Source organism: Durio zibethinus, chromosome 19 (genome assembly GCF_047325235.1).
Source record: "Durio zibethinus cultivar Kanyao isolate XHJ-2024 chromosome 19, ASM4732523v1, whole genome shotgun sequence".
NCBI classification, from domain to species: Eukaryota; Viridiplantae; Streptophyta; class Magnoliopsida; order Malvales; family Malvaceae; genus Durio; species Durio zibethinus.
In genome coordinates this window covers 10,035,783-10,107,871 of record NC_143180.1, presented here as the reverse complement: position 1 = coordinate 10,107,871, position 72,089 = coordinate 10,035,783, and the positions used below count along the sequence as shown (strand labels likewise).

Below are 72,089 nucleotides of genomic sequence, written 5' to 3'. Positions count from 1 at the left end.
AGGCTAGAAAGTCATGGTTTTGGAGTGATTTTTTTGGTGAAATTTTTTAAGCTGGCTTGAAATTTTCTTTCTTTCTTTTTCATTAAATGACAATAGGGAACAAGAATTTCCACATTTAAGACCATTGACCCCTTACAACAAAGAAGCCAATTTGTTAATGCCAATTAATTCTTCAATGCTGCTAGATTTCTACACAACTATATCTTTTGATTTTGGTGTTTTGGAAATACTTTTTGGTTGTAAAAATTAGAGGGGGAAATGAGTAAAGAAATGGGAACATGCTTGTGTAGAATGAGGGGTAAAAAAAAGGAGCTGAACTTATCTTGGATTTTTAACTTGAGTTTTTTCTTTTCTCTATAGTTCATGCCATTAGTATGTAGCAACCTTGCTATCTTTGCTTTGGTTTGTAGGGTCCATTTTCCTTATTTTTCATGTTTTAAGTTAGTTTTCTTATGCTTTCAAGTTATTTTTCTTGTACTAAACTCACATTAAAAGGTTACTCTTGTTTATTTAAAGATTTTATCAATGAAGGTTGCATTTTAAGTTTTATTTTTTTCAGCTTTATTTTCTTTCATTTCCAACTTTGTTTTGTGCCTTATTTAAGCTTATATTTGCAAGAAAAAGATAGTACAAGGTGGCCCTTGCTTGGGAGACTTTCCATGAGGCCTAAAGGAGTTGATTCTTTTTTTTTTTCAAGTTTGCTGCTTGCTTTATTTTTTACCTATTTTTTTCTTATGCACTGCTAGTTTCGATTTGTTTTATTCTCTCAACCTTCTTGCATGTGTTTAAAGCTCTTTGAAGCTTGAGCAAGATAGCCTCGGATGCTAGTTTAATAGAAATATCATAGGGCTCCAAAAGCTTGACTTATTATGTACCTTTATTTTTCTTGCAAGTTATTTTCTATGCCATAAAAGTTCTGCAAACTCTTGCTTATATTACTTATTGTGCTTATTTAGTTGTTGTTTACTTGCCATTTTAATTTATTTTCATGTTATTTTACCATGGTTTCATGTTAGTTTAGGTCATCGCATTTTTTGTACTTGCATTGCATTTATTTTTCTTTTCTCTTACATGTGGTTGTACGACTTTGGGGGGTGATTTTATGACTTTTTCTTTTCACTTGTAGCAGTAGATTACCTATGCCTTTTTTCTTCATTTTTAAGTCTATTTTGAGGTAGATATTATTGTTGCATGTAGCTAAGTTCAATTTTGGTTGCATTTAGCTCGTTATGACAATAGCTTAAGTTAGATTCTATGCTACATCTTATGCAATTTTTTAGAGTCATTTTTGGCCAATTTAGATGATTATGAGTTTGTGGTTGGTTTAGATTTCCTTATTCAGATTAATGCCCTCTTTATCCCTTATGCCAATTACATTTGCATCTTGGATTCATAATGCCAATGCCTTATGCCAATAAGAAATGAGTGTTGGCTTGGGGCCAAGGTGCTGTCGGCCATCCAATTTGCCAAAAGTGTGTATAGGAATGAAGACACCTTATTGGCCATATTGAAATTTGATGAGCCTAAAGAGTTAAGGCTCGACACCTCTTTAAAAGTGCTAGAGGTGCTAGAGTCCTTTCATGATATGATGCCCTTAGAGTTGTCTAAAAGGTTGCCACCTAAGAGAAAAGTGGATAATAAGATTGAGTTGTTGCCCAAAGCCAAGCCACTAGTCAAGGCCTCTTATCGATGTCAACCTCAAAGTTAAAGGAGTTGAGGAAGTAACTTAAAAAGCTTATTGATGCTAGCTACATCAAATCATGTAAGGCCCTATATGGTGCCCTATTTCTATTCCAATGCAAGAATGATAGGTCTTTGTAATTATGTATCGACTACCAGGCACTACAAACTGATCGTCAAGAACAAGTATCTTATCTCAATCATTGCTGACTTGTTCAACTAACTTAGAGATGTAAGATGGTTCACCAAGCTAGATTTACAACTAGGGAATAACTAGGTCAAGATTACAGAGGGATATTAGCCTAAGACTACTTGTGTCACCTGCTATGGCTTATGTAAGTGCTTGGTCATGCCATTTGGACTCACCAATGCACCAACAACATTCTGTACTCTCAAAAACAAGGTACTACAATCATTTCTTGATCATTTTATTGTTGTTTATCTCAATGACATTGTGATCTATAGCCAAACATTGAAAGAGCATGTGGATCATTTGAGGTAAGTGTTTTAAGTTTTGTATGGAACAAACTATTTGTGAAGAAGAAGAAGTGCTTATTTGCCTAGCAAGAAGTATCATTTCTAGGCACATAGTGAGAAATGGCAAAGTTCGCATGGATGCTAGCAAGGTTCAAGCCATTCTTGATTAAGAGCTGACAACCAAGGTCTTCGAGTTGAGATCATTCCTTGGGTTAGTTAACTACTAGAAGTGCTTTATCAAAGGCCACTCATCCATCACAACACTATTGACTAATATGCTCAAGAAAAGGAAAGTGTAGGACTAGAGCTTCGAATGCCAGTAGGTCATTGATCAATTAAAATGGACAGTGACTAAAAAGCTTATCTTAACTTTACCACTATGCCAAACCGTATGATGTGCATACAGATGCATCAAACTTTGCAATTGGGTATATGATATAAGAGAACCATCCAATAGTATTCGAGAGCTATAAGCTCAATGAGACTTAATGTAGATACATGGTCTAGGAGAAGAAGATGATAATAGTGATACATTACTTGCACACATGGCAACACTACCTATTGTGTCAAGGTTTATGGTTAGAACTGACAATGTTGTAACCAACTACTTCCAAGCACAGAAAAAGCTATCCTCCAATTAGGCTCATTGGTAAGATTTTCTTACAGAGTTTGATTTTAGTTCGAAGTATAAGCCCAGGAAGGCTAACACAGTGGTTAACACCTTTAACAAAAAAAATGATCCTTACCATCATCAACCAACCTAAAAGGTCCTTGGTGTCGCACAGCAAAGAAGGGTTATCCTATGACCCTATAACAAGGAGCCTTATTGACTATGCCAAACAAATTAAGACTAGATGATTTGGCTATAGGATGATCTATTATACATTAAGGGCAACCATTGTTTGTGCCGTAACATGGGAAACTCTACATGAAACTTATACAAAAGTGCTATGATTTGAAATGGGCTAGTCACCTAGGCATGCACCGCATCTTAACCTTACTTGAAGATTGTTACTATTGGTCGTACATGAAGAATGATGTTAAGGCCTATGTGAAGACCTGACTTGAGTGCCAATAAGACAAAATGGAGCTCAAGCCATTAGCAAATCTTTTAGAGCCTTTACCTATAGGAAATAGCCCATGAGAGGGTGTCACTCTAGATTTCATAGTCAGTCTACCTAAGGTTGATGGGTTTAAGAGTATCATGGTAATAGTAGACAAATTTTTTAAGTATAAGACCTTCATTCTAAAAATGAAAGAGTGTCAAGCCAAGAAGGTAGCTTGTTTGTTCTTGAAAAACTTGGTGAAGTATTTGAGAGTATCGTAGACCATTGTTAGTGATCGGGATGAGTGGTTCACAAGATAGTTTTGGACTAAATTGTTCAAATTGTTAGGGTCAAACTTGAACTTTTCCACTAGCATGCATTCTCAGACCGATAGGTAGACTAAATGAGTCAATGAACTATTAAAAGTTTACCTCAAGCACTGTATGAATGCCACATAATGGGACTAGCCCAATCTACTTGATGTTGCCCAATTCTCATACAACCCGTAGTAAAGTGAGATAATGAATCAGAGTTTTTTAGAGATTGTGATAGGATAGCAACCATTCATACCAAGTTTTGGATGCATCAAGTTACATAGGGTTGAATCTAACAGCATACAAGTTTGCCAATGCTTGGTAAGAGCAAGCGAACTTTTCTAGGGTCTATTTACATAAGGCAACAAATAAGTCTAAGAAGTGGGCAAATAGAAAATGAGGTATGTGTAGTTCTAAATAAGAGAATCGATCTTAGTGAAGCTATAACCCATTATACATAATAAGAGTTTGCATAAAGGCTTAGTTTTAAGATATGAAAAACCTTTTAGAGTTCTTAAAAGAGTAGGTAAGGTTGCTTATAAGTAAGTTATGTCACCAAAATTAAAAGTACACTTGATTTTTCATGTTAACATGCTTAAGCCATTCCATGAAGACTAGAGAGATCTAGGACAGATAAAGTCATAGCATTCACTAGTACAAGCTAGGGCTTTACATGAGAAAGAGATCCAATGCATTTTTACTGATCGAATTCTAAGGCACAGAGTTATAAACCAAGACAAGAGTACTTGATGCAATGGAATAGGCTTCTAAAAGTGAAGCTAGTTAGGAGCCAACCATGAACTATGACAATTCAAGGGCCAGATTAAGCAGTTCCATGCATAAAATATGATACGACCATCATGATATTAGGTGAAGAGAATGTCACATACTGAGCAAATGCACTATGAGCCAATGCCCGAACACTAGTGACCAAAGCTCATGCACTAAAAACAAATCATGAAGTTTACATAATAGTTAGGCTAAAAGGAGTAAGGTCACCTACACCATAGCCAGTTTTACTCGTAACACTAAGTTTAAGCCCATAACATGCCCATACCACATCTAGAAGGGCTTAAGAGTGATATAGACATAAAACTTTTTAAAAGGTCTAAGCTCAAGAATATTCTCTGAAGGTGTTGTAGCATAACTTCAAATCAAGGGAAGATCTAGTCAATCCCTAGAATCAGGGAAATATGATTGTATTTTTAATTTACAATGTAATCCCTCGATATTAAGAACTACCATAAATGTACTGGGGCTTCAAGTATAAATAGAAGGCTACCCCACCCTCATATGTATCATCCAACACTTGTGTAATACAAAAGCATTCTAGCTTATCTATAAGTGCTTTACTTTCTTAGTTTTTAAACCTTTCAATGTTCTTTGAGTACTTATGCACTTGACTTTCATAAGCTAACTTAGGCATACAGAGTTACTTTTTTATCTAAGGCTGTACCAAATTTAGCTTAAGACCAGAGCTCATGATTGTCTTATCATGTGGCCATAACCATCTCCCTACAAAGCTAGCTTATTAGGGTATGCAATACCAATGCTTAAATGCCTAGTGACCTTACCTTTCATATCTGATATGGGATTAATATGCCTTGCCTACTCTTTTAAGCACTTGTGAGACATTTTCCTCTACCTGTCTTATGATGCCCTCATCGCGACTACCATCTTGCCTATTCCCCTTTGGAGTGCTTAGCGTGGTCACACTTTTTACTACCATGCCATACCTTAGCACCTTGTTAAGTGGCCAGCCACTATGCTTTATCCTAACACCTTGTTAAATGGCCAAACTAGTCCACCCTACCTACCTTTCATGCTATGATGCTTAGCATGGAGTTGGATAAGTCGAGGGTTGGCTCTAATACCACTTGTCACGTCACCATTACCATCTCTTCTTAAAACTGGCTTATTAGGGTTTACAGTGTCAACACTTATATATGTAGTGACCTTTATTTCTTATTTGATATAGGATTAATGCACCCTACCTACTCTCATTACCAATTTTTCTTTAATGTATTCCACCTCAAGCCTCTTTACAAAACTAGGCAAATTAATTACCACTACCTTATCCATTAAGTCACTTTATCTTTAGAAATATAGGTCCCTTCTTCATCATAAAATAGCATAACATTGTACATTTTCTTCTCTTGTTTCTTAGGTTGGATTCTATATTACTAGGCAAGGATCCTAATGGTATGTTGGCTATGGCATTAGCTAATTGACCTATTTGGGTTTCTAAGTTTTTTATAGAGGTGACTTGGCTTTGGATAGTGGCATTTTAGATTTGTATAAGTTGTGTAAACATCTCTTCTAAGCTATTTTTTTTTCTTGGAGCAAATTGTATAACTATTGGGTTAGGCAAAAATTTAAAGGTTGGTTGGTGTTTTAGTGGTTAAGTTGGTTTTCATTTAAAGAAAAGTTTGGGTGGATCTTTCAGTTTGGGTTATAAATATTACTATAGGGATTGTAGGTTAGTTTGGTTTGTTAGGCATATTGAATAGATTCTACCCTAAATTGGCATCTATTAGCAAAGTATGGGCATTTATAAATGTCACATGTCATGACTGGGCTTTGGATGGCTTGGACAAGGGTGATTAAGGATTAGGTTACTAAAGCATCTATCTTTTTAAGAAGGTTAGCTAATTGGGATATGATGAAAATGAGTGTATCAATCTCAAATATCCAAGAAGCTTTCTTATGAACCTTCCTCTTAGTACCCTATTGATAATTATTTGCCATCATCTCTTTTATTAACTCATATGCTTCTTTTATTGATTTACCCATTATTACTCCTCTAGCAGCTAAATATAAGGTTATTCGCATTAGTGGTGTCAGCCTATTATAGAATTTATGAATTTATAGCCATTGTGAAGGACCATAATATGGACATTTGCATAACAACTCCTTGTATTTTTCCCATACATCATATAGGGTTTCACCATCAAATTATTAGAATGTGATAATTTTGTTCCTCATCTTAGTTGTCTTGGCTAGTGGAAATAATTTGGCAAGAAACTTTTGGACTAGATCGTCCCATGTGGGGATAAAGTTAGATGGTAATGAAGATAACAAACTCTTCGTTTTATCCCTAAAAGAAAAAGGAAACAATCTTAGTCGAATAGCATCATTAGAAACTCTATTGTATTTAAAAGTATCACAAAGTTCAAGAAAGTTAGAAAGATGGAAATTTGGATCATCATTAGGCAAACCTCCAAACTAAACAGAAGTTTGGATCATTTGAATAACTTAAGGTTTTATCTCAAAATTCTTGGCTTAGATCACAATCCTTCTTATTGATGGTTGAAATCTTCAAAATTAGGAATAGCATAGTCCCTCAAAGTTCTATAACCTTAGTTTGCTGCTTTCACCACTAGACTTGTTATAGGTGTTTGCTTTCCCCTTAAATGCCTAAATGTTCTTTAAATTTCCTTGTTTAGTGGAGCTAAATAAACACTATGAGATGTGTACATGTAAACAAATAAAAAATCAAAATAGATCAAACAAAAACCAATAAGTGTTTAAATTACAAAGTAGTGAAAATCCTTATTGATATTGATCTTTAAACACTGATATAATCCTCGACAATGATGCCAAAAATTGATTGCTACCTTTTGTAAAGCATGCAAGTGCACATATCACATTAAGTAATAATAGTGAGTGAGTAGATTATTGTTCGCGTGAGGATTATGATTTAAGTGTTGCATGAAAAATCAAGTACCAAAGATGATTGTTAGCTAGCCTTATATCTAAACAAATGGAATGATTGATTGTAAACAAAAGTAAATCAATGAAAATAAATTGAAAATATATAAAGCAACTGTATAGCCTAAGAACCAACTAGCCAACTATCACTAGGTAGTTCAAGGGATGGTCCAATATACTTGAAAGCAAAAGAAAACAATAAACTTGTAAAAATTGGAATTTTGGCCGAAAAGTAGAGAAAGCATAAAAAACATATTGAAAACAAGATTTGTAAATTGAAAAGAATGATCATAAAAATTGCTTGGAAAATAAAAGAGATCTTAAATGTAAGAAAACTTGTATTAAAGAAAGTTTTAAAGAAAGCAAACATGTTGTGGCTAGTTTGTCACCTAGACAAACTAAAGAAAACTATAGAAAACTTTTAAAGAAAACCAAAAAGAAATGAAAAAAAAAAAAGATAAGAGTAGGAATGAATTCTATCCTTTGCAAGTGAGGAAAACCAAACTATTTATAGGCATAAGTTCAGGCAAAGGGGATTAAGATTACAAATTTCTTTTACATTTCAAACTCTAAAAGGATTAAACTCTATCTTGATCTTGAAGTAGCTTGGCCGAACATGGAGTCTTCAATTATGATTGCATTGATCAAATGAAATTTCTTGATTAGTCTTCATTACACATATGCCATGCCTTATCATCATTTTGAAATCTTAGTGGAAGTTTCGACTAAGCTTGATTATCTAAGACAATCTTCATGATGTGGTTATAGTGAGTTCAAAGTCTTGAGATAAAATCTTCAGAAGTCCTTCTTGAATAGACACTCTAGCTTTATCTTTTATCAAGTGTTTATCTTGCATTTAAACTCTTTCAAAGTGATCAAAGAGTCCTTAAATAAAATCTCTTCTTGGCTAAATAGATGCAGGAGTCCTTGTTCAAGCTGGATTCTTGATTAGCCGAATGCTTGTAGGATTCCTATTACTCATGGTCGAATATTACTTGGATTAGGATTGGCCAAATCTTACATGGATTTGCATGGCATTGCATGGCTTTCACATCCTATATGAAATAAAACCTAAAGATCAAGAATTTATATATTAAATGTATCAAATTCAAGCAAATTTTTAAAATTTTTAAACTAAACAAACTTGTAAAACACCATCAGTTTTATTGCTATTAATCAGTTGTTAGATTAAAAAACTTTTACAAAATTTTAGTATTTGAAACTTTGATATTAGAAAGGCTTTTTAAATTACTCCAACATTTTGGTAGAAATTTAAGAATATTTCATCACCTAGAAATTTATATAGAAATTGCAATAGCAACTTTCTAGTAATTCCATCATTCGAAGATTCAAAACGTAGTTTTATTTTTAAAAATTTTAGAAAAAATTGATATTTCAACTTTTTCCTAATTGTTCAAAAAAATTATCAAGGAAAATTTAATATTTCAACTTCTTCCTTGAATTTTCAAAAATTTAAAGATAATTTGATATTTAAACTTTTTCCTTAACATCTTCAAAAAGGTGTCTTAAGAAAATTTTGATATTTCTAATTTTTCTTTAAATTAAAAAAAAAACTAATTTTTTGGTAGATTAAAAAACTTACTCCAATATTGTGGTAGAAATTCAAGAATATTTCATTACCTAAAAATTTACATAGAAATTGCAATTACAACTTTGTAGTAATTTAATTATTGGAAAATTCAAAACTTAGTTTTATTTTTCAAAAGTTTTGGAAATTTTGATATTTCTACTTTTTCCTAATATTTCAAAATTTTATCTTAAGGAAAAAATAGATATTTCAACTTTTTCCTTAATTTTTCAAAAACTTATCTTAAGCAAAATTTGATATTTTAACTTTTCAAAAACTTTTCATAAGAAAAAAAATTAATATTTCAACTTTTTCCTTAACATTTAAAAAAAAAATGATATTTCAACTTTTTTATTAATTTTTAAAAAACTTATTTTTAATGGAACAAATGATATTTCAAGTTTTTCCTTTTCATTTATCAAAAACTTATCTTCAAGAAATTTTGATATTTTAACTATTTCCTTAAATTTTTTTAAAAAATTATTTTTTAAAAAAATTAATATTTTAATTTTTTCCCTAACATTTAAAAAAAAACATATTTTAAGGAGAAATTCATATTTTAACTTTTTCCTTAAATTTATTTTTTAAATCATTTTAAATTTTTATTTATTTTTAAATGATAAAATAGCATTTAACTACCCCAAATAAATAAACAAAAGTAAGCAAATAAAAAGTTACCAAAAATTTAAAAAAAAAAGTGAATGTATGGTCAACGACTCAATCTGGCTAAGTTCGGCTCAGCCATTGCAAGTTGACTCAAATCCGTTATTTGGTGACTCAACTGTGACGCAAAATCTGCTTGGGTTACTTTTGCAACGTCTCAGGATCCGGGGTTGGGTGACCTAAAAGTCAAACAAATAAAGAATGAGAAAAATGGAGGCTAAAAATATTTTCGATGAAAATAAAAACAAAGAGTCGCCACCAATTTTTTTAAGGTGTGATTGACCACCCAAAAATTTTATAATTTTAATAAAACATTTAAAATGGGTTTAAAAGTTTTATGAAAGCAACAATTTTACAATGTGCGAAATCAAAGTTGGGTCCAAGAGTTAGTTATCCTTTAATTTTGGTACCAAATATTATCTTTAAATTTTGGTAAAAATGTTCTTATTTTTCTTAATATTTAAATTAATTCCTTGCTTCTTTTTTTTTTCAAAAAACAAAAACAAATCAAAATTTAAAAACAAAACCCTCTTTTTTTTTTTTTTTTTTTTTTTGTTTTTGGTTTTGTATTAAGATAAAAATTCCTTAAATATCGAAACACCTCTTTCACTCTCCTATATTTAGGTAGAACTTTAAAAATATTTTTAATTTAAGGGTTTTCAAATTGTCCCACTAAAATTAAGATAACATCTCGCATAAATAATAATCATCGAACCCCTTGTAAGTAGGCCAAATCTTGATGACTATATTTAATTGAGATGTTATCTTATTTAAAAATATTTTTTCTTTTAAAATCTCATTTTGAAAAACCTATGCATGATATTCATGAACATAATATTTGGTGAATGCATGATATGAATGAAAAGGTATGAATGCATGACAATTTATGAATGCATGTAATAATGTAAAATGAAATGAAAGACATGATTGTTTTGAGGGTTGGTTTGGCTTTGGCAGGTGGTTTAGGGTTTGGAATGTGATTTAGGGTTTGAAAGGTGGTTTAGGGTTTGAAAGTTGGTTTAGGGTTTAGGTTTTAGGTTTAGGGTTTCAAATTTGGGGTTTAGAGTTTCAAATTTGGGGTTTCATGAGAATTTGTGATTTAGGTTTAAGGTTTAGGATTTAAGGTTTGAAAGGTAGTTTAAGGTTTACGTTTTAGGTTTAGGGTTTCAAATTTGGGGTTTAGAGTTTCAAATTTAAGGTTTCATAGGAATTTGGGATTTAGCCTTAGGGTTTAGAGTTTAAAGTTTAATATTTAGGGTTTCAGGTTTCAAATTTTGGGTTTCATGGAATTATGCATGTGATAATTTCAAATTACAAAAATACCATTAATGATGCATGTGACAGAAGCATGACAAGAGAATAAACTAATTACTAACCTAGGTATTTACAAAACTATATTACAAACAAGTTGTGCATAAGAAAACAAGGAGAAAATGGATCAAACACAATAATTTTTCAAACTTTTAAAAGATGTTCCACCATTTTTTTTGTTCTTTTTTTTTATGCAAAGAAACTAAAATCACCATAAAATCTTCTAATCTAATATTTTTATGTAAGGAAATTTTGAACAAACACATAGAAAACTCACTCATGTTGGCATTTTATTATCAATGGAATTTCATTAAACAAGTAGTGAACTACCTAAAGAAAAATATTAGAAATATAAAAACTAACCAAACACATCACACAAACTACTAACATAATTAACAATCATGCAAATAACAAGTAGTACAACATCAAATCATCCAAATTCAGCATTCAAGGTAAGAAACATGTTCAAAATAGCCTAAAAGAGGTTTGGCCATGGAGGATCACAAGCTTGGCCAAACCTCCAAATGGGCATTCATGGTGGATTTGTTTTCTTTTATCTCTTTTGTCTCAAATCAAACTATATACTAGTTGACCAAAATTTTAGAACAAATTTAAAGCTAAGAACACAAGCAATTATGAATTTTTTCCAAAAATAAAAAAATAAAAGAAAACAATATGAAAATCATATGAAAATGCAATAAAAACGCTGCAATATACAATATAGGAAATTAGAAATTAAACCTCCAAGAAAGCTCTCCAAATTTTTTTTATTTTTTCTTATTTTCTCCGTTAGTTTTTTTTTTTTATGATTTTTCTAGTTACCTCTCCAACCCCAATGTTAACGACTCTTCCTCTTAAGAAGAAAAAAAATTTCTCAGGCCAAATGAACCATAACACTTGGATTTGAAACTCATCTAACGGTTAAAAATTCTTCCTTATATTATTTGCATGGAACCATCTTTCACCATTGGATCCAACTTTTCAAAATCATCCTAAGGTTGAGAATGCTTATTGCCAAAGATTAAATTTTTATTGCTGTTGGAACCATATGAAAAGATCATTTTATCCCTTGTTGGAAAGTTTTCGATTTCTAGGCCATTTTTTTGAAAATCAATGTTCCTCTATTCATTTATGGGATTTTAAAGCACCAAAAATCATGAAATATTATAAAATTAAAATCCTTAAATTTTCTTGAAAATCCAACTTCGGGAAAGTTAAATTATGAACTTACCCCTAAGGGGTATTTTGATAATTTGACACCTTTTGATGTACTGTTGTAGTTTTAAATGTATAAAAAATAATCAACTATTATAAAAAGAATCTGAAAAGTTTCACAAAAAATCAACCTTGAAAAAGTCAAATTATAAGAACACTTATAAAAGGTATTTTAGTGATTTTATACCTTTTGAGGCATAACCAAGATTTTTAATATTTCAAAAATTATTAAATAATATAAAATCATGATCTAGAACTTTTCGTGAAATTTTGACCTCGAAAAGGTCAAATTATAAAAATACCCCTAAAAAGTATTTTGTAATTTCGCACCTCTCAATGTGTGATATGGGTTTTTAATGCATCAAAAATTATTAAAAGATATTCAATTAGGATCTTGAAGTTTTCATGAAAATCTGACTTCATAGAGGTTAAATCACGAAAATACTCCTAAGGGTAATTTGGTAATTTTATACTTTTCAAAATGCAATCAAACTTTTTAATGCTTAAAAATCATAAATTTCAATTTAAAACCATATTGATTCCAATTTGATTGTAAATTTTGAAAGTTAACCCAAGTTTGACTTTGTTGATTAGGTATGACTATAATTGACCTTGGGACATTTTGGTTCAAATTGGTCCAAATTTTAATTTTAAGAACTTGTCAAAATCGAAGAAGTGTTGGATTTGAACCAGGTTGGATTTTAAGGGCTTCACAAATAGTGAGAAATTGACCAAACAAAATTAGATGTCTATAACAGCCCCTCTTTGCATATTTTTAAGAATCGAAAATAATGCACAGACTAAAAACATTGATTTTGTCCAAGACCAAAGGCTAAGAGGTTTTTGTTTGTACATGTTATAGGGGTTTTTTACCTTGTCTTTTTTTGTTTTTTTTTTTTTTTTTTGCCTAGTTGTCAAATATTTTAAAAATTGAAATTATGCATAGAAGACTTTGAAATAGCACTTGGAGGATTTTGAAATTGTGCTTGAAAGACTTTGGGAATGTGCCCGGAGGATTTTAAGAATATGTCTAAAGAATCTTGAAATTGTGCTCAGAGAACTTTGAAATTATGTCCAGAAGACTTTGAAGTTGTGTTCAGAGGACTTTGAAATTATTTAAAAACTAAGGTTTTACTCAGAGGCCTTAGGAAATCCGTCAAAAATTTAAAATTTGGCCAGAGGCCTTTGAAAATTTTCAAAAATTTAAAATATTTTTTAAAGGTCTTGCAAATCATTCAAAATTTAAAATTTTGCTCGGAGGTTTTTGGAAATCATTTTAAAATTTTGAAATTTAGCCCAAAAGTCTTTGAAAATCTTTCAAAAATTTAAAATGTTACCCAACAATCTTGGAAATCATTAAAAAATTTAAAATTTTGCCTAGAGCTCTTGTAAATCATCCAAAAATTTAGATTTTTACCTAAAGGTCTTGAAGATTATTCAAAGATTTAAGATTTTGCCTTTAGGTCTTTTGAAATCATTTAAAAATCTGAAGTTTTGCTTAAAGATCTTAGAAAATCATTTTAAATTTTGAGGTTTTTCTTGGAGGTCTTGAAAATTCTTTAAAAATTTAAGATTTTACTCGATGGTCTTTGGAAATCATTAAAAAATCTAAGATTTTGGTGGAGGTCTTAAAAGTCATGTACTTATTCTCTTAATCTTAATCTCTTTTAGGGGGCGTTTGGTTAGGGAGAATCTTAGATTTTCTCATGGAATATTGCTATTGGGTATTCAAATTCTCATATTTGGTTAGAGGTATTAGATTCCTAGGGGTAATCTCTAATTCTCAATAGTACCTAAAGTACAAGAATCAAAAACCCACATCTCCTTATGGTTTTTTAAGATTCTGGAGGGAAAGTTATTTTTGTCCCACATTTGACCTGAATAAAAAATGTTTGATATCTTTTTTACCCTTTTGAAAATCAAGGTATGATCGGTTTTTCTTTTTTTTTTTTTTTTGCAAACGTCAAATATTGCATTTGTTAGAAACAAATGCAGTAATTATTTTAATTTTTTTTTAATTTGTAAAATTAACGTAGAAAATAAACCCTCTCAATTACTGCATGATTATAAAAAATAATACAGTATTTGATTGTGGTTACTTAAAAATACAATTATTTTTTAACATATTCAATTACTACATTTTAATAAAAATTAATGCATTATTTGATTGTAATAGTTTAAAAAATACAATTGTTTCAATTACTGCATTTATATGTATATTAATGCTTTATTTTATTTATGTTTTAAAACTACAATCGTTTTTTTTAGGCACTCATTTACTACATTTCAAAAAAATTAATGTAAGATTTGATTTTATTTGTTATAAATATCAATTTTTTGTTTTTAAGGACTTTATTACTTCATTATAACCAAAAATAATGCAGTATTGGATTGTATTTTTTTTCAATTGTTTTGTATAACTTACCGCAAACTACATTATAAAAAAATTAATGCAGTATTTGATTAAATTTTTATTTTAAATTTTTACTTTTTTAAAGAACCCAATTACTATGTTTGCATGGAAGTAAACGCAATAATTGACAAGTCTTGGTACTTTGTAGTATTTGTTCTCCTTTATTGCATTTCCTTCATTACAAATGCATTAATTGAGCTTTCTCTCTAAAAAACCAAGCTTCTACCATGACAAACGTTCATATATGTCTAATCAAATAAAAGCCCATTTTTTTGAATCAATTACTATGTTATTAACATAAGAAACAATATTGTGTCTTTGACTTTGTTGAATAACAAAGACACCTAATTTTTATCAGACAACATTAAAAGATCTCTAGCATATCAAAAGATCTCTAGCATAAACTTCTCTGTTTCAACCAACATCAGTTACAAACTTTGATTTCATCTTCATCTTGTTCTGTTTATCTTCTATTTATCAACAAATTGTGTGTTTACTTATCCTAACTACATCCTAATCTGCTTTTCAATATTTTTTCTATTGAAATATGTACTTGTTTTATTTGTTTACATCTTGTTTAGATTTTGGTTTTAAACCTTGATCCATATATGTTTTGTTGTTACAAATTTTTCTTTTTTTTATAATTATTTTTTGAATATATTTTAGTTTTCATGTATGAAATGCACATGTTTGCTTTCGATACATGTTTTCAACATTAACCAAAATGTTTGATCTACATAGTTATGACTCCTTTATCACTCAGATAAAAGATACAATTAGTAATAGTGCTTATTTTACACTTGAACCAACTGAGAACTATGTTAGACCTACTAATTATTGTCACGATGAGAAGCTTTGCAATGAATCATAACAAAAGATGTAGAATATCTTATGCTAGTTGCCTTTATGATAGGTTACAGATTATAGAATTGAACTTAAATGTAATGATTTTTTAGAGTGACAAACAATGTGTAAATAATTGTAGAATAGATAGGAGAGCTTTTGCAAAATTATATCATTTGCTTCAATCACATGGAAGATTACAAGCATCTATAAAATATGTTAATAAAAGAAATGGTTAGTGGCTTCCTCCACATTATTGTCAATCATATAAAAAATAAGGTATAAAGTGTCAAGTTGCCAGATACAGAGAGATAATTAGTAAGTAATTTCATGCTATATTGAATTCTATTTTGAGACTCCATTTCCTGTTATTAAAAAACTTGAACTGATACTAGAGATTGCAATAGATAATAGATGAAAATTGTTCAAAAGTTGTTTAGGTACCTTAGATGAAATATACATAAAAGTAAATGTAGACTTAGGTGATAGGCCTAGATTTAGACAAGGAAAAATGAAATTGCAACAAATGTGTTTAGTGTTTGCACACTAAAAATGTAATTCATATATGTTCTACCTGGCTAGGAAGATTTTGCAGCAAATGACAATATGCTAAGAGATGTCATTACACGTGGAAATGATTTAAGAATCCCATAGCGTATGTGGTTGAAATTTTTGGTTTTAGTGTTGTATGAAACGCATTTTTTTTATTAATGTTTTAACACTAGAATAGGTTATTACTATTTATGTGATGTCAGATATACAAATTGGGAAGGTTTTTTTACTTCTTATAGAGGTAAAAGTTACCACTTAAATGATTGGAGGCCAGGAAACCAACCGATTACACCCTAGGAATAATTTAATATAAAACACTCTCAAGCACGAAATTGTACCAAAAGATGCTTTGGTATATTAAAAGCTAGATAACTAATTTTAAAGGAAAAGTCATTTTACCCAATAAAAATACAATGTCGAATAATTTTTACTTGTCGGCTTTTTCATAATTTTATTAGGTCTAAGATGACAATCGACCCAATTTAAGTTGATGTTGTTGAAGAAAGTAGTAAGCAACCTAATGAATATGAACATCAAGATTTAATTAGACATGGTGAGCCATGTGATGCTTGAACTTAGTTTAGAGACAATTTGGCAAATGAGATATTTAGCAATTGGTTGCAATCCCAGGGCTAAGGACATTATATTTTTTTTCTTTATCTTGTATTGGTTTTATTTATGTTTGTACAATATAGTATAGTGTACAATGTGTTTTTCCTTTTTCTTAATAAAAACTTTGCTTAATATATAGTTGATGTGTGTATGATGTTGTTGACTATTATTTGCATTAATATTTGTTTAGTTGCTGGTGTCATTTGATTTACGTCATTCATTAATTATATGTTCATCTTATTTGGTTTTATCAATTGATATGCAATTTTCTTGCTTGGATGTCTAACCATACGATTAGGATAGCAAATATGTTTTCATCTAGTGTCACTTCTACGCAACCTTAAAAAAATACATTAAGAAAACAAACACAAAGCTTATCAAAAGAAAACCATTCATGGACAAAAGAGAAGGATACATATCTTGTCTAATGCCTACATTATTTGACAGATAATCCTAGATGAAAAGTTGATAATGGAACATTCAAAATGAGGCATCTAAAACATATTGAAAAATATTAAAGTCAATAATTCTCCAATCCAACCCTAAAATCACTCCACATATCAAGTCAAGGGTAAAGCTACTAAAAAGATAGTGTCATGCTATTTGTGATATGCGACAAGCTAGTGGATTTGGCTAGAATGATGTGCACAAATGTATCACTATTGAAATGTCAGCTTTTGATAATTAGGTTCGGGTAAGTAGTTTACAATATCGTATAAGTTACTTTAATGTTGATTTATATGGAAAATATTTTATATGTATTTATTTTAACTTTTATGTAGAGTCACTCACATGCTAAAGGATTAAGGAACAAACATTTTCCTCATTTTGATGATTTTGTGACTATATTTTAAATTGATAGAGCAACTAGTTAGAGAACCGAAACAACAGCTGATGTAGTTGAATCATTAAATGCTAGTGTAAATGGTGGTTTAGGGGCTAACTTTAGCTCTCCAGAGATTACGCCTTATAATGCACGTGAAAGAGAGAGAATAGGGGAAAATGAAGAAATAGGTTCAATTGCTCTAACAAATTGTTCCATGACTAGAATGTATTCAATCAAAAAATATTCTAGGAGCGATGACAAAATATTTGACTCGCTTTAAGCTATTGAAAATATAGGCCATGCATATTGTGAAACTACAAATGAAATTAAGGGCATTCCATTTTTCTGCAAGAAGGAAGTCGAGAGTAGTGATAGAATAATGTCATTTTTCAATGAAATAATGAAAATTGATGGTTTATTGACTGATGAAATTCTCTCTGTTGGTGAGTATATAGCGAAAGATACCAATAAAGTGGATTTCTTTTTTGCACTTTCAGATGCATTTAGAAATGATTACATACAAAAGTAGTTAAATGAATATAATACCTATTGCCTATCCTTTGACACTTTTCCTTCAAACATATGTAGGTTATTTGCAATCGTTACAACATTCATATATTACATTTTGTAAAGTTACATTTTTTAAATTTATGTATATGATTTACAGCTTCAATTTGGATTTGGATATGACATCGAATATTGATTGAGTTATGTAACGACATGGTTGATATGTTTGATACGACAATTTTGATATTTGTATTTGTATAACAAATTTGGATTTGTTTAATTGATAAATTTATATTTGTATGTAACAAATTGCTATAATGTGCAACGATATTTTGGTTATATACATGAATGGCATCACTTATAATAAAAAGTAAAATAGTATTTGATTATATTTTTTTAAAATGTCAATTGTTTTGTAGAAGGCTCCCAATTACTATGTTATAATAAGAATACACAGTAATTGATTAAATTTTGTTTTGAAATTTCAATTTCTTTATAAAAAATTCAATTATTGTGTTATAATAAAAAACAATGCAATATTTATAGTATTTTTTGTAAAATGCCAATTGTTTTTTTATAAGACTCTCAATTACTACATTATAATAAGAAGTAATGTAGTAATTTATCAAAAATTGTTTAAAATTTTAATTTATTTTTATAAAGAACTAAATTACTCCATTATAATAAAATGTAACACAGTATTTAATTGTGTCTTTTTAAAATGTCAATTGTTTTGTATGAAGCTCCCAATTACTACGTTAAGTTACAATTCCAAATTTGTTATGTAACAACTCTTGTTAAGTTACAATTTTTAAACTTACATACATTGAAGTAAACATATTGTGTAATTGATGAAAAGAAATTTAGAATTGTGTAATCGATAAAATTATATAACAAATTTGGAATTGTTAGTTATATAACAAATTTGGAATTGTGTAATAAATTTATATTTATATAACAAATTTGAAATTATGTAATTGATAAAATTTATACTTGTACATAACAAATTGCTATTATGTACAATGAATTTTGGATTCTATACATAAATGGCATCACTTTTAACTAGCAATCCTTAGTGGTCACTATGCAAATGTCGATACGTACTCACACCATTCTTGATGAATGTCATTAATTTTATCTTGCATGAATGTTGCCTTTTTAACCCACTATGAAAAAGAAAAAGAATAAATTGTCGTCGATTAATTTGCATTTCATATATATAGAAAATGTAAATAGGTATCATGTTTTATGTTTATGCTAACCTTATCTGGTATTCTTATAAAATCATTAACAATAATCTCTTTCATGAAACGGATGACAAAAAATCCACATTCGATCATTCCTATTTAAATAGGAACCTGTAAAGAAATTATTGATTAGTCAAATTGCTGATTTTAAACAAATAAAAAATAATATATTTTACACTTATCGGAACTTTAACCCAATTTATTTTTTTGTGTTTCTCAGTGGCAACTAATCACCTGAAACAACACAAAGAAAATTGTAAACATATAATACACTTATAAAAAAAAGTAAACTAGTCCATTATAACAAATATGCATACTTTTTGATTAAATTGACAAAATCAGTTTTAGGCTTTGACCCTACTTTTCCTAAATTGAGAAAGTGAACTGTAAATATTGCTAACTCAATCACAACTAATTGCCAATGACCCTACAAATCATAGTTAAATAAAAAAATGTTAGACTATAATGCGAGTAACAAATATAAAATCCTTATATGAAACATAATCAGGTATTTAACATAGTAATTAACTTACGTTGGATTATAAGGCGCTAGAAAGTATTAGGACTATTTTTTAAGTCCTTGACCAATAAATGAGCATGAACATTTACATTTCTAACATCATAATTGATATGATTTGGGTCAATGAATCTGTATGCATTATTCATTTGTCTTTCTTTCACACTATTATAAAGAAGGCTACACGATGAAAACAATATTTAATTATCGTACCTTTATACACATATATTATAATATATTCATATTTTATATTTAAATAAAAATATAAGTTAACATCATGTATACAACAATTTCAGAAGCAAATATCTCTTTCATCTCACAAAATCTGAGAATCTTCTCTTGTCCAATATATGATCTCAAGGGTTAGTCAAATAGTCCATCCTCTAAATCAATAAAAATGATCGTGCCTCCTACTAAATGCTGAGGTGCATAATTGGATAGCGTAAGTATATTAAATTCTGCAAATGAAATGAGCAAAGGTTGAAAAACACTTAAAAAAAAGAAATTTAAAGTTTCAAACAATTAAACATAAATATCTTTAAAAAATTAGCAAAAATCATAAAATTATCAAGAATGATGATTACTAAAGAAAAGGTTTGCTCAAATGTTTGTTCCATGAATTCATTTCTTCAAATGTTGGTAAAAGACTAACCTAGGATCATATTAGTTCAAATTAATGCCAAGTGTGACTTCAAGGAAGCAATTCGTTGCTGTTGCACATCAAGTTGCTGCTGTTATTGCTTTATTATGGATATAAATTCTTTCATCTTGGAGGTGTGAGGTTTAGGTTAAGTTTTGAAATATTCTCGTGCAAAAACACAATGCATAACCCTTTAACATAATTAGGTCAATCCTTTGAACTGAAAGTTAAGGTAAAAACATTTTCACCTTCACCAATGGATATTTCACTGGCTTTAGCTTTTAAAGTAATGTTATCATAAAACACAAAATGCAGACGTCAATAAATACTATATATTTAGATGCAGAAATGGTGAAATAGCAATCGGGATATAAAAATGAAATGAGCATACCATGTTCTTAGCCATTTGTTTAATTGCTTCTTTCCCATGGGTTCTAAATTTTGACATATGAGCTTTTTTTCAAATATCCCATCTTGGTACTTCGTTGTCAGAGTTAGATGTTTCTTGAACCAATTGATTGTTACTTTTAGTATAGCTTGCAAGTGCACAGATCAAGTAATAAATAAAAATATTCCAGTATCATCTCGTTAAAGATTATAGATTGTAATGTTGGGTTGCTCTTTAAGTACCAAAATCGAAAGCCTAAAATCTTACATCTAAACAATTGAAAATTTAGGGTTGATTGTAGAATAAAGAAAAATAAAATAAAAGCAATGTGTAGACTTAGATCTCACATAACCAACTATCACTTGACAAACTAGAAACAAGAGCCAAAATAAGATCTTAAAAGAAATAAGAATTAAAGACTTGAAAACAAGAGAGAGTGTTTATAGAATTGCTTGTAGATGAAGATTGCATGAAAATAACTTGTAGAATATAAAAGAAAGTGGTAGTCAAATCTTGTAAAAAGTGAAAGAGTGCTTAAATCAAACTTGTAAATAAAAAATAATGCTTGTCAAACTTAAGAAAGGAAAATAAAATTTGAAATGCAAAAGAGATATTGAAAAAAAATACTTCTTTGATTGAAAAAGAATTGTAAAGAATAAGAGCTTTGTTATTGGCAAATATGTCATCTAAGCCAATAACTAAACTAAAAAAATAAAAAAACTAAAAACTAAAAACAAAAAGAGAGAAGGGCAATGAGGAATAGGAATATGGAATAGGGTGAATAGCCTCCTTATTTATAGTGGAGGGTTCGACCAAAGTGGTAAAGATTACAAGATGTATTTTCAATTTCAAATTCTAATGGATGAGTGCTTATCATAATCTTCATGGAGGTTGGTCGAATGTTGTCTTTTTAAGCTTGAGTTACCTTGGCTAAATGCGACTTTGGAGATGCAATCTTGGCCTATTAATCAATGCTTGATAAATTTTGATGAATTTTCCCCTTTTAGATTCGGCTAAGGCTTGGAATTTCAAGAATAATTTTATTTTTCTTCAATTATCTTGATAGTTATCTTACAAATTCTTTCCTTTAGCAAGACTCTTTATTAGATGAGCTAAAAAGCCTATCATAAGCAAAACCATTCTTGGCCTAATGTACCTAGCCTTTATTATGGTGAAAATTGTATGAAGGCTCTTTTAGAGTCTTGGCCGAATATAATAATGCTTGTAGAATTCATGCTTTTGCAAGTTACTTCCTTTTTCCATGCCTAAATGTATAAAGCCCTTATACTACACAATTGCTTCATAGCTAAGCAAAATAGTCATGCTTGGATCAAATTTCTCTTTGGCCAAACATGATGGAGTCCAAGTGAACTTGGATTTGCATGCATTCCTTCTTGGAATGAAGGTGGTCAAATACATCATAGGAAAGTCCATGTGCAATTGAAACTCTATAAATGTGGATTAAGGTGGTTTGGCTATGAGTTCCAAGATTAGGCCAAAATTGCTCCTTATATGCTTATATGCATGGCTTGTATGAAAATGATATCTATGAGCTTGAAAACCTAAAATTATGAAAATAACATGAAAAGCACCAAAAATCATCCAAAATTTAAAATTTAGCTCCATTTTTTACATATAAAAACACTATATATTAGGTGCTACCACCAGTATTAAAATATAAGTAGCCAATTTAATTATAATAGAAAACCAAGAATATAATAAATGGTAAAAAAATACTTACAAGCTCATACTTGATATTTACATATCCCTTTTTCGATGTTTGATGGTGATAAAATTTTTAGGCCCATATTTACTTTTGGACTTCTTTTATTTTTTGAAAAAAAATAAAAAATTCAATAACAACATAATAAAGATCTCACCAAAAATAATGTATTATAAAAATAAAAGAAGACTGATATGCATATGCTAAATTCATTTGATAGAAGAGCTAATACAATATTCATCCACTCTTCATCATTGATAACATCTAAATATGGTGATGAGAAATAAGTCAACAATTCAGTATTGTCAGCAAATTGTAGAATATATTTTGTTGTCAATATGCTTTTAAAGTCTATGAATTTCAATTCAGTAGATTGCAAAACAAATTTTTTATACTAAGATAAGATGTTAAAGCATTCTTAAAAGATTAAATACAAGTATGTCAATAATGACCATACTTGCATTCAATAAACAATACACATTCAAATCAAAAAGTTTGTAATTTAATATTATAACTTAGCACAACTAAATCTCATATATGCTCCTTTGAATAATCTATAACCTTCCTCTAACTTTGGTAGTAAATGGATATTGTTTATCGAATGAAATCTCTAATATTACTAGCCATCTTTGCTACACCATCTAGCACAGGTTACCCATCTGTATTAAAGTCAACATGCATTTTATTTTCAGCCTTTAACTAACATACCACATCCCCTAACTTTTCCTTTTTTTTTACGAGAATGTGTCAACATGTTCGAGAGAGAATGACATATGTTCTTCAAAAGTCATAATATCAACAAATCTATATAAAAGTTAAATTAAAATTACATTAACATATCACCAAGCAAATTACTTACAAGAATAGCTTAAAACTTATACATGTGATATTCATAATATCAATAAAATATTATGTATATCATTATACAAGTATCCACATGCTTTAAATCATTCTTAAGATATGTAATTGGTATTTATTTTTATAATAATAAATTACAACATATAAATATATAAATTCTCTCCAAAGACCTTTTAGTTTGTTGGCTCATTGTCACATGACAAAATGATAAAAATATATATAATAGATTGTAACTAAAAAGGAAAAAAAAAAAACTATTCCTTGGATGAAACTAAAATGATATATGTAAATGTCTAAATTTGAATACGTTGAAATATAACTCATGTAATTAGATTTTGACACATTATCAAAAAACTAAAATTCTTTTTCCTTTGGACTTAGTGTTATTGTCATGATTTGACCACAATGAAAGGCGTAATATAACTTATATGTTGAAAGAGACTTTACCTTTACACATTATTCAATTAACATCATGAAAAAGTAAAAAAGATTGTACAATCTTTATGAGAATTAGTTTTAAAAAAAAAAAAGAATAGCTCATTTTTACCTTAATCGATGAGACATGATGATTATGATGGTGACGGTGGTAAGGGCGACTAGGATGTGGTAAGGGCAGCTATGATGATGGTTAATGTGGCTTAGGGATTTTTAGATGGGTTTTAGGGTAAAAATGGCTTAGATAAGGTGAAACAAAAGTGGGTAGGGTTTGTTTTGTTTTTTTACTAAATAAACAGTTCGATTACTACATTTATATGCTAACAAATGCAGTAATTGGTAATTATAATTTTTCAAATTATCAAATGCTACAATAATATATTTGTAAAGCAATAAATGGTCAATATATATACATTTTAAACAATCAAATATTGCATTACTTTAGTGTATAACACAATAATTGATTAATTATATCTAATATAATGTATGTTATTTTTCTCATACATTGTATCATATTTGATTCATACTTTTATTGAATTTGATTTTGAATTGATTAATGTATCTTATACATTTTATTTGATTCATAATTGATCAATGTATCTCATACATTTTATTTAATTTGTGATACATTTTATTTGATTCAAAATTTTATTATATTTATGATACATTGCATCTAATACATGTTATTTAATTTGTCAATATTTGAATAATCAAATATTTTTCAATTGAAAAAAATTTTATCAAGTACAACGTATATAATCAATTAAACACAATAATTGATAAACATTTTTTGTCTAAGGGACAAATCAAATATTGCATTAATTTATTACAAAATGCTATAATTGATGATTTGTTACAATTTTAAATCCATCAATTACTACATTGAATTGGTTATAAACACAATTATAGATGGATTTCTTTTCAAACAATCAAAAACTTCTTTCATAACGCATGAATTTATATTGTCATTTTAAAAAAAAAAAATCAAATACTGTGTTGCATTGGTGTTTAACGCAATATTTGATAAATGTAATTGTTTGTTTACCATCAATTATTGTGTTGCATTATTTTATAATATAGTAATTGATTAATATAATTATTTTTTATATTTAGTCAATTACTGCATTCCTTTCTTTAAAAACACAAATAATTTATCATTGATACTGCATTATTTGATACTTATTTTATTAAAAATAAATGTTTTCGTTATGTAAGGAAAGACATTATAATAAAAATATAAGATTAAGTAATCTCACATTCTTATCAACCAAACACAAGAATTTAAAAACAAGATGTCATGAAAAATCACACTTTCTTATGGATCATATTTTCTACTAAAATTTAAGCTTTCACGAACCAAACGAATTTTTTTTTAAACCTATCATTTTAGCACAAGTACCATTTTACCCTTTTAATATTATAAAATTATTATTTCATCTTTTAATTAAAATTAAAATATAAATACTAAAAAATCAAAATATTGCAAATTAAAAAAATAAAAAAATCTGCAAATCAAATCCAAAAAAATCCAAATCTACAAAAGAAAAAAAAAATCCTACCACCTACCCAAAAAGTAAAAAAGCAAAGGAAAACAATAAAGAAAAAAGATCATCCTCATCAAACAAAAAAAAAATCAAATCTATAAATCAGATATAGAAAAAACCAGATTTGCACAAAAAAAAACTTGCGACCAATGCAAAAATTATGAAAAAACAACATCATATTTCATTAAGAGGAAGCTACACAAAGCATAGAAAAAAAAATGAAAAAATCAATAAAGGGTTTTGATTTAAGGCTTCGGTAGAAGGTTTCAAAGGCATTTAATTTGGTGATGAGGAGGTAGGGTTTAGAGAAAGAACATACTAAGAGTTGAGGCATTTTGAATGGAAAAGATGAATTTTTTTAGGGAAGGAAGACAATGGATTTTAGGTCAAGATTTAAGACAATTTATTGGGTTTTTGGAAAAACTAGTTGGAAAAGTGAAATGAAAAGTAAAAGAGAAAAATTTCTGTGACTTTTGGTAAGAAATCAATGACGAGGAATGACAACCTATGGTAGAAGGCATGGCAGTGCCTACAAAAACTATCAGAATCTAAGTTTATAATGAATTTTGGTTGATTGGTTAGAAAAAAAGCTTTTAGTATTAGAGAAAGAGAGGGAATATTAGAGAGAGAGAGAGAGGAAAAGGTGGAAAATGAAAAAAAAAATGAATTATTCATAAAGGTGCAAAATGCACCATTTAAGAAGTGAAAAATTTTTAACCTCAGCATAATGGGGCTACACACTAATATAATTTAAAATTGAAATATAATATATATATATATATATTAAATTGATATGTATATAATATATATATTATATTACAACATACATCAATATTTGATAAGACTGTCACATGAATGCTTATGTGGATATTTTCTTTAAGTGACATATAAGATAATTCTTTTAAAAACAAAGTAAAATAGCTTATTTTAGTTACAAATCTTAAATTTATTCAAATATAAAAAATTATTCAAATAACAATTATAAATTAAATCAATCTATAGATTTTTTTTAAAAAAAATTAAAAATTAAAAATATGAATTTATCTTCATAATGAATAATTTTATTTATTTAAAAAATCTTGCCCTAATCATTTATTTCATATTAAATTCTAATATAAATTTTAAATATAAAAAGTTTGTTTTAGTTGATTTAGATTTCACTAGCTAGATAGATATATCTCTTTTTTAAATTTAAAAATCTCAATAATGATAGTTATACCTTCATAGATCTCATATTTATTTTCTATACTTTCATATTTATTTATTTCTTTTCATTTTTCATTCATCCATTACTTTTCTTTATATTCTTTATGTGATTGTGAATTAGGTTAAAAAGGAAGTATATTAAGGATCTAAGTGACGAAGCAAAAAAAAATATATATATATATATATTTTTTTTTTTCTTTTCATGAAAGTTCATCAAAGTGCTTATTTATATAAACCTATATTCTTAGGTACAATTTTTTTTAATACAAACATGTTAAGATAGATAAAAAGTGCAAGCTTTTTTATTCTTTTGTGTTGAAATTTTTTATTAAGAGAATGGTATATTTCTTGTATATATTTATGCCTAATTTATGATTTTTTATAAGTTAAAGAAAATATTTGCTATATATATGAAATTGTCTTTCTTAAATGAATAACAAATTACTTCAAATTTGTATTTTTTTCACTGAATAATTTAAAGTTTCTTATATTATTTTTTTAGTGCGTAGAACTTCTCATATATACTGTTCTACTTTTGTGGGGATACCTTTTTTTTTTGTCTTTAATGTTGTTTTCCATACAATTCAGACACTATGATTTAATATATATTTTACATTTTATACTATTTAGATTATTACATTTTAATATTTATTATTTTCAAATAAATTAGTTCATATATAAGAAATAATTTTTAATTAAAATGAAAGAGTAATATGCTAACACAAAAACACAACTGCTAAAGTATGCCACTTAGATGTTTATGTATATCATTTATATTTTTGACATAGGATAACAATTTAATTTTAACTTTCTATGAAATATCTTATTTAATTAATTATTTGATTTTTAAAATATTTGAAAATTTAAAAATTAGGCTTATTTAAATCTTTCAAACTATGTTATTATAATTTAAATCAGATAAAATTTCTCATAACTTACGATTTTAAAATATTTTTTTAAATTTCAATTTAGATAAAAGCATGATCAAAGTTTTAAATCTTATACACCATACATATAATTTATAATTAAAGTATTTTTAAAAATATTGCATTTAACTATAACTTAAAATAGTTGGTTTAGTGAAAATATACATTACTGTTTTCTTTTAAATAGGTAAATTTTAATTTTTGTGAAAATATTTGAAACAATGCATTAAATATGAAATTTTTTAACACCATGATGTCAAATAGTATCAATATTTATTTTTTTAGTATTTTAATAGATCAAAATATTATTTTAAGTTATGTTATGTTAATAACTTTTTTTATTATTAAATTACAAGAAGAGATCAATTTACAAATTTACATCAATATAGGTGTTGTACCTTTTGTTGACTCTTTGATTAAAATAACTAAAATTAAAAATATTTTTTTAATCCAAATCAGTTATAAATTTTATTTTAATCTAAGAATACAAAACATATAATTATAAGTAGATCTTTTAAATTACGCTTTTTTACAATCCTTTAAACTTATGTATTAATGCATTGTTCTTGACACATCACTAGTGATGGATTCAAGATTTTTAATTAGAGGGGGCCAAAAATAAAATAAAATCTGTAATTATTTTTTTATTTAATGTATAATATGTTATTATGTTATCAAAAGTTATCAAAAACATATGTGAGATGTTATATTTCATATATCTACCTATAAACAATACACATAAAAATTCAATTATTAAAAAAATATAACTATTAAAAATGAAAGAAACTCAAATTCTTTTATTTAAAATTGTGCAAAAAAATCATTTTAGTCGAAGTTTCATAAAATTTTTTTTTTAATGTATAGAACAAGATTATCTTCATAAAACTCTTCTCATATTTATTACGAAATTTTGTTTTAATAAGTTTTATCATTAAAAAATATTTTTTAAGTAATAAAAATCAAAAGAGGTACAAAAGATCAATCAATATAAAACAAAAAAAAAAAAAAAACGCTTTAACTTAATCTTTCTTCACATGTTAATCTAAAATAATAAACAAAACTTGAACTTTATTAATTAATTAATTATTTTAAATTTTAAGTAATATTTTGTACAATAATATTTATTTAAGGACTAAGACATAAATGAAGTGAAATTATAATATTTTTATAATACTATAATAATAAAATAAATGTTTAACCAGTTTTTTTAACCTTATCTAATGCAAAAATTTAAATTAATAACATATATAAAATAATTTAAAGAAAACTAAAATCAAAGAATTTATTTTATTATATAAAACAATAAAGCTATTTACTTTGTAGTTTTTAAAAGAGGATTAAACTATTAAATATTAATACATTTTGCAAATTGATTAGGATTTAAGATTTGAATTTTTTTTTATTTTAAAATTTAAAGTTTTTTAATCACAAAAAATTTTTTTTTTTGAGGGGCCATCTTTATCTATTTGAGGAATCTTGTAGATTAAAAACATATCTAAATACAAGATTTCAATAATATTGAGAGGTCATGGCCCCCTCTGGCTTGTATGTAGCAAAGCCAATGCACATCACCATCAACTATTTGCTTTTATATATATATATATATATATATATATTATAAAGAAATTAAGTTAATGAATACTGTTTATAAAATTGAAATAAAAATAATGTTTTTTTCTTATATGAACATGAAAATGGATTTTTTTTTATATTTTTTATAATTTTTATGAATATTGTTCTCAAAATCTATTTAAAAATATGATACAAGTTACAATATGTTCTGAAATTAAAAAAGTTTTAATGTGATTTCACACCTGATTCCATCACTCAATTCATATAAAACATTGACATAGAATTAATTTAATTTGAAAGTCTCAAATAAATTTATTTTTAGTTTGTATAAAACGCAACAATTTTATTTGATTTTACACATCTAAAATCATTTTTTTTTTTATAGAGGCGTGATCTTTAACAACACAAAAAAAAAAAAAAAAACAAACATAGCTAATTTTTTTAGCAAATATGTAAGTTGCAAATAGAATATGAAAAGCAAAAAATTTGGAGATTAATTTATATAATAATTATCAATTCATGTATATTATTTGAACAATTAATTTATAATTTATTTTATATAAATTTGCAAGCGCATAAATATTATTTCGGATAAAAGATGAAAATTAAAGAAATTTAGTTTTACATAATAAAAACTTATTCATTTTTATCATTTTTTTTCTAAAATATATTGTTTAATATATATATATATATTTAGAATTTTGTTACTCTTTAGTTTTTTTTTTAAAAATTTAAAATTTTGTAACATCTTAGTTGGATATATAAATTATGAAAATTTAAATACAATTTGAAAAAGAATACTAATTTTTGTATATTTATACATGTTAAAAAAAAAAACAAAATTACTCATTGCATCATATGGTCGTTAAATATAAAACTTGATTTATACCCCTGGTTAATTTTTATGTGTGAAAACCAATATAGTTGGGTTTTGGTGTTGAAAAGGAGGCTGAAAAAGCCATTTAAGCAATTGTGAATGGCTTTATGCCGGTCCCTTTTCCTTTATTCCCCTCCCCATCGTGCCCTTCTTTTCGTCCATTCCAAGCCCATTTGTTCTTATTCTTCTAAATTTCCCATCCATCGGAAGCCTCAAACTCCATTCTCCTGCACTTGCCGTTCATCATCCTCCATGGAAGCTCCTCCTCAAGGTTACAGGAGAAATGTAGGCATTTGTCTCATCAATTCCTCCAGAAAGGTCTTTTATTACCTTCAGTTTTTCCTCTCAATTGGTTTTATATTATATAATGAATTTATTCATCTGACATTTTTCCTTTGTTTTTGTTCCATTCTGTAGATTTTTTCTGCATCGAGACTAGATATTGCCATCGCTTGGCAAATGCCACAGGTTCCTTGATTTTGTTTCTTTATAATTGTTTATCTTTCTGACATGATTTCCAGTTAACAGAACTGGCTTTGATTTCGTCCATGAGAGCAGTTTTGTTAATTTATTAATAAAAAAAAATCGTTTGGACGCAAAGGAGGCATTGTCAACACTCCTCTATTTCCCTTTAAAAGCTCAAGTTTCTAATCCTCCATTTCGGTAGGAAAGAAAGGGAAAAGTCACTTTCTTTCAATGGATTCCTAGGGAGAATTTATTAGATTGTGATAAAGCTTATTTAGTTTACATTTCCTGTATTCAAAATGAATACTAAGCTCTCTCTCATCTTAGCTTTGTCTCATTGTCTATCTCATAATCATTCAAATCTTTTTTAATTAGCTCCTTTTCCTTCGCCATCAATTTTTATCCTTTTGAATAACATTCTCGGCTGCCTCCAGTCTGGAGCTCCACTAATTTACAAGTTGTTTCTTTTGAATAACAGAGCTATATCATGCAGTTATCTACAGTTTGAAACTTCTATTGCAATAGGAGCTGTTTTACGAATATAAAATTTTACTCAAATTTGCATTACATGAGATTTAGTGATGCACAGGGTGGGATTGATGACAGTGAAGATCCAAAAGTTGCGGCCCTCAGAGAATTAAAGGAAGAAACAGGTGTTAGCTCAGCTGAAATTCTTGCAGAGGTTTCTCATAAGACATCCTTTATTTTTTTTCTTCTCAAGAATTGCATTGATATTTTCTTTTATCCTGCTGGTGTTACTAGTGGAAGAGGCTACTGAACACATGCTACGGTGTGGGGGTGGGGACAAGTGCCTCTAGATTGCATTTTCTTCTAGGAAAGAATTAGGAATTTGAGAACATAAATCCGAATGTTTTAATTAATTTGATCTTCCACGTACTGGTCCTTTGCACACCCGCATCCCTATGTGGGTGAGATAAATGAATAATTTTACCACAGATAAATGTTAAAAGAATTTATAATTTTCTGAAAAATATTAAAGATAGGACTCAATGTACCTGTTCTTAGATTGGAGAAAAATAGGCTTAAATGTGACTTTAAAAAGATGTGGATCCAAACCAATATACCTATAGTAGTGTATGTTCTTTTATTATATGTTTACTTATTTACGGAAATTGACTTTTGATACCAAACAAAATCGGAAGTCTTTTATATATTACTATAGATTGAATGTCGTATATTTCTAACAGCTTATTGGGGTGAGCTTGGATTTTGTAGACTAGATACTTCAATATTGTGCCCTATTCTATTAATTTGACTGTCTGATATGGGGAGTGATTTTGTTTACCATTATTCTTTATCCACATGTTTTTAACAGTTGCTTCTGAACTAATAAGCTTTGAAACCTAAATGTCTATGTGGGCCTTTTCTCTAGTGCATCAATGATAATGAATGTTTGCTCCTGGAATTGATGTTTGAAAACGCATTTCAAATTGAAAAAATGAGAAAACTTCTGTGTATGCATACTCCAAAGGTCATATGATCATCTTGACAGTTAATCAGCTATATGATGGGTTAGTAATGCTGGATTTTCTGACACCCAAATTTTGACAAGCTGTCTTTCTAAATGCTAATTGGTTTGGAATGGAATGGAATGGGGTAAGGCTTTTTGCTCTAAGAGCTAATTGTTTATAATGAAATAGTGCAAAGATATTTCAAACATCAAATATGGATTATTTGTTTTCTTATATTTAAGTTATTGACCCGTTGGGTTATGTCAGTGCTCCTATCATCATTCTATTTTCTTATTTTTACATTACACTTGTTCTTTGGAACCCAATGATGCTAGGCTAAGGTGTGACTTAACTGGTGATAGTAAAACCGTAAAGTACAGCTACAAAAAAAGGGGGTGGGTATGAATTGTTTGATAGGCAGGATTAGGGGTGTAAATGATACATTAGTACTCGTAAGCTACTTGGGTTTGATTTGAAGAAAACTCGAATTCGGTTCGATTATTATCGAGTTGAGCTCGAGCTCGAGTAGCTCGACTTATCGATCGAGCCGAATTCGAGTATTCTTATATCCGACTCGAGTAGCTCACGAGCCTAATCGAGTTTTTATATTTAAATATATTTTTATTATTTTAATTAATAAAATATTTCGAGTCCGAGTTCGAGTTCGAGTTCGAGCATGAATAATCGAACTCTTGTCGAGTATACGAATCGAGCTTATTTTTACATATTAATCGAGCTTAATCGAGCGAGCTCGAGTAGCTCGAATTTGATCACGAATCGAGCTCGAGCTTGAAAAATAAAACTCGACCGAGCTCAAGCCGAGTATCGAGCCCGAGCCGAGTATCGAGCTCCGAGTTATGAGTCGAACTCGAGCTTTTCACTATTCGGCTCGACTCGGCTCGATTACACTCTAGGCAGGATAGCCTACAATCAACCTTTTTTTGGATAGATTCACATTCACTTAGACCGTGATTCAATGGAGAAAAGTTTAGCTGGAGCTCTCTACCTAGGAAACAAATGCTGATAATTCTTGTATTATACTTGTAACAGACTGAAATAATTGGTATTTATTTCTTTTCTTATATATAGAGATTCAGCTGCAATTGAAAGTTCTATATTTATATATAAAGTTAAAAGAAAATTGAGGGTTTACGTGCTTTTGTTAGTAGTAGTACAGGAACAGCGAGAAAATGTTTTAGTGGTATCTAAGTTAGTGGTTTTCTCCGTTGTGTTACACATGTACAAGGAAGTCCAACTCTGACATGTTTATATTTAAATTATAAATTGGCGGCTACTAGGTTCATGAGTTTTACTATAGTGATCCAAATATAATCCTTTGCATATGTTGTTGAGATTTACTTTCTCCATTTCATTCTAATTCTGCTCTTTTCTGATTCATGTCTTACCTGGAATGTGTCCATTTATTGGTTCTGTTATGGAGGTACCTTATTGGCTGACATGCAACTTCCCACCAGAAGTTAGGGAAAAATTGAAACATCAATGGGGTTCAGACTGGAAAGGTCAAGCTCAAAAGTGGTGAGTGCTTGGATCAGCCTTAAAGTAAGTAGTTTGCGCCATATATATGGGATGCAAAGACAAAAATTGAAGTTGGTTGAGTTAGGTTGGTAGAGATTGAGGCAACAAATGATACATGGTATAGTTTCTCAACTATGCATCAATAAACCCCAATTATACACACACACAGAGACATGCATCTGTTGCTCTGTCTGTCTTAAACAGCCATCACACAACTCAACTTTTGATCATTGAACTTAGAACCGTCATTTGATTTTCCTTTGAATTGGATTTGGTAGATGGTAGAAGCAATATGTGAGTCTTTTGTCTGTCTTACATAGCCATTGTACAGCTCAACTTTTGATCAGTGAACTTAGACCATTCATTTCATTTGGACGTGAATTGGATTTTGGTAGGGAGCAGAAGCAAGTTCCTACTCAACAGCTTTCAAAGTTTATTCTGCAATGTTAATATGCGCATTGGTTCCAAAAGTGACATGTCCAACTATTGTTTTTGGGTTATAATTGTAAAGGTCCCAGTTTGTTTTGATTTTCCATGCTACGTGAACTTCTCTTTAAATTTACTACTACAAACAGGTTTCTCCTTAAATTCACTGGGAAGGAGGAAGAAATCAATCTTCTAGGGGATGGGACTGAGAAACCCGAGTTTGGTGAATGGTCATGGATGACACCAGAGCAAATAGTTGAGCTCGTGGGTACTCCTCACTCTTATCATTTTGCATCAATTAAAGGCAGATTAGCTTTGTCTCTGTTGTCTATTTAACAGTTTGTGTTCATTTCTCATTTTGTGCAGGCTGTGGATTTCAAGAAAGATGTATACAAAGAAGTTTTGGAAGTTTTCGCTCCCTACCTTCAATAATGTTTTTCCTGTCAAACTGCAAATAGAATAAGTTGGATAGACAGTTCTAATGTGCATGATTAGTACAGTTTGTTGGTAGAAGGGCCTTGATTGTTACATTCTAAAATAAATGCTCGTATGTATTTTTGGAGTGGCTGCTTTGGAATTCTTCATTCACGTTCAACTTGTTTCGTTTCCAAGCCATACGATTACTCACTTCCCATATCCTCTTTCTCTTACCAGTGTTCGGAAATTCGAAGTTAAAAGAAGTAATGAATAAATAGATCTTTGAGAGCACGCAGAAGAATACTTTCTTTTGTTAGTTAATAACATCTATGGTTCCTAAATTTTGATTCAATTTTTAATTTTTAAAAAATTTTAATTGAATTCTCAATTATCTAAAGTTTTTAAATTTTGATCTTTTCATTTATGAAACCATTTAAATTGAATAAATGTTAGCAGATATTATGTAGATGGTTTTAATTGACATCTCACGTAACATATAGAAAGACCAAAAAAAAAAAATTTTGCTCAAAAATTAGAGACTAAGTATGTTATTGTCTCGAAATTTTTATATTTGGGATATATTTTATATAATATTAAATTTTAACACAGTATTTTTATATTTTTAGTGTAATATAACTTATTGGTCAAATTTTTTGTTTTTAATAGAAAATAAATTTTCAAAAATTAAAATTAAGTTAAAAATTTAAAATCATTTTTCAGAATAATCTATATCATTTTAAAAACAAAAAAAAATCTATTTTCTATTACAATATTATTTTATTAATAAATCATAGTAGAAAATATTTTTTACCGAAAAAATTGATTTTTTTATTAAAAATATTAATATCTTCTCATATTTTCTTTTTTAAATTTATTTTATAAAGAAGAAAAAAGGAAAAAGAAGAAAAATAAAAATAGTTAAAGAAAATTATTGATTTTATATATTTCAAAAATATTAAATTTAAAATAGTTTTTTATTTTTAATTATGATATGATTTATCAGTTAAATAATATTTTTAATCGAAAATAAGTTTTAAATTTAAAACTAAGTTAAAAAAATTAAAATCCCTTTTAAAAAATTAATTGAAAATTTATATCGATTTAAAAAATTAAATAAAAACTCATACCGTTTTAAAATATTTAGTAAAAATTACCATATCATTTTTAAAAATAAATTTATTAATCTAATTTAAAAATCTAATTTCTCTCAAAAAATTTATTTTGAATCTATTTTTTTATTAAAAATTTTATATTTATACAAAATAAAAATATTATTTGTAATAACCCAATTTATTACCTTATCTGATCGGTGTTGATAAGAACCATTCTAATTGTCTTTTTTTTTTTTTTTTTCAATTTTTTAAAAATATAAAATTTAAATAAAGAATATATTCAAAATAATTTTTTTCAATAGAAAAAAGGTATGAATAGATTAATAATTTGATTTTTTAAAATGATATAAAAAATTTTAACTTAATATTTAAAATTATATGAAGCTTTTTATTTAATTTTTAAATCGACATAAAAATTTTTAGTTAATTATTAAAAATAATATGAAATTTTTTAAAAGAATTTAAAATTTTTAACTTAATTTTAATATTTTATAATCTGTTTTTTTATTAAAACAAAAAATCTATCTAATAAATTATATTAAAATAAAAATAAAAATATATTATTTTAAATTTAATATTTTGTAAAATAAATTTGAAATATTAAAAAATTTAGGATAATAGTATCCTTGATTTTTAAATTTTGAATAAAATTTAATTTTGATTCTTCCATCTATTACGTGAGATGTCAATAGACGTCATTTCCATTACGTTAGCTTACATTTATCATAAATTTAAACAGTTTCATAGATAAAAAAAATCAAGTTTGGACAATTTTGAGCAGTTGAGATTTAATTAAAATTTTTTAATAATTAAAAGTCGTGGAATCCTGAAAGTTGAACAAATCCAGACGGAGTAATTTTTTTGGAGAAAAATTAAAATAATAATTTTTTTAAAATTTTATTATTTTATTTAATAAATTTTTAAATTTTAATTTACATCTAAATAAATTATTAATTTTTAATTGTATTCAAATAAATTTTTAATTTTTAATTTATATCTACATAAACTCTTAATATAAATTAATTTTTATTTTAAAAAAATATTTATATTTACACAAATTAAAGATAATTACTTATTTGGATATAATAAAAATACACAAATTTATTTATATAAATTAAATAGTTTACGAACTTTTCAATTATAATAAAAAATTACATTTGCAGGGCTTTGTTAATTATAACGATTTCTTTGGTATGAAATATCTCATCAGTAGATTATTTATTAATCTGTTTATTCAGTATTTTTTTGTATTTTTAATTGTTCACTTAACAAATTAAATCATTTTGTTAATTTCCATTAGCAACATAATAAGATATATCGTAAACTAAATTTATAAAAAAAAGTTGAGAATTAAACAATTGGTATATTTGGTGAAAAAAAAAAGAAGCAATTGACAACTTTTTAGAACTTGTATTTGTTCTTTGGGCTTGAAGAAGGGAAAAAAATCCTGACCGAATGGTTCATTAGAAGCCCAACTCATTTAGTTTCCCTCCCTTTATAAATGTTTGTTATTATGCCAAACGACGTAGTATTAGGCTATCCAAAGTCTAAAACCCTCCCCAAACCCTCTCATTGTCGCCTTGTTATTCTCTGGCTGACTCTACCGCTGCTCACCCCTCTCCTCAATTTTTGTAGTTGCCACCATTGGCCTTCTGCTGCCGGCGTCTTAGTATTGGTCAATCTTAAAAAACCCTAAAACGACATAGGCAACTGCTTTTATAGATATATCCCTTGCCGTTTCTCTCTTTGTAGAATAGAATAGAGTATTATTATCTGACTGCGCTCCCAAGAAAACAAATTTTCAGCGTTTGGAGGCGATATCTCAGGTTTTACTCTCTCCAATTCTCTCCATTTCCAGTTGATTTTATTTTTTTGAAAATTTGGGGTTTAATTTTGCCTATTTTAACAAGAATTTACTATAGTAAATATTTTGGTAGGAAGCTTTTTTGAAACATTTTAATTATGTTTTATTGAAATCATTTTCGATTTATTTGGTGATTTTCTATAAAACCAGAGGAAAGGATATTACGACTATACTAGTACTTGTTTTGATGTCTGCTTAATTGTTATTGATTAGTTAAGAAGAATCCGCCATGGCCATGGATAGCGGCGCCGATGAGCAGTCGCACAAGGCTCACCGCTCTCGCCAATCGGGCGCCTCCGCTAGAAAGAAAGCCAAAGCCAAAAATAAGAATCAAAACTCCGACCCGAGGCAACAAAACCCTAAGGTTCCGTTGCTTTTCCTTTTTACTTTCTATTAGATTGCTGTTCTCCTTTACCTAACAATTTGAATTTTATTTTTTGTCTAAAATTATTTTTGGTTTAGGCGTTCGCTTTTCGTTCCAATGCAAAAGCGAAGCGATTGCAATCACGTGCGGTGGAGAAAGAACAGCGTAGGCTTCATCTTCCTATTATGGATCATTCCTATGGCGAACCACCTCCCTTTGTTGTCGTGGTACAGGGTCCCCCTCAGGTATATGTCTTACTAATAATATTATATTTTGTTATAATTTGTTTGGAACAAAAGAAAAATAAAAGTGTAAATTATTTTGCATGGAACAGAGGAATATTTGAATTTAATGTCATTTAGATATTGAAAATGGTTTGTCCTTATAAGAACTAGGCAAAAAATGAGGTTGTTCTGTTTGCTTTTCAAACAAGAGTTACCTGTTACATAGAGTGGAAAAGAAAATTAGAAGTACATATAAAGTCCTTTGCTAACACCCTGGAACAAGGAACCCTGGAACAAGGAAATATCTATATATAATTGAAAATAGTTGCAAAAGGAGAAGTGGAGGTGTATAACATTATTTTGGAGTGAAAACTAAATTTTCAAGAGGTCCTAATTTCCTTGTTTGGGCTTTCACATAGACGGGGTTGGTACTGTAGATAAGAGGCTATTTCATTGTTTTGGAAAGAGCTTAGATATTTAGGATAGCATATTTTCATCCTTGACCATGTGTTATAAAGACAGAGTGAAGAAAAATGAGAGATAGAGAGAGAATTTTCTATCAATTTTGATAGTATTTGCAAGAATAACACCTGAATTGTAGATTTTATGATGCTGAATTTGAAATTAATGATATTTTTGGTTATCAAGTAGAGAAATCCTGAAGTTAGAACTGAAATCTAGAAAAGCTTGGAAATTCTTTGTTCCAAATGCCAGTTGATGCCTAGTTGTCAGATGCTTGCAAACTTAGTAATTTTGTGTGTGTGTGTGTGTGTGTGTGTGTGTACAATTAACTCTAGGTGGTATCATCTAGAATTCCTTTTCCCATGATTGTATGGTTAATAATTGTTGAACTTTTTATTGGCTGGCAGGTTGGAAAGTCTCTTCTAATAAAGTCCCTTGTAAAGCATTACACAAAGCATAATTTACCTGAGGTTCGAGGACCAATTACCATTGTATCAGGTTTATGTTTCCCTAAGTTTTAGTAGTTGTTCATATTCATTATCTGGTTTAGAAAAGTAGTGGAGTTGATGGTCCTCATCTGATGTGCAATTGGTGAACACTTTAGGCAAGCAACGGCGTCTGCAGTTTGTTGAGTGTCCAAATGATATCAATGGCATGATTGATTCTGCGAAGTTTGCTGATCTAGCATTGCTTCTCATAGATGGAAGTTATGGCTTTGAAATGGTGAGATACTGAAAATGTTTGATGTGCTTTCCACAGCTTTAATTTTTTGGAATATGATAATCTGCTTTTCTGGAAATTGTTATTCTATAAATCTTCTCTTTTTAAAATCAATTTTGAATCCTCATATGAGAACCATCTCATTAAGCTGTCACATTTACCTAGCTGGTCATTCTTTCCTCTTGCCTTCCCTTTTTCCCATTCTTTTTATTCTGTCATAACCATGGACTTGCTTCCTTTATGATGCTAGCTGCTTTCTATAAGTTCATTTTCCTCTCCAGGCATCTACTAAGCATATCAAGTTTCAATCAATGGGATTTTTTAATATGTTTTAATTTAATTACTTTTTGGTATCTTGTAGGAAACGTTTGAATTCCTTAACATATTGCAAGTTCATGGGTTTCCAAAGGTGATGGGGATTCTCACTCACCTTGATAAGTTTAAGGATGTAAAGAAACTAAAGAAAACAAAACAGCGACTTAAACATCGTTTCTGGACAGAAATATATGATGGAGCTAAGTTGTTTTATTTATCTGGTCTCATTCATGGGAAGTAAGCATCTTATCTAAAACTCTATTTTGACTACACTCACTTTGATAAGTTTATTTTGTGAGATTTACTGTTTCTTCTCCTCCTTATCTAACAGGTATCCAAAGCGGGAAATTCATAATCTTGCAAGATTTATCTCTGTTATGAAGTTCCCTCCTTTATCGTGGAGAACTTCTCATCCTTATATGTTGATTGATCGTTTTGAAGATGTTACTCCTCCCAACAGAGTGCAAATGAATAATAAATGTGATAGAAATGTCACACTTTATGGTTATTTGCGAGGTTGTAATTTGAAAAAAGGAACTAAGGTATGCCTTATGAATCTTTTATAACAATCATCACTATGCTGCTTATTGTTAGGTATTTTTAAAGATTTAAAATCTTTTACCAATGGAGATTCTGCTTAAGGCTTTCACTAAAGGATGATCTATTTTCCCTACAAGAATGGCCTCTTCCATGGCCATTATGCTCAAACTTGATGTTGCACTTGCACCAGCCCTCACCATCTTTTTTTATTTTTTTGGCTAGAATAACCATTTACTTTCTTATTATGTTATTTTTTAATCTTATTGCTCTAAGCCCATTTCTCTTATATATGTTTTGGATAATTTGTTCTAAGCCCATTTCTTTAGTCAATGGTATGAGTTTGAGCTTCCCATGTGCTCATGTTGGTTATTGTTCACTAATTTGTTGTTCTTTTCCTCATTTCTTTCTTCTACTTTATGTGGGTTATATATCATGTTAACTGATTGGGGTGCAAATGATTATTTTCTTTCATTATCTCAACCTCCAAACTGGTATGTTGATTTATTTTATGTGGGTTTTGGGTGAAATCTAAATTCATTTGAATAATTATCCAGACAGTGAGTTCTAATAGTCTTTAATTGTAAAATTGTGCAAAAATTACAAGTATTTAAAAAATTCATTGAAAGTTTCAAATACCCATGCAAGCACACCCTAAATGAAGCTATTAGGATGGGCTTGATTATTGTTTAAACAGTTCTTTGGTAAACATTCTGCATAGCTGGTAATCTAGCTGTTTTACATGTTTTCATTTTATTTGTTCCATTAAGTTGCAATGTTCGCTGTTTGTAGAACATTAATAAATTGATGTAAACTTGGTTTTTTGCTGTTTGGTTGCTTCTGGTAGATCCGTTTTAAGGACATTAAAAGTAACTAGTTGACAACAAATAACTTTTTTTTTTAATTTTTAAAGTGATTTATTGTTGTCTCAATCTATGAGAATATCGTAAGTTTTACTGCACTTAAGTTTCATAAATAATTTGTGATCAGGTCCATATTGCTGGTGTTGGAGATTTTAGCTTAGCTGGTGTTACAGGCCTATCTGATCCTTGTCCTTTACCATCAGCTGCAAAAAAGAAGGGATTGCGTGACAAAGAAAAACTTTTTTATGCCCCTATGTCTGGACTTGGGGATCTTTTGTATGACAAGGATGCGGTCTACATAAACATTAATGACCACTTTGTTCAGTATTCTAAAGTGGATGAAACAGGGGGAACAACACGTAAAGGTTTACATAATCTCTTTCACGTTCTCATAATTTTCTCTGTACTGTTAAAGGTATCTTTAGATAAATCCCTTATCCATTGCTTTCTGTTGTCATAGGGAAGGAACAGGATGTTGGTGAGGCCTTGGTGAAATCACTTCAGAATATAAAGAACCCAATTGATGAGAAATTAGAAAAGAGTAAAATTTCCCTTTTCAGTCAGAATCCTCATAGCTTGTTGGATGCTGAAGGTTGCAAAAGTGATTCTGACAAAGCACCAAAGCGACTTCGTGACATAGAGCCTTTGGAGCAATACCAGTCTGATGGAGAAGACAATACTGCTCAGATTGATGAAGAAAGTGCTGAAAGTGATCTGGATGGTCCAAAGTCTTCAGACCAAGAGGAAGGTGTTCAAGAAGATCCAATGCTGAAAAGTGAAGGTAGGAATTTTGATGAAGAAAATGCTGATGCATCAGAGCGACTGGGTCTAGTTAGAGAACAGGTTGAATTTCAGAATGGTAGGAAAAGGAGAAAGGCAATCTTTGGTGACAGCATTGATCATAATAGTCTCAAGGTAATTAATGTTGATTCTTTTTGCTTGTTTTGAATGAACCATAATTTTGTTCCACAACAGGTGGGTGGAAGAGCCATGAAATCATATCCTTTCCTTTCCTCCAATGTGTTATTAAGGTAGGATTGGTGGGAAAATCCTTCTGTTTGCTTACAGTAGTTTTATTGCAGGGTATAGATGAAGATAATGAAGGTGACGAATATAATGATGATGAAGATGATGGAAGCAATGAAGATAACCAGTCATTTTTAGGTTCAGAGTTTTCAGATGGTGACAATGATGATCTGAAGTCTGATGGTACTGTTATTTATTTGAGAGTAGATGCTTATGCTGGTGGTTGTTTTATTAGCAGCCTCTATCATTGATAGCCATGATGCTTTAAGCTGTGCTTGTTGGAAGTTGTGTTGTATATAAAGCAATATAATGAATTTTGGGTACATAATAGCAAAGGTGTCCAAGGGTAGGCCTATCCACCCAAGTCCATAGGCTCACCCCTTTGGGCCAGACTTGGGCTTAAATTTATAGGTCCGAGCCTGGCTGGGCCCAACATTGTTTTACTGGTAACTAACAAAATTGTTTAATTTTAATTAATTAATATTAAAATATTAATAAAAGAATACTTGTTTATTATCATAAAACTAACACTTTATCTATATGGTGGGCTGTGCCAGGCTCAAGCTTAGCTTTTCAAACGTCTGCTCAATAGGGCCCAGCCCATGGACACCTCTAGATCAGTCTCTGTCAGTTTAATTTCTGAAGTGGTTAATCGTTATGTTAGACCTTTTTCCCCAAGTCCTTTTTTTGGTTTTAAACTCAATTTTAACAATGTCTTAGAAGATGGCATGGGAAACATATCAAAGTGGAGAGCATCATTGGTGGAAAGGGCAACTAAGAAACAGAATATAAATCTCATGCAGCTTGTATATGGGAAACATGCATCAACATCAAATACTTCTGTTAATGAAGTGCAGAGTGATAGCCAGAATGAAGAGAGTGATGATGATGAATTTTTTAAGCCAAAAGGAGAAGGGAAAAAGGTCTGTCCTGGACATAATATGTGGCATGACTGTTTTTTAAATTCAAATCTTTTGCATGCTACAGATTCTTGAGTGTGTCATCTAATTGATCATCATTTTTGTACATATTTTCTCTTCACTCTTATTATTAATATTGTTTTCTTTTATTGCAGAATTTGAAAGAAGGATTAGATGGTGGGAACATCAACATTGAAGACTGTTCCAAATCCACAAAATCTTTAGAACTTAAGAACTGGAAAGAGGAAGATGTATATGAGAGTGTTCGTGATCGTTTTGTCACAGGTGATTGGTCTAAAGGTGCCCTTAGAAATCAAATGTCAGAAGCTAAAACTGAAGAAGAAGAAGATGATGATGTGAATGGTGACTTTGAAGATTTAGAAACTGGTGAGAAGTATGAGAGCCATCAGAATGATGATTCTAGTAATGGTGCAATCCACAAGGAAGATGATGATGCAATAGAGGAGCGGAGGTTAAAAAAGCTAGCTCTCCGTGCAAAATTTGATGCTCAATATCCTTTTTAGTTAAACTATTTTGAATATAGCCTCTTATATTCTAACTTATTTTATGCCTGCTTGGCTTCCTGTTGACGGTGGTAAATTCTATTGATTCAAGTGGGAAAAGTTTGAATTTGGTCCATTCTCCTGCTGTTGCTGTCCGTATTTTCTCATCTATGCTGGAGATTGGTGCTTCCACTTGTGCACTTCTCCAGACTGCATGATTTTTATTCTTGCATTGTATGAACAGTTTAGTTTTGGTTTCTCTTCCAATAGTATGTATTTTGTGACCTTAACTTTGATTTACTTATGATGGATCTGAATCACCAGAAGAGGAAACTGATATACAACATGGGGGAACATTTCACCGCAGTCAAGCAAATGACAGTGGGTATTATGACAAGGTACACTTTGTGGTGTTTCTTTTGATCAGATATGTAATCTAATATTAGGTTTAAGCTGTAAATCTTTCTTGGTTCTTCCAGTTGAAAGAAGAGATTGAACTCCGGAAACAAATCAATATAGCTGAACTCAATGATCTTGATGAGGCTACCCGATTGGAAATTGAGGGCTTCCGCACTGGGATGTATCTAAGATTGGAAGTTCATGATGTTCCTTTTGAAATGGCTGAGTATTTTGATCCCTGCCATCCCATTTTGGTTGGAGGAATTGGTCTTGGTGAGGAAAATGTTGGATACATGCAGGTTAGAAGATGCTTAAGATTATTAATATTGTGCTATTTAACTGCTGAATAATGTTATTCTCCCCTGTTATATATTAGGCAGTTTTCTAGTTTTCAACTGCCTATAGGTGTCCCCTTTTTATGCTTATGGATTGGAAGATATTTTACTTCATAATCTAGAGTTCTAGCTTTATGTAGGGAAGGTCTTGTATGCCATCTCTCATGTATTAGAGCTCAAGTTGTATGTAACCCATTATTTATTTTCCACAAATGTATTAGATTCATTTGTTTAAGTTGTTTACATTGGGTTTACATGTGAAGGGAGGGTTTTAACTTTCAAGTGGTATTATGCCACATTGATTATGTTTAGAGATTGCAGCGGTCTCATGTTCTAGTTGTCTCTAACCTATTGCCAATTGGTTTTAAATAGGATCTTAATGATTGGTAATCTTTTTGGTCATAGAGTTTAGGACTAAAATATTATTGAGCTAGTAAAACATAGATTTGACTAAAAGGTGGTTTTCAAATCATAGAATTCGACGATACTTAGTCAGGGTATATTTAGTTGATAAATTCTTAGTTCTATAGATTAACAGTTTGGTAGCAAAAGCTACACTGTGTTCTGATTTGCAGAGGTTCTTTTTTGAATTCCAATGGTTTTTTTGTTTCATCTTATTGAAGAAATATATGCCCTAAGAGCTTTTTCCTTTTTCTATTTTTTTCTTCCAGACAAGGCTAAAACGGCACAGATGGCACAAGAAAGTGCTGAAGACTAGAGATCCAATAATTGTTTCAATTGGATGGAGGCGTTATCAGACCACCCCTGTTTATGCCATTGAGGACCAAAATGGAAGGCATCGCATGCTCAAGTATACTCCAGAGCATATGCATTGCCTTGCAATGTTTTGGGGTCCTCTTGCCCCGCCCAAAACTGGAGTGCTTGCTGTTCAAAATTTATCAAACAATCAGGTCACTTTTCTCAATTTTAAGTACTTTTAATATTAAGAGTTTTTTCTTCATAAAAAATATGGTGTAAGTGAGGACGGTGATGAGTGATATGTGGATCCTGATAAACATTTTTTTCTTCTATAGTATTAAGGATTTCATAGCCTTCCTAGATTGAGAAGAGTGTTTGAAGTTATTAACATAATTTGACTTGTAAAAGATGGGAATATGGATCAGAAATTAAAGCTTATATCCCCATTTATTTGGTTTTTTGGTTCTGGCAGATTATTGTACAGATAGCTAAATATTTTTCTTTAACTGAATTACATGTGTCCTCAAAGTCATTTTATTAGAGGTGTGTTCTGTAAAACTAGCAAATGAATTTTTCGACAAGGGTCTTAACATTTTATGCTAGTTGCTGAATTGAAAGTGTTAGAACTGAGCTAGTTGTGTTATTGCATTTTCTGGGAATGATGATATGCATTTCTATTCTTCTTGTGAAACATAAGATTAGATGAGATGGGGAATTTCAAGTCAGTCTTTAATTGATGTTTCCATGACCTAGGAGCTTACATAGGCTGCTTAAATCCTCTGTCTGGTCCATTCTAACCAGACATGAGTCTTCAATACTTGTATAAATGTCTCTGAGCTTTTCTTGTTGGTGCATTATATAAGTATTGAGGATTAAACCAATGAATGTTTGACACATTGTGAGGGACAAATAGTAGGGAAAACAGTGTAGCCAAGAGGCATTATCCATTACATGCACCTGTAGAGACTTTTACTATGCACATAAAGGGGATTTTAGTAGTATTAATTCTAAAACTTGAAAGCCCAAGATAAGAAAAAAGAAAAAGATTGCCTGCCAAACTGAACACTCAGTACATGACCATCAAACTTAACCTTGAATACGCATAGCCAATATTCTTTTAATCTAATGCAATCCTTTAGGGTGCTGCCTTCTATCTGTAGTTTGGTAGTCATTGAATTACTATAGGAATTTTACATGATTAGTCTTCCTAAGAAACATCCTTTCCGATATTCAAATAGTGTTTCAATTTCTTTATTGGTATTATATGACAATCAATCTTTAATCAGCATGGTTCTGGACCTTTACTTGACTACGGTCAAGGGATGACTGGGTAAGGTTGAGTTTTTAGGGCAACTCCAAACCCTTGTTGCTGTTGTGTTCTGTTTTTCTTTGCCTTGGTTCCCTTTAGTATCTTGTAGCGTTCCCTACTCACCAAGTAGCTTCTGTTTGCCATGCCAGGCAGCATTTCGTATCATAGCAACCGCATATGTACTTCAGTTCAACCATGCAGCACGGATAGTGAAAAAAATTAAGTTGGTTGGTTACCCCTGTAAAATATTCAAGAAAACAGCCCTCATCAAAGATATGTTTACTTCAGATCTTGAAGTAGCTCGTTTTGAGGGTGCAGCAATTCGAACTGTCAGTGGGATCCGTGGGCAGGTGAAAAAGGTATGTTTGTTCATATAGAAGTTGAGATCCATACGACCATTTGTATTATGTCATCCTAGATTCTGTCAATTGCATTTACTTTTGAGTAGTTGAACGTCCTTTGCACTGGATTCTTTTAATAAATGAAGAAAGTACAGGGCAGACAATTAAGCCAGCCTTGCATTAGTCTTCTTTGAGAGTGGCTGCTCTAAACATAAGTGGTAAAATTTGGAGAATATCCATCCATAACAATTCTTCCTAGGATCTTGCTTTGGCAAGACCATAGCTAAAAAGCAGGCTTTTTCTGTTTTGTCTTAACACAATCCAAATAAACCCATCTCCTATAAGAAAAAGAAAAAAATGGTGAAAACTGATGGCGTTTCATCTTCTAGGCTGCAAAGGAAGAGATTGGTAATCAACCCAAAAAGAAGGGAGGGCAACCCAGGGAAGGAATTGCAAGGTGCAGCTTTGAGGATCGGATTTTAATGAGTGACATTGTCTTTTTGCGTGCATGGACTCAAGTTGAAGTTCCTCAGTTTTACAATCCATTAACTACCTCATTGCAACCTCGTCAAAAGACCTGGCAAGGGATGAAAACTGTTGCAGAATTGAGGAGAGAACACAATCTTCCTATTCCCGTTAACAAGGATTCTCTCTACAAGGTTTTCTTTTTTATTTAAATTTATTTATTACTATTACTATTATTAAATATGAGGCTGGTGATTAGAGGTGGCTATTGGGAGTTTGGGTTGTTTTAGGTATTGACTTTGTGGTTGGTTTGGGCTTTAAGTCATTTTAGTTTCAGATTACATTGAATTTATGCCATTGACTTTTTAGTCATTAAGGTAGGATTGGGTTTGATTTTGGGGGTCTTTCAGATTCACATATTTTTTGCTAAATTTGCTCTGTATTTATATAGCAGTTCAGTTCTGTGCAAGATTTGGGTGGGCAGTTAGCATTTTGAGTAGACAAACTGTATAGTTTGGTTGGCTTTTGGATGAGTTGGCTGAGTAATTCAAGTTAGACCAGCATTTTCCTACTCTACCGGTTATTATTATGTTGGATGTTATGCCTTTCCTTCACCTCTTGCCACCTCCCAAAAAAAGGCTTATCTTGGTTTTAAATCTGTTTATATTTATTGTTTTTATTTTGTATGTATTTTTGTTACAGCCAATTGAGAGAAAGCCAAGGAAGTTCAATCCTTTCGTGATTCCTAAGGCATTACAGGCAGATCTTCCATTTGAATCAAAGCCCAAGAATATACCTCATCGGGAGCGGCCACTTCTTGAAGACAGAAGAGCTGTTGTTATGGAGCCTCATGAACGAAAAGTTCATGCTCTTGTTCAACACCTTCAATTGATCAGGAATGATAAGGTTCGTGATTCTAGATACTGGCCCAATATCATATTTTTATTTTTACCCCTTTAATTTCAAATAAGTCATTTGCTCAGGGAAATGTAGAGCTAGGTGAATCACTGAGAGGAACAAGTTGATGAGCTGAAGCGTTTGCTTACCTTCTTGATGTAGAGTTAGGCATTTATAAATGATGTTTTTGCTAATGTTGGAAGTTTTTTTATCCTCACAACTGCAAATTTGCAGATGAAGAAGCGAAAGCTCAAGGAGGAGCAAAAAAGGACAGAAGTTGAGGCACAGAGAGCGAAGGATGAGCAGTTGTTAAGAAAGCGCCGGAGAGAAGAAAGGCAAGAGAGATACAGGGAGCAGGACAAACTAAAGAAGAAGATGCGGAGGCTTGCGGAAGCCTGATTGTCATTTTGAAGGAATATTTGATGAACGTTTGGTGAATGAGGTCAATACTATGGACACGAAGTTGATCAACGTTTCTTACATCCAACTTTGGACTTGGTGTTTTTCTTTTGAGTCAAGTGGATGATCATCAATCCATGAAGTGTTACCTCTGTAGTCTGTCAGACCCCCCTTTATACTGATGGTTGATGCAAATTGAACTTTCTGGGTGTATACCTTTCAGATCATTCCTTTGCTGCTAAATATTGTTATTTATTTGGGTAAGTTGGCTTGGCGGGTAGTTGTAGTTGAGTCGCTTATGTTTGTAAGAGGCCAAATATTTCTGATTTAGCTCTGTATTGTCCTAAAGATTTTGATTGGAAGTTCCAAGGCTTGTTTTCTCTCATTTGTTGTTAGTATCATCGGAAACATGGAACATATATACATGTTATATTAATTTAGAAGGTAGAAGGCTCTATTTTTCTTTTATTTTAAATTATATTTTTTTAATCATTTAATTTTAAAAATTGCATCTTAAAAATATATATTAAAAATTAAAAAAAAAATTGATTTTTGAGTCCAGTTTGATTGAAGTTTTTATAAAAAGTGTTATTATTAGAGTAAAGCTGTTTTAAAAATGCTGCAAAGAAAAGTTAAAATAGTGTTTGCAAAATTAGTACCAAAATGCAATAAAAATGTTGAAAACAGTATTCGATAATATTTTTGTATATTTTTAATAAATAAGAAAAATAAATAATCAATTTTATTAAATTAAATCAATAAATATGTATTTTTATGAATTATAATGAAAATAAATAAATTAAATAGAAAAATAAACAAAATAAAAAAAATGTAAAATAATATACTTTTTTATAATGCGTATTATTAAAGAATAAAATGAGAATATAAAAATTTTTATTAAATAATTGTTGTTAAAATTAGTATTTTCATCAATTAAAATTTGTTTTCCACAAATTAAAATTCTTAAAATTCTAAAAGCAGATTATGATTTTTAGGCAAAACTGATTCTTGACTTTCAAATTGAATCAAGGTCGAATGGCTTTTGTTAAGCTATTAAAAAAATTTTTAAATTATTTCAATTTTTTAATAAATCCTTATATTTTTATTTTACACTAATAAGCTTTTTATTCTTTAATTTATATATAAATAAATCATTATTTGTAATGAAAGATTGATTTATATAAAAAGTTTATTTGAGTCCAAATTAAAAATTAAAAATTTTTAGATACAAATTAAAAATTATAAGTTAAGACTTTATTTGGATATAATATTTTAATTATAATTTTTTTATAAAATAATATATAATATAGAACTAAACTTTCTAAATTAATATCAGAGTTAATGTCACAAATGATCTTTAAATTATAATGAAACTTTCAATGTGTTGAATTTAAAAAATCTTTAATATGATTCATAAAATATGAATCTATTTAATAATATGATATTCGAAAAATTGTTTGTCTTTTTCATATTATCATTTTGAGTTAACCACATTAAGATGAATATCATTTAATTAACATATTTATATTTCAAATACCACATTAAAAATTTTTAAAATTTAAATATCACATAAAACATTCCGTTATTATTTAAAAATTGTTTATAATATCAACCCTTAATATCGCAATTTCTTTAGAAGCTTCATTTATGTAGTAGAATTTTTGCACTTATCTACCCGGAAGTTAAGTATACGTTTTTCTTTAAAGTTTTGCATTGAAGATGATTACTCAATTTGGATTTTGGAATTAAGTATGGTGTAGCCTTGCAATGTTGATGAGGCAGAAAATTGTATATTTCAAAATATTAAAGTAAATTCATATAAGTTTTGCATGATATGGCTGCAACAATTTACTTTGATGCGACTAATTGAAGTAACCAAGCAACAAGTTGATACGAATACAATGTTCATCTGAGTGAATAGTCATGAAGGCTCTGAGAAAATATGTCATGTGCTTGCATTTATATTTTGAAAGGCTGTCGGTGTCATGGTGCATTTAAAGCGTTTGGTTTAGCAAATTTAATGATAGATTTTATTCATAAATAAAATTATCAATAAAGCACTACGTACGTCGAGAAATTCCATTTTCTTCTGAATACTCTATATATTGTCTCTCCTTATTGCAGTGGTTTACATACAGAAACCTTATTTTCAGGCCAGACAGGCAAGTCTCCTAATGCACGCTATCTAAATTAAATCTCTCGTTGCCGATTCATTTAATCTTTTTAGCGAAAAAGATGATGAATTATATTCTATCCTTTTTAAGAAAATCACCAATTTTAATGATATCCTATTTCTTTAAAATTCAGGAAAACTATATATAGTACAAAAAATAAAAGCCACATACAAAGAAATAGTTGGAAATTGGTTAAGGATGCTGTTGAGATGAGGTGAACAACAGAAATATGAAGCCAATACTTGCAGGCTGCAGTATCAACATGTGAGCTTGCTTCATTTTGTTAATATAAGTCCTAACCAGAGCCAACCAATGTAATGTGGTTTTGGTCATGGGCAATTGAGATACATGTATACTTTTATCTTTCCTACGTAACATGCTATCTGATACTAAAAATCTCCTTTTTTTGTCATCGGAAACACAACAACTACATCAACTGTAAATTTTCAGTGTGTTTTTGTCTGGCTTCATGACGAGCTACAAAAGATAATTCACTCTTTTGTGAGAGTGAAAGGTTGCGGAATCTCAGTACCTCTCTATAAATTCTAAAGAAAGATCTAACGCAGATACACTTTGAGAAGTGCAAAATTCCAAAAGAAAAGTAAGCTTCTAGTATTTTTAGGATTAGCTAGTATCTATTGTCACATTATTGATCGCTCTATAAAGGAAAAAAATTATAACAAACACTAAAATTGTTCATAATAAAACATCTTGAGCTTTTAATTATAATTCATAATTAAAGAGTATGTAGACTAAAGCATATCCACTTGTCTTATACAAATTTATTTTATCAAAATAAAAAATAAATATTTCTATCCCAACAAAAAAATTTATTCCAATGAATTAAAAATTAATTTAACAAAGATGTTTTTAACATATTTAATGGTTAGAGGAACCAAACACCAATCTTTCAACTACCTCCTTTCTTTTGTGCCATGTAATAAAAATGTTTTTAACATCTTTAATACTAGAAGAGCCAAACACTAATATTTCAACTACCTCCTTTCTTTAATTCATCCCATGTAGCAAAGATGCTTTTAATGTATTTAATTGCGAGAGTAACCAAACGCCAATCTTTCAAATACCTCATTTCTTTTATCTCATATGCATTCAAGTATAGCTCTTACTTTCTTAGGATTATTGATAAAATAAAGGCAAACATTGATAATTAATTTTAAGTTAATTTTATCTCTTTCAAAAGATCTCCAATTCCATTTTTTGAAATTGGATCAACACAAGTGTCAATCTGAAACCAAAGACAAAAACAATATTCTTTATATATATATATATATATATCATTATTAAAGATAATCATCAAATATATTAAAGAACTAATATGTATAAAGAAGCCCACAAATTCAAGTTAAAATTATCCAAATATATAAACAAATAAAAATAATGTCTATAAGAAAATGGACATTTAGCAATGGTCAAAATCATTCCTATATATAATTTATCGTTGTTCACTAATGACTTGTTTCAAAAAAAAAAATTAATGACCAAAAAATATAAATCTCACCAAATTAGGAAATAGATCCTAATGTGATACACATCTTATCAGTACTCCCCCTTAAGTTAAAGAATAGATACTTATCATTCATAGTTTGTCAACAAGAATCTTAAAGCTTGGTTTAGGTAGTCCTTTTGTTAGTATGTCTACTACTGGTTGCTTTGTAAGGCCATAGGTCATATAGATCACTTATAAATTAATCTTCTCTTTGATAAAAAGCCCATCAACCTCCACATGCTTCATTCAATCATGATGTACTAGATTATAAGCAATATTCATATCAATCTTATTATCACAATATAGCTTCATAGGGTATTCAGTTGTCATTTTCAAATTTTTCAATAGTCTTTTTTAGTCAAATAACTTTATAAGTTCCTTGTGTAAGGGCTTTAAATTCAGTTTATGCATTGCTTCAAGTAACCATAGACTATTTTTTGGTCTTTCATGTGACAAGATTAACCCAAATCTTCTTACAATACCCAAAGTTGGATCTTCTATCTTCAATTGAACCTGCCTAGTTCGCGTTAGTAAATACTTCCACATTTCTTTGTCTTATTCTCAAATAACAAACCTTTACTAGGTGTGGTTTTTAAATACCTTAAGATTAGATACACAACTTCAAAATGCTCCTTAAATGAAGAGTGCATGTACTGGCTTACTACATTAACTACAAAGGCTATATTAGATCTTTTATGAGACAAGTAGATTAGCCTTCCAACCAGTTGTTGATACTTCCCCTATCTATTAGAATTCCTCCATTCCTTCCAAACTTCACATTAGGATTTATAAATATATCAGCTAGTTTACAGCTAAGCATATCAATTTCTTTCAAAAGATCAACTATATATTTCTTTTGGAAATAATAATATCATACTTGCTCCTTGTAATTTCTATACTTAAAAAGTATTTTAATTATCCAAAATCCTTAATTTCAAATTCTTTTCCAAAAATCTTCTTTAGATGCATTATTTCTTTAGTGTTATCAACTATCAATATAAAATCATCAAAATAAACGATCAAAATATTCTTTTTCCTAGTTTTTAGTGTTTGAAAAAAAGTATGATCAGTTTACCCTTGGCTAAATCCATGTATCCTTTTTAATTTTGTAAAATGATCAAACCATGCTTTTGATGACTTTTTAAACTATATAGAAATTTTTTCAATTTGCATACCTTACTGTCATTGTTTTCCCCACCAAACCAAAAGGCAAATCCATATAAAGTCCTTCACTTAGTTCCCTATTGAGAAGGGCATTCTTGACATCCATTTGGTGTAATGATTAGTCAAGATTAGTAGTTAGTGAAAGTAATACCTATAATGTTAGTTTTTTAGGTAAGATGGTGATCTAAGAAATGGGTGAATTGGATCTCTTCAAATTACTCTCAAAAATCAATTTTAATATAATTGAATGAAAGATTAAATTCAATATTAAAATATGATGCAAATAACAATAAATTGATAAACTTAAAACAATTATAAATAATAATCAAACACAGGAAATTATAAAGGTTTGATCCTTCTCTACATGACACTTACGTCTTATCTCTACACTTCTTTCTTGGTTATCCATACCAAGGCTTCAATCCACTAAATTAAAGAAAACTCTTACAAGATATAAACCTATCTTGTACTAAATCCTTATCTTTTTATTTAAAGCATAGATAGTTACATCTACCTTTACAAAACCAAGAGGATATCTCACCTCTTACTTACAAAATAGCTCAAATGATTTTGTAAACTAAAATACGCCTCTAAGATTGAGTGTTTGCCTAGTGAAGTACAAAGAAAATGATGAATGAATACAACTATAATTTGAATACAAGGACAAATACAAAGATAATGAATTGTAGCTTTAAAACTCTTGGTTTCTTGAGAGATTTGAATGTATAGTTTGTTAGTGCTTGCTCTTTTGATTCTTCTTACGTCTTGGTGTGTTGGAATGCCTAAGTTATAGAGGAATTGGATTTAAAGCCATTGGGAATTGATTAGAAGTGAAAATGCTTGTTGAAGATTTGAAAAACTAGCCGTTTGGAGTGATTTATGAAGGACTCGATCAATCTTGTAATGGAAGGGATCGATTTTGATAGCTACCCAATCAATCCAATCAAAGACCTAATCGATCCCTTTTGGTAGTTTTTTGACTTGGTGGCTTTTTAGTTAAAAAATCGATCGATCAATTCCCTTGGGGGATCGATTGGTTTTTCCAAACCTCAGACCTAATCAATCTTGTATCTTAAGGGATCAATTCAATCAACCAGGGGATTGATCCTATCAAATAGGGGATCAATCCATTTTTTCCAAAATCACACAAAAATGTTTTTTATCAAGGAAAGAAGTCTATTTTTGATCTAAAATCATTTTTCACTAAATAAAACACTTACAAAAATTTCTTTTTGAGTTCAAATCATTCTTTTAAGTTTTCCAAATTTTAAGGCATAAAAAATCATTTTGATAAACATATACAATAATGATAAAAACATAAGAACATAAAACAATGTACTAACTAATTCTTTTTGCAACAAATATAATCAAGCTTATTTAGTTTAATGTTTTGTCATTTCAAAATAAGGATTAATTCAAGACTAACATATATAATATTCAATTTAGCAACTAGAGCAGAGGTTTTAGTATAGTCTACTCCAAAAGTTTGAGTAAAACCTTTCACAACTAAAAAGGCCTTATGTCTCTCTATTCCATCATTTGAATTATACTATTAATTTTGAACTGACACTTATTTTGAAATTAAAAAAAATATTAGGCTAAATAAACTTAGCCAATATTTTGAAAAAGATGTATTTAGTGTATGTTTTCTAATTATATCGTTTTTGGTATTAAATAAATACTAGTGATATTTGAAATAAAAAATATTTTGTAAAAAAGTTTTGAATTTTGAAAAGATTTATTTAGTACATAATTCTTATGAAATATTATTTTTATACTAAATAAATATTATTTCTTTCAAAATATTATTTGATTTGGTAAGTGTTTTTATAAAGTTTAAAACATTTCTTTATGTTTTGTATTTTTTATATAAAAAACACTCGTTAAAGATTATTTATTTTGGCTTAAATGAAAATCCAATTGTTGTTTTCAAGTGAACTTATTTATTTTAGACTCTAAATTATTTTGATAAAATTGGTTTTGAGAAATGAATTAACTAGAGAAAGTTGTTTTGTAAGAACAAACTTTTCCAACATTGGCTTTGATTTATTTTCTATATTAATTTACAAAGTTTTAGTATTTGAATTATATATGGTTGGAAAGCTATTTGAGTCTACTTTCTAATGGATGAACAAAATTCAAATTGAAATTTTCTAAGAATAGACATTGAATTTTTAGTGGAGTTTATGCAAGTTCTCTAACAACTACACAAGGGGTAATTTTGAAAATTCACTATAATTTTTACAAATTGAATAAGATGTTGAATTTTATATAGATAGAAAGCCCCTTAAATCTAGCTTTTGAATCTTTAAATGGATTATGATGTAGATTTATATAACTCAAGATGTTATAAAATTAGTAAATAGAGTGCAAATAGAATTTAAAGCTGTTGATTGCCAGATTCATTTAGAGCCACTCTAAATGCAAAACCTGCATGACCCATCTCTCCCTATGAAAATGGATCAATCCTTTGGCCTGCAATGTTAAAAATTGGAAAGAAATTCATAAACCAATCAATCTTTCCTAAAGGACTAAAATGATCCCCTCACTCTTGATAGCTTTTAAGAGCTACTTTAAAAAGAGAAAAATGTGCATTTTCATTTCTCAATGTTTTGCAATGTCTCAAAGATTGTTTCTTCTATAAAATGAGTAGTCCAACACACTTGTGGAATAAGAGAACAAGTACTAAAAAGCCTTATCTTCATTTTCTCAAGAATTTAAGAGAATTTAAAAGATTAAAGCTTTAATTCTTCTCATTCATGTATTCAAATTATATTTGTTCTTCGTTTTCCATTTTTTATACTTAAGTAGACAAACACCCAACCTTAGTTAGGTTATTTAATTTGCAAAGACATTTGTATCATTTTGAGATAGAAAGCTTAAAAGGAATATGACATTTTAGTGATTTTATGAGGAATTTGAAAGAAAATCATTATGGGTTTTGTGTGATTATAATTTTAGCCTTGGAATGGCTGGTTGTAAGATTTAAGATATTATGATTGTGCTTGGCTAGGATAGCTATGGGAGAGGATGTATGTGTCTTTGGAGAAAGGTAAACCCCTATAAATTTATCTGTTTGATTTCTTTATACCTATGCCTTTTATTTTCATTATTGTTTATATATATTTTAATTTTTTTTTATTATTGTTAATTTCATTAAATTTCTATCAAAGATTTTATTGTTTTAATTTTGTTTATTCAAATTTATTGAAATTCAACTTTTAAGAAAAAATTTAAGCACAATCTAATTCACCCCACTCTTTGATTGTTATCTACACTTGAACTAACATATACTTAATGTTAAACACTCACTTACATCAAATTGGTGTTTTCCCTATAGTAACTCCATAACATCCCAAGTCTTATTCTTTTTTAATGCTCTCATCTTTTCAAGTATTGTAGCTTTCCATTTTTGAGATTTTAGGGCTTCTTATATATTTGTGGGAAATATTTTCTGTTACGGCACGAAATGTTGTAAACAAACGGCTTTAGGATAGATAATTGGACAATGGCTATTGAGTGCACGATCTTACATCTTTCATGGGTGCTATAGGTATACCTAGATCATTTTCTGAAATATTGATAACTCTATAAAATAGAGTTATTTAAACTTATATTCAGTGCTTAAGTGAGTTAATTTTGCTTTGTTTTTGGTAAATTAAGCTTCTTTTTTACATCTAATGTGCTTAACTTGATGTTTTATAGGAAATAATGAAAGAAATATGGAATCTTGATAAATCTTGAAGAATGTTACAATTTGTTTATCAATCTTGGATGATTATTGATACATTGGAATGAATTTTGGACTATTTTTGTTATGTTCTCAATGATTACTAGAGTTATTAGAAACTTAGAGTGAAAGTGAGAAAATTGTACAAAATTTGCTTATTTGATCTTATGGGAGTTAGAATTATTCAATCTTGATGAGAAATTCAAAAAATTCATGAAAGAATCAAGAAAAGCATAATTGGTTATGATTAAGGTTAGATTTGTAACTTTAAGTTAAATGCAAGCCCATGGTAACTTATGTAGTATGCATGCATGGGATTACTAATGGATGACATGACAGTAAGTCTTTTCTCAATAGCTAAAAGAGATAACTTAAAGGCCTATGTGGCATGATAACTTGGCAATTCTATTCAAATTAAAAAAGTCCAAATAGCCCTTAGTTCTTACATTGACTTGGAATTCCTATTTTTGTTTCGATTTCACTTTTTCCTACTTGGGGTAAGAATGGCATGGATATATATATATATATATATATACTTTTAAAGAGGGGCTAGCAAGCACATGATATAAACTTAGAATTTATTTTTCTCTTTAAAAAGAAACTTATTAAAGGCAAGCTTTAAGAAGTCTTCAAAAAGTAATAAGATCTAGTCCAATTTAAAGAACACTTTCTAGAAGACTTTAATCTTTTGATTTTCAAGAAAGGTTAGCTGAACATATCTCTTCAATTTGTAATGATTTAATTCTTCAAGAACTATTTAGGAAAAATGCCAAGAAAGCCAACCAGCACTTCTACTTATCTATTTAGAGTTTCTTGTATTCTTGATTTTATAAATAGCTAGCATAGTTAGAGGTACAAGTATGGTTAGGGTGACAACCCATCCTATAGCTTTATAAGGTTTACTTTCATTGGTTTCTTGTTCTCTTAAGTTCTTTTTAGTTTAAGTTTTGAAGTGACAAACCAACTGTTGTTCTTTTAAACTTTCTTGCATTGTTTTCTTAGGTTTTCAATTCAATTTAGTTTTTTCCAAGTTAACTTAAATTTCTACAAGTTTAATTTAAGTTTTCAAGTAATTTAAATTCTATTTTGATTTCATTTAAGTTTAAGCTCTTTAATTTCTTGTTCTTATTATTTACTTTAATTTGTTGTTTTAATTTAATTCAAGTTTAGTTCATGTAATTTAAGGTTAATTTAGTTTTACTCAAGTTTGATTTAAGGTTTCTCAGGTTAAATTTAGTTGCACAAGTTATGATTCCTAGTTATTGGATTATATTTAATGTTTATGCATGATTTAAAGTTTAATTTGCTTAAGTTCAATTTTGTTAGTGTGATTTAAATTTATTTACATTGTTTATGATTCAAGCATGTTAGATTAGGTTTAATTTGCCATTCTTAAGGTTTCATGAGTTAAATTAAGTTTGTTAAGTTTAATTTTAATTTCAGTTTAACTTAATTTAGTATCTTTGCATGATAATTCGATTTCTTAAGTTGTTGTATTAGATTTGATTAGTTAAGTAGTTTAATTTAGTTCTTGCATATTAGCTTCAATTTGTTTTAATATAATTAGGGTGTTATAATTTTAGTACTTATTATTAACTCTATTTATAATCCTTGTAGAAATGATCTTAACTTACTACTTGTATGATTTGTGCATTTGCAAATTCTCAATCAAATATCCACTAGTGATGGTGCTATAGGCTTAACTATTTTTTATTTAGAATTTACTTGTGCATCATATTCTTGACTATTTAGTTAGGGCATAAAAATTTGTACTTCTTTAGGTAATAGTTTACATCATGAATAAACACAGACCTCTATTTTTTTTAAGGAGGACTAAGCATAGATGAATCTCTCTCTATTTCCATTTTAGTTTATGTTGGTGACACAATAGGAAACGCTGATGTTACAAGAAATAAAATGAAAAAATTTCAAAGCCTATCTTCATCTAGTGTCTCCCTTGAAGAGTTAAGTTTAGGTAACATGGTTTATTTTTAAAGAATGTTAAATTTAATAAAACAAATGTTTGTTTTGTGGATGGAGAATAGCACTTATACCTTTTTTGAGTTAGAAAGTACTTGATAAATATATATTTTATAGCTCTAGGTTCTAGTTTTCCATGAGATAGATTTTTGTTGTGAACAAAAAATGTGCAATCATAGACTTTTAGGGGTAAAAAAGTAAACAACCAAATAACATGTTCAATGATGTTTTGAAATTAGGAACCTTGACTAGAAAGTCTATTTATTAAGTATGAGGTTGCTAAAGTAGCATCTCCCAAAAACTTAGGAACATTATTAGTAAATATGGTAATGTGAAAAACTTTTAATAAACGATGATTTTTATGTTTTGTGACCTTTATTTTTTGTTAGGTGTTAAAACAAGAACTTTGGTTAAAAATCTCATTTTTTTTTAAATAATCACCAAAAATTTAAATAAAATATTCCATTCCATTCTTTGAGAGAACATTTGGATTTGAGCTTGAAATTATGTTTGAACCATTTTGTGAAATTGTTGAATGATTGTCTTAGACTTGTCTTTTAACAAGTTTGCGTGTGATCATCTACTAAGGCTATGATCCACTTAGTTTTAGCTATGTTATTTCCCCATGAATGTCCCTAAATAACACTGTGGACTAAAGCAAAGGTTTAGAAAATCTATATGGATGACTTTGATAAGGAACATAATTGTGTTTGGTAAGTTGATAAGTTTCACAATGAATGGAATGGATATCTTTATTTTTAAAAAGAGAAAGAAACAAAGTTTTTGATATGGGAAATAGGATGTTCTAATTGTGGACACCCATTTTGTTTGAAAATTTTTTGGAATTGAAACAAGCTTTCTACCATAAATTAGGCCTTAATCGAAAAGCTTTGAACCCAAGAATTAAAAGCTTGAAAATTTTATTTTATTTTTAATTTTTGGTTTTAATTTTAGTCTTAATGTTAATTTTAGTTTTTAATTTTATTTTTTTATTATTTCTAGTCAAAAGTCCAAAAAAAAGTCAAAAAAAAAAAAAAGAAAAAGGAAAGATCAGAAACGAGAAACCATGGATTCATTTTGGGATTCAATGAAACCTAATCACACAAATAGAATTATAGAATTAATTCACATCAAAATAGAATCAAATCACAAAAATTTTGGTTGAATTGATTTAGTTTATAAATCGAAAGGGATTTAATCCTTATAAAGGACACACATGAATAGAAATCAACCACACATAAAGCATATAAGGGGAAAACCTATAAGCAAATTTATAAGCTAGCTTTTTGGATTTTGGGATTTTGATTTTTAAGTCTTGGTTTTAGGAAACAGTTTTGGTTTGGAGGTTTGACTGTGAATTAAAGTTTTTGGTTTGATTTATGGGGTTTGAATGTAATTTTTTTTCTTGGGAAATTTCTAGTGTTGTTTGATTTTTTGGAATCTAGAAATATTTGGGGAAATTTTTTATTTTTTTTGTTTGGGTTGTTTTTTGGGAATTTAGTTTGCGATCTAGGTTTTTTTTTGGCAATTTTTAGATTTCAAATGAATTTTTCAATGAAACTTTAAGTTTACCAATGAGTAAACGGTGGCCAAAAGAATTTCTCAACGATCGATTTCTAGGTTCATCCAATTTTCTAAAAAAGTTTGAATATTTTGGTGATTGATTGAATTTCTTAGAGCTAAATCTGAAAATCTGGGTACTATTTAGAGAGAAGACAGAGAGAAATCAAGTTAGAGAAAGAAACGACCAAAGCATTCTGAACAAAAACCAATTTTTTAGCTTTTATACGTAATAGAAACAACGCCATTTTAAAGAACTCCTAACCCGTGTGTGATTTGGCTGAACCAAGTGTTGACCCGTGCTCCAACCCGACTAAGTTGCAAGTTTTTCCTTTTCTATTTTCTTTTATTTTTGTTTTTCTTTTATTTTTTCTTTATTATTTTCCATTTTTTAGCTATGTTTTCTTTATGATTATTATTATTATTATTATTATTATTATTATTATTATTATTATTATTAATTACATTTAAAAAGATAATGAAAAGAAATTTGGTAGGATTATTTATGAGTTTTTTATTTATATTTTTGCATGATTATTAATTAATTGTATGATTTTATATTAATTTCATGATAATGTATATATTATATTATTGCATGATTATATTATAAACGCATGATATATTATATTATTATATGATATTATTTTGTATGATAATTTTTACTCATTTTAATTGATTTTTTTCTTCAAATTTAAAAAAGGGTTTTCTAAAAAATAAATTTACAATCTTACCAAACTATTGGAAGATTTAAATTCTGAATTAAGTCTTACCAATTTATTGGAAAACTTAATAAATTTTTTTGAAACAAATAATTTTTCAATCCTACCAACATATTGAAGGGTAATCTTTGATAGAAAATCTTACCAACATATTTGAATATATTTATGAAAATAAATTGTTTTCACAAATAATTTTTTTTTACAAAAAAATAAATTAATCAAATGACGGAATCTCTTGACTAGTGGGACACTAGTCTCTATGAATACTTCTAAGATGAGAAAATTATTTTAAAATGCTACCAAAATATTAGAGTAATTTTAAAATTAATTTTCAATAACTAAATTACTTGGTAAACCATAAAGATGTTTTAAGGCTTAGATAGCATGCAATCAAACTAGTACTATCCTTTGAATAGGCACTGTGATGATGCTATAACCTTCCTTATGTGTAAACGTATTGCTGAACCTAATCATGATTTCATAGACTAGAATATATCGTTTTGAAGATACCTAAGTCAAGTTTGGGATTTCTCTTTAAAGTGGGTCAGATTAAGTTGGGTGGCCAATCACACTTAGATTAAAAAGATTGATTGTGACTTTTTAAGTTTATGTCTAGTAATGGGTTTACAAATTTATTTATTATGATAGTTTGATGACTCCACTAGGGACATCAAGAGTTAGGCCAATAAATGATTTCTTTTTATAAAAGCCTAACTTAACAAATTTAATAAATTTTTTCCTTGTTTGTATTTTATTTATTTTTTTTCATATCTATCATTCATTTGTATATGCATAATATGAGCTTTACACTCAAGTTCTATCCTTTGGGAGGGAGTAAAGTATTTAAGCCTTTGTGAGATTTCACGTCACCACATGGGCTAGCGAAATACTCTCATTCAAATTGAACCTTTTTCGTTTGTACCCTATAATGGGTAAGGGTTTGGGTTCCTTACTAATCTATAATGGACAATGATGTAAGGAATAATTTTAAAACCTTTAGATTGTTAAACCTTTGAACCTATCACGTAAGTAAACCCTAAAAGTCCAAACTTAAGTTAGAGCCATGCATTCCTTTATGTTAGAAAATCCTAAATATGAGACATGATGGGACATTTATCTTACTTGTAAATTTATATATTAGTTGCATACTAACTAGAGCTATGCAGAAATTGATTTTGACCTAAAAAGCTATCAAAAATCGATCTATAAGTTAAATCTATTTCAATTTTTTTGATTAAATATATTAAATCGGTTTGGATATTGGTTAAATTTATTTAGTCAGTCAATTTTTGGTTTCAAGATTCATGAACCAAACTAACCCAAAAAATCAATTAAATATTATTAAAATATTTTATATTTTTATTAATATAATTTAATATTTTTTATCTTTTACATTTTATAAAAGATCTTCAATTCTTTATTCCTCACTGACACCAGCTCACCTACCACTCAATCCTAATAGTCACTCACCCTCACCCTTGTAGCCATTTCTTGATCAATCATTGGGCACTGATGGCCAATGCAAGTACGTAACTCACCCAGGCACCCACTCAATCACTTACCCTTGTAGCTATTTCCTAGTCGATCTCGAAGGCACAAGCCTCAATTGACAACCATTGACCACCGCAACCTTTAATCGACTCCTCTAACTTGTCATAACTCTTTATTCGATTGATTTTCTCTTTTCTGCAACACAGCCCTAAATTTAACTCACGGTAAGATCTTTAATCCTTCTTTACCCATTTTTCAGTGCTTGAAATAGTGGGTTGTAATAATTTTAGAACTATCAGCTTTTAAAGGTTCTACTATGGTCTAAAAGGTTTTAAGCCTATCTGCTATGTCACTGTTAAGTTTTCATGGAATGTTTTGGGACCCAATATCATGTCCTAGATTTCTAGTGATTGTTTTTGGACTTTGGATGCCCACCCTATGCCTAGGGCATGGTCTTTTTATCTCTTCAATAGCACAAACCATGACAAATACACTTATTACAATATTTAGAATATAGTGAAAAACTAAAGACATATACTTAAATCTATATTGCATGTTTGTACTTTCTAAATTTGGATTCTCTAACCATAATTTTATCATTAAATCAAACAAACGTCAAGAATACAACTATCTTGCCCATAGTGAATAGTTATGTTCTTGATGTTTGTACTTTATTATTAAAGCAAACAAACATAAAAAACACAATGATAATCATAGATACTTTTGAGATTTTGCTCTAAATGTTTTTACGATTCGCTAGGGGTAAGATATTTTGCTTGCTTATAAGCAATTATTTCATTCAAGAGCTAATTGAATAAAAATTGTAAACTTTGAATTGCTATCTTACTTCATGTTACATTATCTTGTCTTATTATACATGATTGTTTAAAGATGAAAAAAATCTGTTGCATTATCAAGATTTATTCATAAGTGATTAATTGTCAAATTAAGATACAAGTACTCTTCCTTCAAAATTTCAATGTTGCATTTTCATACAAGTTGAATAACACAATATAATGGATAAGGTGGATATAGCAATTTTGGGTCTTTATAGTAGGAAAGGATTTTCTGATGAAAGACAACTCAATTAAGTAAGATATATTCTGTGGATGATAAGAAAATTCTAAATTATGTTTTCCTTTGATTATTTAATTGTCCATTAAAAAGTAAGTTGTTTAAAGTTTTAACTGTGGTTACCAAACATTTTGTTTGATGGAAAACATCAACTTAATAGTTTAGGTGCTTTAACTTTTTGAAGTGGTTGAACCAAAAATGGAATAAAGATGAATGGGATTGGCTAAATTTTGATTTTTATTGTTAGGTTTGAAATTATAGACTTTAGGCTTAAAAATTATTTACAAACTTGAAGGATTTGATTTAACATCAAACTAAAACATTTACAAGTAACTCTTTCTTCTATAAAGTAATTTATGAATTCTGACCATTAAAACTAATCTTGGCTAATTCAAACCATATGTACTATTTTTATCAATTTGAATATTGGAAAGGTTAGTGGTGGGATTAGTTAAGGTTTGATTAATATCTTATCTAGCCAAACCAAATCCTGTTTATTAGGCGAGCTTGGCTTGGTATGGCCGATGGTCATGGTCATGGTCATGGATTCAATGTAAGGCTGAAGAGCCACTGAACCTTATCAATTACAAGGTTAATTACTCACATTTGGCTATCACCACACTAACCATACCATAAATCTTATTTGAAACAAAGGAAAGCCTATACCCTTAAGAGCTTGAGGTGATTGTCAAACAAAAAATGTACTAATACTGGCTCATGTTTAGGGGGTTAGGACCTTCTAGAGCTTGTCTAAGATTAAAAAGAACACTGGCCACTATCCTAAGTTGTCAACTAACCTTCATGTTGGAGACCCAACTTAGTTTTCAACTAGCTGTGGATTCGTGTCACTATCCTTTTAGTCCTATATTTGAGCTCTTCTCTTTTTCATGTGCAAAAAACTTAAGGAGTAATTATAGAGCTTATGTGCCTTAAGTTTTGGAATTGAATAATTTTGTATGGCCATAACCTAACTTTAACATTATTTAAAAATTTTGACCAACAAATGTAGCTCTATGTTGCAAATCATTATTTATTTCAATTTAGATTTGAACCTTAAATATTGAAATTAAAACTTTTATTTGATCTTCACCTCTGTTTTGACCTAATCACCTTTCTAAACAATTCTAATAATGCACTCTCTCACTGCAATCTGGTGCATTTGATCAAGATTTTATTTCAAAATGCTCCACACAAATATTATTGCAACATTATTTGTATAAATATTGCTTGAATTGAAATAACTTGCATATTATAATTGAGTAAACTTAAGAGAGGAAATTGGATAGCCTGACTTACCTTTCTGGAAACAATTTCGATGTTAGTAATGTAAGCTGCAACATTACTCTTTTATGTTTTCCACTGATTTGATCATATGATCATTGAACCATTATATCAATAATTTTCCTATTCAATATTTCATGTTATGAAGTTAGCAAGCTAGCTTACAAAAATATAATTTTTGATAAGGGTGGATATTTGGAATTTGGCTTCTGCAATGCTGTAATATTCATTATGCTGTCATCAAAATTTTTCTTCTAAGATTAACTTTATCCAACTACAAAGATTTTTTTTGTTATTTGATTGGACATTTATTTTATTATTTGGTTGGACATTTATTTTTAGCATGTAATGCATATTTAATTGGACATTTATTTTATTATTATTTTTAGTTTGTAAAATGTGTTTACTCTTGAAACTTACTTACATTTTATTATTTTTTTGTTGAAGATAAGTGATAGAAATACTACATAAATGAATACTCAATTAATCCCTTAAGGTGAATGAGACACACATAGAACAAAAAGTGAAGTTCTGAGCACAAAACTGAAAAGGAAACAACCTAACACATGGTCAAAAGTATGGGATCATTTCACCAAATTTACTAGTGACAATGGTGATCTCAAAGCTAGATGCAATTATTATAATAGAGAATTTTATGCTTACCTTAAAAAAATGGAACCTCTACATTAAAGAATCACATGGGTATTTGTACTGAATTTTTTCGTGCTAGTGTTGATCTTTCCCAAATGGAATTAGTTTTAAGTTCAGAAGGAGATGTATCTTTAGGTACTTGGAAGTTTAATCAAGATGCCATTAGAAGAGGTGTGGTTGAGATGATTATTATATACGAATTGCCCTTTGGATTTGTTGAAGCTAAAAGATTTAGGCATTGCATGTCTATTGCTTGCCTTAGATTTCATATATTGTCACGATGGATTGTTTCTAGAGATTGCTATCAAATTTATGTAGATGAAAAAAATTCCCTAAAGTAAATTTTAAAATTGTCTACTATGAGAGTATCTCTGACCACTGATACATGGACCTTATTGCAAAAAGTTAATTATGTTTCTTACTACTTATTTTGTAGACAATGATTGAAAATTTAACAAAAGGATTTTAAACTTTTGTATCATTTGTAGTCATAAAGGTGAGGCTATTGGTAGGGCAATTAAGAAATGTTTGCATGATTAGGGGATTAATAAAGTTTTCACTATCACAGTTGATAATGTTAGTTCTAATGATGTTGCAATCTCATACTTAAGGAAAAAATTTAATAATGCAAGAACTAGTATTGTAGGGGCAAATATCTTTATTTGAGATGCATGGCTCATATTCTTAACCTTATTGTGAGTGATGGGTTGAAAAAATTGACTAATTTAGTTGCTCATGTTAAAGAGACAGTTAGATATGTAAGACAATCACCCTCTAAGTTAGCCAAGTTTAAAGAGTGTGTTGTCAATGAACATATTCAAAGTAACAGTTTGCTATACTTGGATGTTAGCATTAGGTAGAACTTTACTTGTTTTATGTTGGAAGAAACTCAAGAATTTGAAATAGCTTTTGAGGCATTTAATGATGTTGATCTTTATTATAGAATTGAACTATTTTTGGGAGATGGGGTGCTTGATCAAAATGATTGGGCTAGTGTTAAAAAATTATGCCTTTTCTTACAAAAATTTTACAATCTCACAATTAGAGTTTCGGGTTCTACATATGTCACCACTAACAATTTTTTTGAAGATATATGTGGTGTTTATGGCATTTTGCAAGATTGCCGATTGAATGCTGATGTTGAGCTGAGTGCAATGGCTAAGAGAATGAAGAATAAGTATGACAAGTATTATGGGAAAGTAGACAAAATGAATATGTTACTTTATATTGCTTCTATTCTTAATCCTTGAAAAAAAAGCTTACATTTGTGGAGTTTTGCTTTATGAAAATGTATTCTTATGATCAAACTTTAGTGATGATTAAGAAAATGCAAGAAGCAATAGTTGAGTTGTTTGATGAATACAAAAACATGTTGCAACCTCAATCTAAACAAATTGGTGATAGTAGCCATATGAGTTAACCACTACCATCCACTAATGAATTTGGCACTATGGGCCTACATGACTTACAAGCTGTTATGGTTGAGTTTAAGAGGTTTAAGAAATAACAAGGTAGAAAAAAAAATAAATCAAAGTTGGATAAATATTTGAATAAGGGGCCTGATACTATTAAGAAGGGGGTGGACTTTAATGTTCTTCTTTGGTGGAAACTTAATAGGCATAGGTTTCCTATCCTTTCCCCTTTAGCTCATGATGTGTTGGTGATTTTTATATCCACAGTTGCTTCTGAATATGCTTTTAGCACTTATGGCCGTGTGCTAAATACATATAGGAGTTCTTTAACTCCTAAACTTGTTCAAGCTTTTATTTGTGCTTAAGGTTGGTTATGTGAAACTTCAAATTTTGATCCAAATACCTTAGAGGATGAAATGGAACAACTTGACAAGATTGATTTGGGTAATTATTTTATTTATATCATTATTTTTCAATGTTTATTTCTTTAAATATTTTAGTTAAAGTTGACTTTTTTATTTTTTTTATGTACTTTTAGATTTATTCAAGATTGGATTGGACTCCCGTAATTGATTAATAAAGTTTATTAATCAATTGAGGTAATATTGACATTACTTACATTGAATGTGATCCACATAGTTAAATCTTTCTCTTTTAGATAGTTTTAAATGGAATAATTTTTCATTGAATTATGTTTTACTTTTATTTATTTGTTGCTAGAATTTTAAAGGGTGTTCTTGCCCACTACTTGTTGCCTTATGCTTGTTGTTGCCCACTGTTTCCTACTACCTATTAAATATTAATGTTTGAGACTTGGAATTTACGTGCTGAAATTGGTTAAGATGTTTGTTGTTGCTTGTTGAATGTTGTTTGAGAATTAGACTTTATGGATTGTAATTTGGTATGTATTGTATGTGTTTATGTTGTTTAAGACTTAGAGTTTACAAAGCTTGTTTTTATATTTTATTTGAGTATTGCTCACTGATTTAGAGCTTGTGTATTGCTCACTAATTTAGAACTTATGTATTGCTCATTGACTTAGACTTTCTAAAGCTTATGTGTTGCTCACTGATGTTATTTTATATGTAGACTTACTGTGTATTGTGTATTGCTCACTGATTTAGAGCTTATGTATTGCTCATTGACTTAGACTTTCTAAAGCTTATGTGTTGCTCACTGATGTTATTTTATATGTAGACTTACTATGTATTGTGTATTGCTCACTGATTTAGAGCTTGAGACTAAATTTACTATGTATGAAGTTTGTGTTTAGATTTTATGAAGCTTGTGTTTTTGAACTATACAAATTACATTGAAAGTTGAATACATGAAATAAGAAACCAGAATCGATTATACCTAAAAAATCGACCAGATTTGACAAGATTAAATCGGTTTGATTTTTTTAGCTATCTATTACTATTCGATCGATTCAATTTTATCTTTAAATTAAGTCGGGTAAATCAATTTTTTGACTTTTCAAACTAAATAATTCAAACCGACCGATTGCTCAGTCTTAATTACCAACCCTTTATGTTATTCTTTATATTTATATATTATTTTTTTTGTAAATGTTATGTGTATATACCTATTCTTTTACTATGCATGCATTCACATCATTAGATTTATCATAAAGAGTAATTGCCATAAAACAATTTTAACAAAAAAGAAACTTAATTACATCCATGAAAAGTCTAGCGAAATCCTCTACTAGCCTGAAAAAGGAGTTTAAAATGTTGAAGCTTGTAAACAAAAGGTTAAAAAGGGAAGTTTAAGCACTCGAACAAGAAAAAGATGAATGGAAGAGTCTGTTCGCCGACCATAACACAACACAGTCATCTACCAATCAGAAGCTAGCCCAACTTTTGAAAAAAATGGATAGTTGTAAGCAAAGCTACAAGAAAGAGAAGAGGTACTTTTTGAGGCACATAAACACATCCAAATGCTAAATGGAGTGGTGGTTGAAATTGGAACATAAAATGGGGGCTGTGAATGAAGAATATAAGTAAAAAAGGCATATATGATAAAGCATAACCTACTGGAGATCCTACTTGACTAAATCACTATGGTTGTTTACAAAGCCAAAAACATGGTAGGAAATGTTGAAAAATGGAAAACAAAAGTGCCACCAAATGGAGCACATGGCTAAAAACTACTAGATTTCTTGAAAGTCAGTATCAATAAATTAAGGATTTTTTTCCTTAATAAACTCTAAACTTTTCATGAATGTAATATTGGATTTGGTTAGAAATAACTTTGATTCAATAAAGATTTTCTTTGTTAACAATTATTATGTAGTAAATTCTCCTTATTACGTTCATGCATTCCTGCATTCATTCTTATGCATAATTAGATGGTTTCATGAACATCATTCTAAATATGAACCATAATTATGGTAAATCATGATTCAAGGATAGCTCAACCAACTTACCACCAGCATAACACTTGAGCTTAAGCTAGAAAAATGAAGCAAGACAATGTAAGCATGTTGAGAAATTGAAAAGGGCTCAAGAGGATATTCAAAGGGAGTTGAGCAAAATTCTTAAAGCACTGAATAAGTTGAACAAGGGAAAGGTTGTAGAAGAAGATGCTAGCCCCAAAGACCACTCGTTACAAGATGCCAATCCACTTAAGGATTTCTTTCATAACAGTTCATATTCCCTAGAAGATATACCTATCTTAAAATGCCTTTTATGTTAAGTCAAAGGTACTTTCAAAATTTTGTTAACCCTATCTCCACTAAAAAAGTAATAGAGTCAATTCAAGTCCCTAACTTAGATGATCTAAAGGAGAATAAGAGCTAAAATTGAAGGTGGTTGAAAGTTTAAATGACTTAAAATCTGAACAAAAGATAAACCTACTAGAAGAAATACCATGAGCAATCAAGGCAATAGACTTTATGATGTATTTTAGGATGTCCTATCACACATATAATGGTACAAAATGTCCTATTACACATATTACCATATATTTTAGAAAGATGACTGCCTACATTAATGACAAAAAGCTATTGATGCATATGTTCCAAGACAAACTTACTGGCTCAATTATAAGGTGATATGTTCAGCTAGATTGAACTTGCATATGTTAATGGATGAAGCTCACGTGGGCATTTATTAATCAATGTCACCATGTCATTGACTCGACTCTTGATCGTCTTTCTTTACAAAGTATAGAGAAAAAGGTAATAGAATCTTTCAAAAAATATGCCTAACAGTGGATGGATATGGCTTATCATGTTCAATCTTCTCTTACTAAGAAGGAAACTACAATACTATTTTGTTAACACCTTAAAAACACCATATTATGAGAAGATGATAAGGAATGCAATAAAAAACTTTATTAACATGGTGATTTCAAAAGAGATTATTGAAAATACCATCAAAAGTGGCAAACTTGAGGAAGAAGAGACAAGCAGCACTAAGAAATGTGGGATGCCTAAAAAGAAAAAAGTTGAAGCCTGAACTGTGAGTTTTGAAAGCCAAAAATTTAAAAGCTATGCTTTATATCCACTACCTATTCATCTTGCTTACTAACCTGCTATTAATAATATTGCATAAGTCCCTTACTAGCCTGACTACCTAACCATGAACAACATCTTCTCAAGCCCTTATCAGCCAACCTTTTAGCACCAGCATATGAGCCTAGTCTTGTCACTACACCAGTTTCAAGGCCTAACAATCAAGTGAGTGGTTTGAGAAGATCCAAAGGCAACTAAGAGAGAGCCTGTATTGATCCTATCTTTATAACATATATTGAGCTATTCTCAGAATTGGTCGAGAACGACTTGATATCCTCAATTCCTTTGGAACCATTAAAACCATTAAATCCCAATAAATCAGAAAATAGATTTAATTTGATACACATCCTATCAAATGATCTTGTCATAAATAGCATTTCCCACTATAAATTCATTCATAACCATTTCAACCCTCTTAAATAAGTTCATTGTCTTATCTTCTTTTAATAGTTTTAGCTCTTTTATTCATTGAACTACTTGGGAGATTGAAAGAGTTCTGGAATAAGTCCTAGGCTATGTCATGAGATTAATGTACTCATCATTCGAAATATCATGACTATCCAATATTACCCATTTCTAGAAGATTACATATATTATCAATATCATTAATTTTCTCTCGTAACTTATCATCTATTCTAAAAAATTATATCTATCGTCTCATTGTTGTTGTAGTCTCAACATGCACCGTAATAGCTCGATCTTTGCCATAAAGAATCACCATCTTGTCATAATTTGAAATGAATTTAATCATCTATTTCTAAGAATAATAATGTACCTAAAAATTTATAAATATTATATTGTGAAAATATAATTATTAAATTATAAAAGAGTTAAAAAAATAATAATTAAAAATTAATTTTAAATAAAATTTATCTCAATCGATTTCTGTTAAACTTCATGTTTAGCACCTATAAAATGGTTGGATTCCAAAAAAATCAACTCATCCCTTTCTTGAACATGTCATAATACTTTGACAAATTAATTTTTATAGTATTCTAACAATGTTTTTAACTTTTTCCTTTGTAATATCTCTCTCAATTTTTTTTTATCTCAATGACATATTATCATAGGCATATTTAGTGAAAGTTTCATTTATAATGTTCCCTATATTGTGTTGATACGAAAATGCATCAACACGAGCATCATTCGTTGTTTGTCCATGTCAAAACATTATCCTTATTTGTCCTTTGGTCAATTTCATTAGTAGTAATAACTTTTTTTCTTTCTTGGCATGGTTAAGTCTATATATTGAGAAAGAAAAATGTAAAAAGTTATAAGAACAATTAAATAGATCCATTGAGAAATAAGTACTTTAGTTGTTCAGATGATAAAATAACATTTATTTGATTAAAAAAGTACATTAAGTCTATTAAATAAAAAAAATATAAATTGAAAAAATCCACAAATAATAATAATCACTCAATTTCTATATTCGATCCAAATAGTATTAGCTGTAGAATCTTTTAATGTTCTCATTAAGTAGCATTTTTATTCTTATTTCTAGGATCATAATACTCTTGTTTAATGACCCAGCATTTAGTTCACAATCAATGTCATCAATAAAAGTATCATCAAGGTCTACAAACATTAAGTAATTATGAAGAATACAACATGCTAAAATTATTATTTTTTGGGTTCTATCTACATATGTTGGTGCATTTGTTTTTACTATAATGGGAAATATTAAAAAAAAAAACACCAAATGCTTTATCATTGTATTATACAATGGTGTGTGTTTAAAATTGAATAATTTCTAAGAATTTTTTGACAGGCTATTTGGATATTCTTTCAAATGATAGCTCACTTGTCTATATGTTGCAATCAATATGCTTCTCAATATAATTTCAAAATCAATAAGATAATATTGACCTATTCAAAATTGTAACCATATAACTATTTTAGTTTTATAAATACTCAAATTAAATATAAGATATTATATTAATTAGCTTTTAGAGTCATAAGCCTATTTTCTTTTGATATTGCACCTTTTATAATTCTTAAGTAAGAGGTAGTACTTTTTTTTCTAAGGAATAAATAAATAAATTTTAAATCAAATGAACATGCTATT

General features: G+C 29.1%; 2 protein-coding genes and 1 non-coding gene across 8 annotated transcripts; all 3 read left to right on the top strand.

The window, feature by feature from the left end:
- Positions 1-6,397: 6,397 nt before the first annotated feature.
- Positions 6,398-6,505, top strand: LOC149513435 (small nucleolar RNA R71). The gene has a single exon (XR_016330559.1). It is a non-coding gene; the product is annotated as a small nucleolar RNA R71 (small nucleolar RNA).
- A 23,258-nt stretch (positions 6,506-29,763) lies between these two features.
- Positions 29,764-34,185, top strand: LOC111310406 (nudix hydrolase 26, chloroplastic-like). 2 transcript variants are annotated; one of them, XM_022909843.2, is made up of 6 exons: positions 29,764-30,009; positions 30,109-30,159; positions 30,746-30,838; positions 33,070-33,164; positions 33,740-33,858; positions 33,957-34,185. In XM_022909843.2, the coding sequence occupies exons 1-6, from the start codon at positions 29,791-29,793 to the stop codon at positions 34,046-34,048; spliced, it is 669 nt and encodes a 222-aa protein (XP_022765578.2). In that variant the 5' UTR covers positions 29,764-29,790; the 3' UTR covers positions 34,049-34,185. The 2 variants fall into 2 exon arrangements, with proteins under 2 accessions (XP_022765578.2, XP_022765579.2); XM_022909844.2 differs by having other exon boundaries at positions 29,770-30,009; positions 33,740-33,854.
- A 2,516-nt stretch (positions 34,186-36,701) lies between these two features.
- LOC111310404 (P-loop containing nucleoside triphosphate hydrolases superfamily protein) lies at positions 36,702-48,204 on the top strand. 5 transcript variants are annotated; one of them, XM_022909837.2, is made up of 19 exons: positions 36,702-36,945; positions 37,202-37,347; positions 37,446-37,592; positions 38,441-38,531; positions 38,638-38,756; positions 39,115-39,305; positions 39,400-39,610; positions 40,596-40,833; positions 40,929-41,383; positions 41,551-41,677; positions 42,215-42,417; positions 42,570-42,925; positions 43,219-43,315; positions 43,397-43,615; positions 44,323-44,562; positions 45,809-46,018; positions 46,390-46,659; positions 47,168-47,371; positions 47,597-48,204. In XM_022909837.2, exons 2-19 carry the CDS (start codon positions 37,213-37,215, stop codon positions 47,759-47,761), a joined length of 3,678 nt encoding a protein of 1,225 aa, XP_022765572.1. In that variant the 5' UTR covers positions 36,702-36,945; positions 37,202-37,212; the 3' UTR covers positions 47,762-48,204. The 5 variants fall into 5 exon arrangements, with proteins under 5 accessions (XP_022765572.1, XP_022765573.1, XP_022765571.1 ...); XM_022909838.2 differs by having other exon boundaries at positions 37,197-37,347; positions 42,218-42,417; XM_022909836.2 differs by having other exon boundaries at positions 37,197-37,347.
- The last annotated feature ends 23,885 nt before the right edge of the window (positions 48,205-72,089 follow it).

Coding starts and splice junctions, on each gene's coding strand:
- LOC111310406 (XM_022909843.2), top strand. CDS start 29,791: ATGGCTTTATGCCGGTCCCTTTTCCTTTATTCCCCTCCCCATCGTGCC. Junction 30,010..30,108: donor TCATCAATTCCTCCAGAAAG/GTCTTTTATTAC, acceptor TCCATTCTGTAG/ATTTTTTCTGCATCGAGACT. Junction 33,165..33,739: donor AAAGGTCAAGCTCAAAAGTG/GTGAGTGCTTGG, acceptor TACTACAAACAG/GTTTCTCCTTAAATTCACTG.
- LOC111310404 (XM_022909837.2), top strand. CDS start 37,213: ATGGCCATGGATAGCGGCGCCGATGAGCAGTCGCACAAGGCTCACCGC. Junction 37,593..38,440: donor TGGTACAGGGTCCCCCTCAG/GTATATGTCTTA, acceptor ATTGGCTGGCAG/GTTGGAAAGTCTCTTCTAAT. Junction 46,019..46,389: donor TCCGTGGGCAGGTGAAAAAG/GTATGTTTGTTC, acceptor TTCATCTTCTAG/GCTGCAAAGGAAGAGATTGG.